The sequence below is a fragment of the Lissotriton helveticus genome, chromosome 2_2, assembly GCF_964261635.1.
Source record: "Lissotriton helveticus chromosome 2_2, aLisHel1.1, whole genome shotgun sequence".
NCBI classification, from domain to species: Eukaryota; Metazoa; Chordata; class Amphibia; order Caudata; family Salamandridae; genus Lissotriton; species Lissotriton helveticus.
Window position 1 is genome coordinate 8,543,241 of NC_136060.1, and position 72,089 is coordinate 8,615,329.

Sequence of the window (72,089 nt, forward strand, 5' to 3'; positions counted from 1 at the left end):
GCTGCAACCCCAATGGGTGAGGTGCTATCGCCAGAACCGGTTTTGAGTGACCCGAGAGGAGGAGACTGACCCTTTCTCTGGCCACGCATCTGGGTGGGCTCACAGGTTCTGTACAAAGGAGAAAGAGTTTCCCCATTTTGAATTTTAGGAGTGAGCTGTACTGTGTGAGTGTTTGCAGTAGGCCATGCAAGAACTATTGAAAACTTGTTGGGAAAGAGTTAGGATTCACCCATTCTCCCACTACCTTGTGCCAACCACAAATGTGGCACCTCAAGACATCATCCTCAGAACACTTTCTAAATCTGTAGAACAACAGAAAAAGGACTGCACCTGCTTTTTTAGACCAGAGAGGACACCAGACTGGCTGGACCTACTCCCACGTGTACTCCGGACAAAGAAGTGGCTGACCTCCTTGTGGTTACAGGAACACAGCAAGCTGCAAGAGGCCTTTCTCCTGAAGTGCATGCCTGCTTGGTTGCAACTGGACCTGCACTTATACCTGCCTATAGTCTCTGCTGGAGTGAGAACTTACTCCTAAGTGCGGTAACTGAGATCTTCTGAACTTTGTTTGTATCTTATTGAACTCCTCCTACAATCTTTGAAAAGCTGTGGGACTTAAAAAAGTTTCTCCCCATTGGAGCTTCTCTTCAGCTGAAAATCTTTTTCAGTCGGCCCTCAGTGAGACGGTATCCAGTCTCATGGAAAGCATCATCAAATGCAGGCAACAGCCTTGCCCCGCTGGAAGATTCTGAAGTCGGAAAGGCTCCAATCTGCAGTCCGAATCGGTTCCAACCGGCATTCGGAAATCCAAGTTGTTTGAATCTGAATTGTACAGCTCTATAGACCGTGTTTCCTACTGATGTATTATGATGTTGGATTCGGACAGCCTTTCTGAATCAGTCTGTCTGACATGAAACAACTGTTGAAAACTGATTTTGGGGGCCCGTTGCAGGCCCCCCTTCACTATGAGTCCTCCGTTTTGGGCCTGTGGGGGTACCCAAGAGAAACACCCCTTTAAAACCATGCACAGTATGGCAGGCACCGTGGGGTGCCTGTGACAGAGTGCAAGGTTTTCTGCAACCACCCCTTTTTTCAATGGGAGCTTGTGTGGTCAGTCAGAACACAGGCTCCCATTAAAGTCAATGGGAGACCGACCGAACGGTGTTCGGAACCATCGTTATCGGTCAGTTAGATGTGCCGAAAGCAAGTAGTCAGAACCGATTCCGACCAGGAGTCAGTCGGATTGCTTTCCAACCCACATCATAATGAGTCCCTAAGTCCAAAAGTAGATTGATAAAAGTGTGAAAAGTATCTGGTGAATTTAAAGCCTTTCCATTTGTGCAAAATCTGAACATTTCCCACTCTGAGCTTTTCTTGCCAACACCAATGACTTCAGGGGATTTTGCCCAAGGACTATCTAGCTTCAAGAGGACTTCCTCTGATTCAGCCTGCAAACTTTACCCCCTGAAGGATTTCTACTTCAATTACACAGACTATCGGCCTGATTTGGAATTTGGCAGAGGGGCTACTGCATCACAAATGTAATGGATATCCCATCCGCCCTGTTAAAAATGCATTATATCTAGGGCTCCAGGTTTTATAGTATTTATTTTTTTAACATTTTCGTCTTTTTATCTGTATTCATCAACATTGTATTTTGTTGTAAGTAAAAAAAGGCGCGGCAACTTGTATTTTTTCACATTTATTTAAAGAAGCACTGCATGCTTGGTTGTAATAGGTTTAGACAGATTTGTGTAGCTGGGTAAATGGGTTACTGCTTAAACTTTAACAAAGAGATCCTTTTGTTACTTGCAGTTAATACATTGGAATCCTTCTAATATAGCACAGTGAGCTATGACGGACCTTGTAACCCTCACTGTCTTATGTAACACATCCTACACATTGATTTACACACATATGAAGTATTCTCAATGTGTAATGTGTGATGTAAAGCGCTCTGACACCCCGCATTGTGTTAAGTAGTGCTATAGCTCTATAAAAGAAAAAAATGAAAATGGTGGTATTTAAATTGTTTGTAGAAATACTGGGACACACCAACTCATCTAGCATTCCTACAGTGCTTGCATATATCTTCAATCCAGGGACTGAAAAAAGGAAAAAGCATGTCTCTCTTAAGTACTGTTATGTGATAAGCTGTGTGCATTTGTTTTCCCTCAATTGCTTTTAGGTGTGTATCTTCCATCCAACAATCCCCACCACCACTGAACTCATAACTCACGATCAGGATATTTAAACAAAAGGAGGCCTGATGGCCCCTAATGTTGACCTTTGTTATGGGCTCCGCAGAAATCCGATAATCCGATAATCCCCACCTGCACTTGGACAGGCTAGTCTTCTCCTCGCAGGCAGAAATAAAGTTAAACATATTTATTGCAATTTTTCTGTTTCTATTTATAAATACAGTCAAATAAACAAATATTTTTCTGTCTGAATTCATATTAAAAAATCAGTTTAAACGGAAAACCAGGAGCCTTAAATATATCTTATGGCAGTTGTAAGGCAAGGATGGGCTATCTGTTAGGTTTGTGACAGAATAACCAAACCCTCCACCAATCTAAATCAGGTCATATGTGCTAATATAGAATCTTTGATCGGGTCGAATCTGCTTGGCATATCCAGTCCATGCACCATTGCGGTTGGCCTGAAACTGTGCCTAGGCCCTGGTCACCTACAAACAGTGACTACTGATTGGCGATTACTTTCTCTAGGCATGTTTTTTCTTAAATTAAAAAAAAACTCATCTCTCCAGTCCTCTTATTGCATTTGTGTTGTTTTGGTGCCATTTTGTTTATTACATTTTACTCTATATATACAATTTGGAGTTGGATTTTTATTGTATTTTGTTTTTGATGTTTTAACTGTTTTGGTACTAAGCTAGACCTGCCTGCTCAGTGTCATGGCAGCCAGGAGTTGAGTTCAGGATTTGGTTACTGAAAGCTTAGCCTGTACCTAACATCCACCCCAATTAATAATTCACTTTCTTACAAAAGTCGCTGAGAATCATTGCTGTTAATAATAAGTGGTGAAAGAAGCTAGGTTTACCTAACGCATACCAATGTTTAATTGTGAGCCCTAATTAGACCTCACAGTTATTACCCTCGCTCCCTTTTATCATTATTTTCAGACCAACTTTCCATCCTTCTAAGGCCATTACCTTGAGTAGCACTAAAAATGGGGTCACCGTTACATTGGTTAATTGTACACTTAGAAAACGTAGACGATTAGCATTAAGTGACATAATTTTTAAAAAGGTACAAATTCTATACGACTACAAACTAATTTTATTGTGACAATAATGCTAAATTAAAAGCTATAGTTTCAGATTTGCTGTGACCCTTTCATGCTCTTCTACCCTCCTTAGGAAATGTTCTCCTTATTGAAGTCTCACAGAAATGACACAAGCCCTACATGTAGCATGTATAGAAAGAAGACTCAACCCTAGTTTGCTTCCATTCTACTGTGCATACTCTTTCATGCAAGGAAAACACGGTGCGTTGCATAATAATAATTAAAGAACAATCATTCTCCTCGTCCAAAACGAGTGCCATATGACACAGCTTCAGTATTTGAGGTTTCTTTAAAGTCACGTCTTGTATTTTATCGTTTCCTTTTTAAGATACCAACATTTACCATAATGGCAACCATCTGCTAAGGGTAAATGTCATCAGTAATGGTTTAGAGGATGAAGTGTAAGAATTATGTGTAATTAATACATGGACTTTAATGTATATTTTTGGTATGGAATGCACTGATTTGAGTGACAGGTTGAACACATGGGTGGCACATTTGAAGTGAATCATAACACTTGTTTACTCCCTCAACCCATCTGTTTGGACTCTGTACTCACTGTTCTTCTTGAAGTTCCTGCTGAAATTCACCCTTGGCTCGACCTTCATGCTGACAAGTTCACCTCACTGATACTTTTAAGCAGAAGTTTTTTAAGGGCCTGCTTTTAATATCGTATTTTACACACAATGTTTAATTGCCAATTAAAGATTAAAGTAAGGCGAACATAATCCAGGAGCAATACATGCTTGATCGTGGACAGAATTTGTTTGCCTCAAACCTGAAAACCAATTGCCTTTAGATAGTTGCTCTATATAAAGGAGTACTATAGAGAATCAATCTAAACTTTCTGTTCCCTATGCTAAAACTGCTAAAATGTGTCAGTTTGGTGATGTCACTGACAGACGTTTTTTTCTGCGATAAGATATTTGCTTTGTATATCGAAAAATCTTGTTCTCTACTATGACCAAACTCTTAGCTTTGATTCAAGACTTTATTTCTGATGGAATGTTTTTATTAAATAATGTCCTACCTACTGTTTACACATGGGGGGAGAGATAATTTTAAAAGTGTCACCACGTCCATCTTCCCTATTGTTTGCATGTATGTAACAAAATACTGAGCCAATTTGTGACTCAATTTTTTGGTAAATACACAGTGGCGGCCGACACAGATTAAGAGTGGTGAGGGCGGTGGAAGGGGAGTGGGGGGAGCATTTGGCTGGAGTTTAATAATAAAAGAAAATTAAAAGACTTACTTGGTGCTGCTGGCTTCCTTGCTCTCCTCTGATTTCAGTTACTGGTCCCAGCAGTACCTGGCGCAGCATTACGGACTCCCCATTCAATCACTGCACTGCTCTCAAGCATGAGAGCAGCATGGGGACTGGACTGAGTAGACTGGATTAATGCTCGCTGAGGCACAGGGAGTCTGTGCTGTTTGTCCAACCTGTGCAATACAGCTGGGTTGGAGAAACCTAAGTGCAAAATGCACCTACCACTCCTCTTTCCCCTCCCATGGCCCGGACCACCCCTCCCTGCACATGCTGCCTCAGACAGCGGCTGAAAAATAAAACAATATTACAATATTTTTTCTTTTATAGTTGCTGGCTCTGAGCCAGTGGGGCGACTCTTCTCCGCCGTTGTGGAGGAGCTGCCGAAGTAAATACACAAATTGTTCACACTGTCATACCTGTCAAAAAGATTTTTTTTAAAAAAAGTTGCTGTCATAAATTGTAATTTGTCATTGTAAAATATAGAAGTTAGGCAATTTGATACATAAATAACTGCTTGCCTGACCAGAATTTACATGAAACGTTCATTCAGCAATGACTGTACGAGCTTCTCCTTTTGTGACTTGCAATATCCAAACAAGCATTTACAATGCAACGGTTTCGCCTTTGCAAAAGTTAGAGCTATTGGCATTGTAAATGACAACATTTTTATTGATGTGTTGGTTTTGAAAACAGATAAATAAATGGCATTGTCATTTACAATGCCAATAGCTTAATCTCTCGCAAATGCCACACACACACACACAGAGAGCCCCCCACACAGAGCCCACCCCACACACACACACAGAGCCCCCCACACACACACACAAAGAGCCCCCCCACACACCCACCCACACAGAGCCCCCCCACACACACAGATCCCTCCCACACACAGAGCCTCCCCCACACACCCACACAGAGCCCCCCACACAGAGCCCCCGCACACACTGAGAGCCCCCCCAACACACTGCGAGACCCCCCACATCAATAGAACAGCAGGTGTGCTGGCATGGAGGCGCAGGGGTCTGCAGGGCCTACTGCACCTCAAACACTACTGCCTTTTTACTACCAAATCAGGGGAGTATGCACATTTTCCAGATTCTATTGGGTACAAGGGCATCCTTGCTGTGCCACTTCGGGCAGCCCAAACACATTCAAATGGCCAACATTTTCCCTTCTTGCATCAGCAACAGTTACTATCCGACTATTAATCAGGTGTGGCATGCTGGGGTTGTTTGCTGTCACGTTCACAATGAAATGGGGCATCAAGATTGGAAGTGTCACTGGTGGCTTTGTGCAATGATAACCAAGCCCAGAAAATGAAGCAAAAGCGTAAGTATTATTGTATGACCAAATGTAAGCCTGGGCAGTGTTCTCGGCGATTAGTGAATGCTGAATAACTGAGAAATGGAAGAATTAATTAACATCCTCATTGTGTAAGAAATATGTGGCAAATGTCAGAATGAAAAGGCCCACAGTCCATGTGCATACGAACCACGAGGTCATCGTGAAGCAATTGTGGCTTTATAACAACCACTGTTGTAATGCATTCAAATTCCATTTCCCGCATGCGCCCAAGATGTTTTATTTGCTATTTTACAGTGACGTCATTACCATGTTGTGGACTCGTAACGATCCTCTTGCGTGCATGCAATGCTTAATTTGAGCTGGTGGTTTCTGTGCTAGGCACTGGCACATAATTGTGAACACCAGCACGTATGACAGTCAGCCACATGGTGGCGCTGCCTGTGTAATTTCGAGATACACAGAGTAACAACTGTTTATTAATTCAATATATATTAAAAAGATTCATTTCTGCTGCCCAAGCCATTCCTATAGCTTTGGTGCCTGTAAATGTTTGAACTATCACATTTGTAGGAGTGTTAGGGTTAATAGTTGTGCAGGTATTGTTGGCAGTGCTGGCTGGGGCAATGGGTGGTTAAAGCTGCAGTGGCCACCGGACAAGGGCCATGGCGCACATTGTATTCCTAATTAAGCACTACGTGCTTGCCTGCTCTATCCCTCATGCAGAATAGCCAGGTACGCAGTGCTGGTGTTTCTACTGAAAGTGTAACAAATCAGCCCTACTGTGAAGTCAAAACCCATCTCTGTGATGCAAAATGCACCTTCTTGCGTTGTCTCATGCTAGCTCTCCCGAGATTCTTATGTAACTTCCACTGCTCGTGCACTGTGACAAATTACCTCGCACTAGCACTTCAGTTATACAAGAACATTAGAGTTATTGTGATGTCATAACTTGCCCTCCATGTCGCCTTAGTTCACAATTGTGACATCATAATAGCCAGTGTAGGTACCGTGATGCCATGCTGCACTGCTGTGATGCCCAGGCCACCCGTTCTACTGCACTGTGGCAAGCTACACCGCACTGGTGCGGCCACCCAGTAGGATGGTAGAGCTATTGTGATCTCAGATCGCGCATTTGTGACGTCACACGTGACCTTTTTGGAAGTCCAGATGCCAGGACCTGCGGGCCCTTATTCTAACTACCCCCCCTGCACTCGGGCAAGCTACACTGCATCAGCACTTACGCTGAACATGAATGGTAGAGTTACTGTGATGTCACGGCTCACCATCTGCGACGTCAAAACCCAGTTAAGGTGATAGAATAATGGATTATGTACTCATTGACACCTTCCCCCAAAGAGAAATGAAAGTTACTGAGATGTCACTATCCACTTCCTATGACGTCATGATGACCCACCCTGTATCGCCCCGTGCCCCTTGCACTCGACTTTGAGAACTGTCCAGCTTGCAAGTTTCCGAGCTCTCCGTTACTCGTTCGTGACATCATTGTGCCCGACTTTGTGATGGCCAATGGCCGCACTGTGATTTTAGAATGCTGGAACTGTGGCGTCATCCTGCTCCCACTTTGATGTCATCATAACACCCCCTTCACGCAACCTGTTCTTGCGACTAGTGGCTCTTCTGACAGTGATAGTATCAGACATATTGAGTGTGTAACCAGTGACAGTTCAGAATGCCGGAGTCATCCTCCTACCCTCGTCCCGTGGTCCCCTCCCCTCTCTTACCTTTGCCGCTCCCTCCATCCCTCCCTCCCGTTCCTTCCCATCTCTGCCACCTTGCGGCCCCGGCTCTCCACACAGGCGCTGCGACTAGAGAAAGACCCAGTTAATTCCAGCCTAAACAGCCGAGTGTGTGTATTTATAAAAGCCGATAAGCGCTCCCGGCCTGCTGCTGTCTGGGTGGGGGAGGCTCACTGGAAACCGATCAGTCTCACTCGGGCATTGGAGTGCTTATCCAGACCCGGGCCGGGAGGGCGGGGTGATGGAGAGTGGAGAGGGGCCTGCCGAAGATACCGAGGTCTGTGCGCACGTCGGGGGAAAGCAGCCTTCGAGGGGAGGCCGTCAGACACCTACATTTGGAGGCCCCTTCCCACGGACCTTTGCGTAAGAAAGCGGCCTGATCAGGTGTCTACATAATACCCCATGCATTTATGAGTAAAAAGGGACGTGACTACCGTGAGACTGGTGAGGTCCCCTGACTTCTGGCTGTGAGGGTCCCGGTGCACACGGCAGGGTCTAGAAGACTCCTCGCTGCCTGGAACCCCCTGCAGTGGCATCCGTGCACGCCGAGGCCGGCCCAGAGCAGGGGGTTAGCGGGGGTAGGTGGTCTGGAAGGCCCTCGCAGGCTCGAAAGCCGTGCCGTGGCATCACTTCACGCCGAGTCGGGCCTCTACCAGACTCCTCTAAACCCTTTCCAAATACAAATTTCCTTCCGCACTGTTATCAGCTGGGCACCTGAAAACACTCAACGGAGAGTGAAAGGGGAGGGGGGCGGGAACGGGCACACTGGGAGTGGGGCAGAACGGACACATGGGGAGGGGGGCGGAACAGACACGGACAGCGGGAGGGGGGGCGGGAAACAGAGCTCACGAGCCAACGAGCACACGACACGGCGGAACCGACAAATGAAACAAAAAAAGAAATTATATTAAAAAAAATGCTCCTTACCTGATCGCCTCGTGGGAACTCGAATCTTGCAGCCAACTCCAACAACAAACACTTGTAAAAAGACGAAAACGGGCCGACTAAAAAAAAAAAAATAACACACACCCACCGCCGCGATGACGATCCGAAGTGGGTGGAGAGCGAAAAAATCGCGGGAACGCCCCCGAATCTGGTCCGGCCTTGACGGACAGATCCGGCTCCCAATGGCTAGCCTCCATTTATGGAGCTAGCCAATGGGAGCAGGGGGCGAGTCCCTGTTCCCCACTGGAAGATATAAGGTTTTTCTAGCGCATGCGCACTTCGTGCACATTTGCTAGGCAAAACCTAAAAAACAGCCTTTATCTAAGTATCAGATTCACAGACTCACTGAAAAAAACAAATGTTAAATTGCTATTATAGTCAGTGTGCAAACTGAGTTAAAAACTAATTATAGAAACAAAATTATCACAGAAATTCACCAGTAATAGTTCATGAACTAAATACAACTTGGCTCCATCAATCACTGCTTATGACCTCATATACAACTTCAGTCATATTATATTAAATTACTTCAATAATGACATCACTGATGAAGACATTTCAAATTACGTCATTAATAGCATCATTTATGACCTCCACAAGCTAGTGTTCCTCTAATTTGTCTATAAACACCTAGATCATTTTACAAAACAAAGTATGAAGTAAAGGGCTCAGAAACATAAACAGAATTCATCAGTCAGGGTCAGTTTTCAGGAGTGGGGGTCAGGATTCGGGCTCAGGGCCCATGGGCTATGTTCGGGGTAGTTCATGGCCGGGGTAGGCGTTTAGGCCTCAGGGCGGAGGGTGGAGAAGGGGTAGTTTTAAGGACAGGATTGGTTTTAGGGCTCAGGGTGGGGGGTTGGACCCAGGGTAGTTTTTTGTAGGGGCAGGGTTTTAGGCCTCAGGGTGAGAGGCATGGATAGTTTTAAGGTCAGTGTGGGTCAGTTTTAGGGCTCAGGGCGGGGGGGCTGAGGTTTGGGCAGGATGTTAGTATAGGGAGGGGGGGTTGGGGTAGTGGTAATTTACCACCCATAGTCCTTTATTTTATTTTTTACATCAAGCTGCTTGGGAAGAGCTTCCCGAGCAGCCTGATTGTTTTTATTTACTGCAATGGCGATACGCGTGCAGGGCACGCTAACGTCATTGCAGTAAAAGTGAAAGTAACTCAATATGATGGTCTCCTTTTACTTTCACTGAATCTGTGCTCGAGGGCGTATCTCAGCACCCAAGCAATGATTCCCATGGGAGGAGTACCGTTCAAAAGGGGAGAATCTCCCCTTTCCAATGGTAGCTCTGCCCAGTGGATCCCTGCTTGGGGACATCCCCAGGAAAGTGATCCCCGAGCAGGGATCCACCCGTAAAGATACCAATGATAGGCGGATCGGCATCTTGGGCAAAGGCTGGTGCTCCCTCTTGTTAATGTATGTATGTTAATCCTTCTGCACCCAATGGGGGGCAGACGGGGATATTACCTTCAATATGCCCCCTTGGAGGATGGCAGAAAGCCCACTGGAGTAAACACTTGGAACCTTTTGCTTATACAAAAATATAAGGGTGGGATTGCTCTGCATGGTCATGGCAATGCCCCCACCCCAAAAAATTGGCAATCAGTCTTTCTGCCCCCGATGGACAGATGGGGGAACAACCCCCATCTGTGCTCAAGGGAGGGCAAAAAGCCCACTGGATGCCAGGGAAAGTTAAAATATTTATATATAGGGTTGTGGACTGCTCTCACCCTATCTAAATGGGGCTACAGTTTTTCTGTTCAACTAGGGGCACATGGGGTAATTAACCCCAATCTTTGCCCTCTGGAAGACAGAAAGCCCAGTAGATAACAGGAATATTTTAGGGTGGGGGCTGCCCGGCGTGGCCATGGCCTGATCAGGAGCATATACTTTTAATAAAATAATGGAGTTAGTCTTGCCCATCCTAACATCAGGCCCCACCCTCACCTCTAAAATCTCAACAGTCTTTCTGCTCCCCTATGGACTAAAGCATCCCATCCCAATGGCAAGCGAGAGGACATTTGATTGGTTTCAGTGTTGTTTTTACTTAATGGCCAGGAGAGTGTGACTAACTCCCAATATCATCCCTCTTACACGGGTAAGGGCTGCAATGCTTGAGTAGATTGTCACCTGGAAAAACCTACCAGAGCCAGTCAGTTCTGAAAACTAGACTTCTGGGGGAGTCCTGCATGCAACCTATAGCATTTTCTCATTCACAATGCCCTGCAAACCTCAAACTTTCCTTCACAGTTTTGTGAGGACAACTTCTGGGATCTACAGGGAGCCCCACATTTCCTACCACAACGCAGCCTCCCATGTCTCTTGATACAAAATGATACCTCACTTGTGTGGGTGGACCAAGAGACCTTGACAAAAAAGTCCTACTTAGCAATAGGGGTAGCCGTGGGATTTAGTTCAGTGCTTGCATACCATGCATGGAAACCAGGGGATTCCAAGGTAATATGCCTTGCATGAATTCCATGAGATCTTCTAACCTACAATGACCTGCAAACCTCACACTTTGCCTGAAATCACACTTTTTCCTTCTGTTTTTAGAAACTTCTGGAATCCGCAGGACTCCACAAACCCACCTACCACCCAGCATTGCCCCACTTATGTTGATAAAAACACTCCACCACTTGTGTGATTAGCCCTAGTGCCCGTAACAGAAATGGATCATACCAAGGTCAATAGGAGTCCCCATGCCAGGGCTCCCACTGACCTTGGTTTGATCCGATACCTTGCTGAATACCTTCCAGTACGAAAGAGTATACCAAACTATTGCATTAAGAGGATGATGTAAGCAGTGATGTGATCAGTTATGTCATAAAAGATATCATTAGTGGTCATTTATTTTTGTCATCAGTGACGTAACATGCGTGGTCATGAACAGAGCATTGCAGGGGAAAAAGTAATAGTTAGTCAACAGAACTATAACTGGTGAATGTCAGTGTTTTTCTTGCTTTATAAACATTAGTTTTTAACGTCTCTTTAACCATTTTAATTTTCAGTAAATTCCTTTTTTAATGAAAGAGAAGATCATGTTACCATAATCTGTGTGTCTCCCTTCCACCTCCTTCCTGCCCAATGTGTTCCTTTGGGCTGCCCCTGCTGGCCTGCCCTCTGTGGTCAGCTCTCTGCCTTTCTCTCCTGCCCTGCATTTTCTGTGTGTTTGCCCCGTCCTTCTGTCTTCTGTGGTCTGTTGTGCTTCCCCTGCCAGCTTGCAGTCCGTCTGTAGCTTGGAGCCCCTTCCTCCCCCTCCCTTCCCTCTGTTTTTCATCTATGTGAACCTGACCACTCCTGCCTGCTTTCTGTGGTCAGCTTGCTGACGCAGCTCCCTCCTCCTGCTCTCCATTCTCGAAGTAAGTGTCCCTGCTCCCTCTATGTTTCGTTTTGCTGCTGTGGCAGCATTTCCTGAATGGTTAGCTTACTTCCCCTGTCCCTGTTGCCTCCTCTCTGTCCTGTGTGGTGAGCTTGCCGCTCCTGTCCATTCTGGCCTAACCTCTATGGTCAGCTTTCTGCTTTCTGCTTCTGCCCCCTCTTTGCCCACTGTCTGTTCTCCATCAGTATGCCCCTGCACTCTCCGACCTGCCGTCTATGCTCTACTTTCTGCCCAATTCAATGCTAGCCTGCCCTGTGTGTTCAACTTGCTGCCCCTGCCCATTCTCTATGTGCATTCCTCTGACTCTTCCCTCCAGCCCTCCTTGGTCCATTGTGCCACCAACGCCCTTGAATGCCTGCCCTCTGTGGTCAGCATGCTTCCCGATCCTCCCTGTCTGTTCTGACCACTGTCTATGTGCCTGCCTGCCTTTCGAGGTCAGCTAGCCACCCCTGCTAGCTTGTCATCTCTGAGCAGTTTACTGCTCCTTCCCCCATCCCTACATGCTCTCCATGTTCCATCTGCATGCCCATGATACCTCCCACATGGCATCCATAGTAAGCTTTCTACAATTGTCTATGCCAGCCTGTACTCCCTGATCCCTCCCCCTCCCTTGCTTTTTGTTCTCGGTTTGTGTGCCCTGAAACTTCCACCTGCCCTCTATGGTCCAGTTGTCTGCCACTGCCCCATCTGCCTACCCTGCCTGATCGGCTTGCTGTCCCCTGCTTATCATTATCCTTGTCCTTGCCTGTGCCCCTCCCCTTTATCCTGCACTACATTGTGCAGCCATTGCGCATGCTGCCTGTCCTCTCTGCTCAGTTTTCTGCCCCTACCCCTCCCCATTTCCTCTGTTCTCCATGTGCAGGCCCGGTCCACTTACTCCTGTCCTCTGTTTTCCATTGTGCTGCCACTGCACGCGCTGCCTGCCCTGCCTTTTCAGTGTTTGATTGATTCAGAAACTCCGTCCATCACCACCCCCTTTTGTACTGCCCTGCCTTTTCAGAATGCTGCTGCTGTCCCCTCTTGCCTGCCCTGTTCACAGTGTATGTGCACCTGCCACTTCCTGCCTGCCCTTTATGGTCAGATTGCTGACCCTGCTGGCCTGCACTCCATGGTCAGCCTGCTGCTCCGGTGAATGCCCCCTCCCCGACCACTGTTATCCGTGTTTCTGCTGCCCTCGTCCATCTGCCCTCCGCGGTCGATTGTTGTGCCACTGCCCCTTCATACATGTACATTTACATTTACATTTACTTGAAAGGCTTGCTGCCACTGCCCATTCCCCCTGCCCTCCATTGCCCTTACAAGTACCCCTTAAGCCCTCTGCTGTTTATTGTGCTGCCACTGCCTATACTGTCTGTCCTTTGAGGTCGGATTTCTGGCCCTACGTATTCCCCTACCCTGCTTTCTCACTGTGCATTCCCCTGCCCTTTCCGTCCTGCTCTCTGTGGTCTATTGTGCTGCCCCTGCCACGTGCCCTGCCTTTTCAGCTTGCTACCCTGCCCTTTCCCTCTTTCCTGCTTTATTGCCTTTGTGCATCCCCTCCACCTTCCCGCTGCTGTTCATTTGTTTGCCACTGCCTCACTGGCCTGCCTGAGAGGCTTCCCTATCCCTGATAGGTCATCCTTCCCCCCTCCATTTTTGATTTTAGAGCACTAACCACAATTTCTATGACAAAATTAACCTGATGATAATATCACATGCACAATTGTAATTACTAAAACAAGCAACGTTTTTAAATGAAATCATATTTCTAGATTATTGCTCACTCGGTAGAACTTCAACATGTAATTATGGCATTTCTTTGTATAGAACGACCTACATTGTCATGTTGTCTCATTTTCAAGATTGTTAGTAGTTGGTAGACTGGTGTATAATCCCTGGTCAAGCAGTAACCACAACTCTAGTCTGGGTAAGGCACAAAAATAAATTCCCAAAAGACCTAAATACATTTTCTCACTAAACTATTTATCCTTACTCCAAGGTTTACTTTGTCCCCAGAACCCCTTCTCAAAAACATTACCTCATCTGATTCAGATAGGAATGAACAAGGTGATAATCATCTAAGGAAAGGGAAAAGGTGGAATCAGAGAGGGTTCAACAGCCAGAGGTCATCCCCAAATTCCCCATGAGAGCCAATGGGGATGGAGGTCCAACTATGGGATACATCCTGGGTATGGACGAGCGCCTTTTCTGACACCACAAATAATGCAGTGGTATTAACCCAATAAACCTCTGCCCACGTTTTTTGAGAAATGTTGGGTGAGAGGACGGGGGAAGAGAAATGGGATCTCTTGGGCAAAACAGGGAAACTGCCCAGGAAGGGAACATGTCTCGAGAAGAGTCATTAATCTGAGCGAGAGAACACTTAGCCAGACAGAGCAAATTGTCCTCAATAAGGGTCTTCGATACTTGGCCACTCCTAAGAAGGACATGTTTAGATTGAAACAGGAAGTAGTAGAGTTCCTGTGGAAGGTGGGGGTCAAGGATTTCTTTCAGGATCACCCACCTACCACCCGAGAGAAAAATACAGGTTTACAACGAAAATTCACCTTTTTTCCTCCTACCTCCATGATGCCACCAGAAGTCCTGGCATTTGAAAAAGCAGTTTATTTAGGACTGGATGAAATAGGAAAAGAACATTAAACAGGGTTTAACAACACCGGAAATGCAGATCTGGAGGCCCATGAAACACTGGCTGATGATGATTCAATCGTGATAAAACACACAGGGAAAGGGGGAGCAATTGTTTTTCTCTCAAAGCAAATGTATGGACAAGAATGTACATGTCTGTTGAGTGACAAACAGCTTTATGAATTACTGACAAGAAACCCCACATGCGATTTACAGGATGGGATATCCTTTCTTGTCAACAAGGGATTTGAAAACGGCTGGATCACAAAACATGAGCATGACTTCCAGATCCAAATACAAACCAGGGTTCCGTATTTCTATATCCAGCCCAAAATACACAAGAACACAATTCTTCCACCTGGCCGACCAATTGTATCAGGTATCGGGTCCTGCCTCTAACCCCTGTCACAATTTCTCAATATATTTTTATGGCCCATTGTGAATACGATGCCCACCTTTCATCAGGACACCAAATATGTACTGAACGTGATAAAAGACATTCCCTTTGACAAGAATAGCGAGCTCTAAATGAGACTCAATAACAACCCAGGCGTTTGTACTGGACCTGGCCCATCAAGCACTTACTCGTTACTTCTTTGAGTTTGAAGGGGAGTATTACCTCCAAGTGCACTGTACTTCGATGGGTAGTACCTATGCTCCAAGACTAGCTCTTCTGTATGTGCACACTTTCCAATCAGATGTGGTTTAAAAGGAGGATAACCCCTACCGTGATAAAATAGGACTCTGGAAACAATACATTGACAATGTCCTACTTATCTCGACAAAGAACTAGCAATGACACCCAACAGTTTGGCAAGTAGCTGAATGCACAGAATCCCTTCCTACGATTTACCCTCACGGTGGGAGGCAACGAGTTTCCTTTCCTGGATCTGCTAATGAAGGAAGAGGATGAAGAAATAACCAGTAAAGTGTTTTATAAACTTGCTGATCAAAACAATCTCCTGAGCTTCAAAAGCTACCACCCACGGTACTCCGAGAAAACTTACCAGTGGGTCAATTTCTCCAAATCAGATGCAACTGTTCTGACACCAATGATTATCGTTTGAATTCCAGGAAATTTACACAGAAACTACCTATGAAACATTACCCCCTGAACACATCAGAAGAGCACTAAACAATAACAGAGACAAACTCATGATGCTCAAAGAGAAGAAAACCAGCGACAGGTTGATTTGTGTCTCGACATATGGGACTCTAACACATTCCAAAAAATGATCTGGGGGCAAGATTGTGGCGAAGCCCATGCACTCTTTCAGGAGATCAAGGAACATTAATGAACTACTAGTGCACACCAGACACAAACAAAGGGCCATTATAGACAACCAATCCACAATGTGGAAAATCCCACCCCCAACTGGACATGCTCCATTTGCTGGCTGTAGATTATGCCCTTACACCAGAAGAGTAAAATAATTCGAGCTGGCTCTATCTACACCATGGCGGTTACAAGTATTTACAAACTGCAATACTACAAATGTGGTGTACCTAATCAAGTGCCTCTGTGGTTTGTTTTATCATTAGCATAACAACCAGAAAAGTGCATATTAGGACCATTAGATGCAAAAGATATGCTACAAAACTCACTACCCATTTCATTGAGAAAGGCCGCAATGCAGACAATCTAGAATGGTTTGTCTTGGATAAACTCAAACCATACCACTAAGACATGGCACTCTTTTAATCTTTGAACAAAGATGGGTTCATAGATTAAAGACAGACCATTGGGGATTGAATGACAATATGCCCTGGGTAAGTATATCAACATGATTAGGTAACTGGATTAAGGCTGCCAGGGACCACCCTTTTACTCTCTTTCTTCAGAACACTCACAAGAACACTGCATCCTGTGGATAAATATACATACGAATGCAGTACGGGTGGCCTTCTTCAATGGGATGGGAGCAATATCTCACTGGATGCAGAAAATGTTCCTCCAGTGCAATGTGGGAAAAACTGAAATCATGCTCTTTGGAGAGGCGCCCCATCTTTGGACACCCAACTGGTGGCCGACAGATCTAGGTCCCCATCCTGCCCCCAAGCTGTCAGTCAACAATTTGGGGATCCAGCTGCATCAGGCACTTACTCTGAAGGAGCATGCTTCTCAAACTGCCGGGTCTTGTTTGAATGTAATGGGCCTACTCTGCTGAGTTTTCCCTTTGCTTCCGACTCCTCCCAGAAAACCCTTGTCCAGGCGCTTCTGCTAAGTCGCCTGGACTATTGTAACGGCCTGTTGGTCTCCGCCAATGATGTTTCACTTGCTATATTACAGGTATTTTAGAACACAGCGGCATGTATCGTCCTTAATGTTCCCTTAAGGACCCCTTCCCGCCCTCTTCTAATGAAACTGCACTGGCTCCCTATCCGTCAAAGAGTCAAGTTTAAAATCTGCAGCACCATCCATAAGGCATTGCTTAACTCGGGCCCTTCATACCTTTCCGAGAGATTCATGTCTTATGCCCCCTGTAGATCGCTTCGCTCGAGTACCAAACATCTGTTGGTGGTGCCGTGAATAAGAAGAGCAAGACTAAGAGGAAGGGCTTTATCCCATCTTGGCCCCTCCTACTGGAATGAGCTGCCTCTACCTCTGAGGCAGCGTTTATACTATCTACAATTCCGGAAGCTGCTTAAGACCACTCTTTTCCACTCTTGCTAACTTGCTGGAGCCACATTTTACCCTCTGGTTCTGTTTAAGCGCAGAGATACCCCTTCGGGGGTTGATTCTAGCGCTATACAAACAAATAAATAAATAAAATGTTCCCTAACATGCCATTATTGCCATATGGCTTCCCATCGTAAATGCCCAGCAATGAACGATGACACCCGCATACTATGCTAGCCACTGAGACATTTGACTACAACACTCCCAATGTAAAATACTGCTCACAAATAAAGTAACACAGGCAGGGACTACATTTCCCATCATCCCATGCGGAACTCTTATGCTCCGAGTACCTGCTGTCACATGCAGCAACATCTTACTGGTTTGAAAAACTATAAACAAAACCTTGCGCTTCCTGCGCAATATATCTGCGGCATGAAGCGGGAGCGCCTAGGTTCACTGCAATGGTGAACCTTTTGATGCAGTAATGAGCACTGGGAGGTTCTCGTGGGTGATATCACTTTTCTTTGTTCTTCCGACGAAGATGTATTGGCGTACATGAGGAACCCCTTAGCGATGGGCTTTGTATGCTTGGGGAACTGCAGCATTTAGCTATGTGAATATTGTGTGTCACTCATTTACCTTAAATATTTGTTAACTTGTTGGAAAACCTAGGCCCTTAGTCAACATTGAGGACACACTGAGTGATTACAGAGTGAGGTAATAACAATACTCCAACGCTGAGCGTGAGAGAACACATCAATGCTCTTTTATTGTCTAGCAATCATGTACGAGTGAGATCTGTGCACATTGTCATAACTTCCAGATTAGTGACGGGTTCTGGATGTTTGGACAATGGCGGCATTCAGCTGTTCGAATTTTGTGTGTCGCCCATTTACCCTGAATACTTGGTAACTTGTTGAAAAACCAAAGCCTTTAATGAACAGAGAGAACACACTGAGTGGTCACAGAAGGAGGTAATGGTTTTCCCATGCTGTTTGTGAGAGAACACATCAATTAATTTATAGCAATCATGTACAACTGAGATTCATGTACATTGTCATAACTCTCATGATTGTAAAAACATAGTCACTCAGTCTAACCCTAAGGATACACAATAACAAAGAACAACTCCCCCCCCCCCGGGCACTAATTGCTGTGTAATACATATAATATGTATAATGTTGATGACCGTCACACATGCAGTTGCTTGACACTTTAAATGCTATGAGCCCGTATATAAGTGGATGAAACGACACATCTTTAGAGAATAGAAGAACATACCTATAATATGTCAAGACACAGAGACTTAATTCTGTATACTCTACAGAGATAGGCAATCTATAAAGAGACAGTTTTAACTACTTATCTCTTTTTGTGCTGATCTTTCGGTTGACTACAACGACACGCTGTACTAGCCCCTCTCTTTTTTTGTTTCTAATCACACTTCTTCCTTCCCCCTTTCTTTGTTATTATAACCTAGAGTGAGACTATAAAGGATACCACCCCCTCCCTGACCGGTCTAGTGGTACCCCTAAAGTCTAAGGTATGATGTAGATTTTACTTTTATAATTTGCGACAGACAATAACATTAAGTGTCTGACAGACAAGATAGATTAATTTGGCAAAAGCTAATAACGGCTGAATTAGTCTGAGATTTATAATTCGCATGTGGAGACAGGGTGTCCTATCACCCCTCGAACACAGAGTGACCTGAGGCAATATTGATAGTGTTCTACACATGTGTAGTGGAGTTTAGTTACCCTATGTGAGCTATGGGAAAGCTCTTAAGATATGTATAATCTTGTACTGCAATATCATTTGGGAAGAGAATTTATAATATGTCCCTTCTACTGACCATTGTCTAGCAATCTTTTAAATTGTCCTCTCTAAATAGGTTTTCTACAAGAATACTTTGAAACAATTACAGGTAGGACTCACCTGGTTGATCGTGGTATGTGGTGATGCTCCAGCACTACCAAAAATGATAGAATAAACCTAGCGGCTCTTATGATAGGGATTCTTTAATCCTGCCAAATGCCCTAGACCAGATAGGCTTATTGTTTTTTGTGGACAGAAACATATTGACGACTAGCAGATGGGTTTGAGCCATTGTGCTCTCCTTACCCGCTGTGCAAAGTGTTCTTAACCATACCAAAAGTTCTCACAAATAAAGGTAATAACAGAGGAACTTTGAGGTATTTTTAGTGTCTCGAGCCTCCGCCCTGTCCAGTAAGTTTTATGCAAGAACTCCCTCCTAAAGCCAAGTCTTCGCGGCGGTTGACTCCACCTTGGTAGCACCAACTTACCAGGGTGGGGAGAGGATGTCTATGACAAAGCACAACACCAGTATGTGTGTGGAACATCCTCTTCCATTAAGGATGGCCTTCCCTGTTGTAATTTGACCCTCCTCTAAATATAGTAAAGACGGCTAACCACCTGGAAGTGTTGTACGGAGTCATCCCTCTACATCTGTGTATTTTCTGCACAGGCACACTACTTGTGGTGATACAACAAACCCCATTCTGACTGACCAAGTTTCTGCACCTCAACTTCCAAGTAAAGAAATATAAAAATTGTCCGTGCAAACTCGTCCGTGGTATGCCGCACAAATACCCCTCTGGATACCAGATAAGCAAATTCAAGAGTGGGGGGACGGTGCACCAGAATGGAGTCAGAAGTTCTCAGGTATAATCCAAATATATTATTTATTAAGTCTTCAAATTAAGATATTTTTGAGGACAACAGCCAACGCATTTCATTCCCAGAGGAACTTTGTCAGGGCTGGAATAATACACAAATAAAAACACACTAAACATAATATAAATGAAAATGACACGTCAATGAATATAGACAATGTTACAAACATAAATATCCACTTCTACAACATATAAAATTCTGATTACATCTAAAACGAACAGCTACAACAAATTATTAATCCTAACAAAACAACGATGCCTAATACAAAAATATATCCAATGATTCAAAGGGCTATAAACAAAGTGAAGATTAATCCTACAGGTGAAAATAGTGAATCGCACAAAAAAGGCTATGTGCTTAAGAGAAAAAAGACTAAAGGAACGTGAAAAAGTGAGGGGAAAGGGAAAAAAAGAAGAAAGAAAGGGGGGAAGAAAAAGAGGACGAATCCTCCATTATATCTAAAAACAGAGTTATATGTACACATAGTATGAAGTGGACCATAAAAAACGGGTGATTCTCACCAGAAGCGTCTATGTCTGGTATCCCGTGAACAATTTTCAACAGACAGCGGTTTCCTCAGTAATTGTCATTCGACAATAATTTTATGTATATAATTGTTGAATTTCTAAAAAGAAGGAATACACAGTTGTCTAATGTATACAGCAATGGTATCTAAAAAGAAGTACAAACTAATCTATTATGTATCCTACTAACATTATATAAAATCTAATAATTTGTCCGGAGTAAATTACATGGGCTCACCCCGATCATTCATCACAAGATACATGACTGTCTAAAACATCTTCAAATATATGTTTAACTTCCCCATATACCATAAACATGTCAACGAGGATTCACTGGTTCCTCAAACCCACCATTATGGACAGAGAAACCACGCCTGATATCTTTAACCAAGACCATAATTTCCATATATTGAATATATTGAATAATGTTGATTTGACTTGAACTGCCAATTTGACTTGGCAATATAACCACCTTGCAAGTCTTAAGCTCCCTTTTTATTGCATATAAGTCCCCCCTTTGGTAGGTCCTAGGTAGCCAACAGGGCAGGGTGCATTGTAATTAAAATGTTGGACATGTCCGTTCTGCATGTCCTAGTAGTTAAAAACTCTTTTTGCATTTTGCTACAGTGAGGCCTACCTCTCCCATAAGATAACATTGGATTGCCTTATCACATTTATTAAGTGCCAACATTTTGATTGGGAGCCGGTAAACATTTCATGTTTGATGTCCGAGAAATTGTAAAATAAAATCCTCTTTAATGGTAAAGACCTGCGCGTGCAACGAGGAGCTGGTGCAGCCCAGGGTCAGGGAACCCGTATGTGTGCGTGTTTGGAGGGGAGTCCCAGCAGTGCCAGGCCTTGGCTGCCCCCCAAAATCACCTCTTCCTTCTGAGCTGACACTGCCTGCTCTGAGAGGTGCTGCTGGAACTGTGCAAGGCTGCACGGCTGACTGACTGCCCCCTGGGAGTTTGCTGACCCGAGCTCTCTGCAACGGACTTTCCTCCCCGGCTCCTCCTGGTGCGATGGACCTTCGCCCTGTCCGGCTGCAGGGCCCCGGCGCCGCTCTAGCCCGGCTGATGGAGTGGTCTCGGACCTGGTTCCCAGCCCATTCTCCATGTCTTTCCCCTCTCGCGCTGCTGATGGCTGAAGCCTGGCTGGAGGAAGAAGAGGAGGAGCTGAGGGAGCTCAGAGATAGCGCCAAGAACCGGAGGAACAGGAGAGCCAGCGCTAACCCTGCGACAGATCTTTATAGCTACCAGCGCTGGAGGTGAGGCTGGGACTAAGTGCAATGATCAGGGCGGCCACGGGCTGCATTGTGCTGAAGCTCGTCTGCCTGACCCTAAGATGGTGGCCCGCTAGAGACATCGGAGCTGCTACTCTATGGGCGGACTCAAAAGATTATGCCCCGCTCTTGCCAGACATCGCCTAGTCGGCCTACGACCTTGCGGCGCTTACCTGGCCCAGCGGCAGCTAACCCTGAATATTGCACTTTCCCTGCCACATGCTGGTCGGTCTGTATACTTTGAGCTGGTCACAAAATGGTGTCACTCGTTCCAAGTGAGGGGCCTTCATCTACTCTTGCCCTCCCATGATGAGACTGGCAGATACTGAGGTTGGTGTCTGCCTCTACCTACCAATGCACTTAAACTTTGCAAACCAGTCTATTAGATCCGGGCTGTCCTGCGTCGCACCCCTCCTGGGACAACTCACCCAGCGCACTCCTTGTCATCTTCTACCCACCATTTTTTGACTCTCAGTAGCCTGCACATATGCTGTGTTTCAGTGGCCTCGGCCCCACACACTGCCAATCGAACCTTGTGGCCGCCCCCAGCGCATCGAGGGAGGACCCCCTTGGCCGGTCCACATGCCGCCCAAGAAGGGGACGACCAGAAGGGTCTGCAAGGGACCCCGCTCGGCAGCATCGCACGGAGAACTCCATTATGGCGCCTGTGAAGAAACGGACCTGCTTTTTTAATGCCTCGCAGCAGATCCATGGGAACTTTTACCGAACTGCCTATTCCCTACCCCTCCCTGCTCTACTCCTCTCCTCTTTCCGGCTACTAACCTTTGCCCTCACCTGTCCTGGCCCTAGTCCCCACCTTGTTTACCTGTGAATTTCCCGCGTCATTTGAGAGCTAGCTATTTTGTCTGATGCCTGATAGAGCTACCTGGTTTAGCTATAGGGGAGACAGGTCGGGGATTCCCTCCTTGGACGTCACCTACCCAGTCGGTCTTTAGCCAGACTTCCTTTCGTCTCTCCTGTCGTCTCTTCCTGCTTCCTCCCTCTATCTATATCTCGACTTCTCTCCGCTCTCAATGTATTGAGACTGAACTATTTTGTCTGATCCCCGATGGAGCTACCTGGTTTAGCTACAGGGGAGATGGGCCGTGGATTCCCTCCTTGGTCATCACCTACTCAGTCGGCCTTTAGACAGATCTCATTTTGTTTCTCCTTGTTGTCTCTTCCCTATCCTCCCTTTCTCACCTTCCCTTTTCCCTCCCCCCTATGCTCCAGTTATTCTGCCCTCCATGTTATTTTAATGTTTCCCATTGAGACCTAGCTATTTGGCCAAAGCCCGGTGGAGCTACCTGATAGCTATAGAGGAGATGGGTTTAGGGACTTCCCCCTCGACCGTCAACTATCCAGCCGGTCTTCGGGCAGACTTTCCTTCGTGTTTCTGCTGTATCTCCCTCCCATCCTGTTTTTCTGCAAACCTCTTCCCTCGACACTTGAGACCAAACTACTTTGTCTGATGCCCGATGGAGATACCTGGTTTAGCTATAGGGGAGATGGACCGTGGATACCCTCCTTGGTCGTCACCTACCCAGTCGGTCTTGAGACAGACTTCCTCTCGTCACTACGGTTGCCTCTTCCCTTATCCTCACGTTCTCACCTCACCTACCCACCACTTCTTTTCTCTCTCCTTTCTCTCCTCTCCTAATGTATTGCTGATTGTTTGATGCAATGTGTAATTGTTGATCTTTTTCTATTTTACTGTTAAACCACATTGTTGCACTTCCTTTCGTCCCACCTGTCGTCTCCTCCCACATCCACCCTCTATTTATGGCTCTCCTCCTCCCCTCTCTCAATGTACTAAGACTGAACTTTTTTGTATGATGCCCGAAGGAGCTACCTGGTTTAGCTATAGGTGAGATGGGCCGTGGACTCCCTCCTTGGTCTTCACCTATCCAGCCGGTCTTTAGACAGACTTCTTTTTGTCTCTCTGTACTGTCTCTTCCCTTATCCTCCCTTTCTCACCTTCCCTGCCCCCTCCACTACTTTTCTCTCTCCTTTATCTCCTCTCCTAATTGTATTGCATACTTTTTTGGGGGGGGGATTTATTGTGTAATTGTTGAACTTTTTATGTTATGTTGTTAATTCTCATGCAAAGCGCTCTGATACCTCCGGGTCTAGCCAGCGCTGTATAAAACTCTTTAAATAAATAAAATAAATAAAAATACAAATAAATTCGAAAAGTCCACTTTTAGAAAGTTGGCATTTTCCTGCCTCATTTGGTGCCGGCAGACTGTTACTGGGTCACATGACTTGGTATAGTTCGCTGTTGGACTTTATTTATTCTTCTCATGCAGCCACGCAATAGAGGAATTAGTTGTGCCTGGATGGGCTATCAACTGACAGGATAGGGCGGAGCTAGGATCCACCCCACTTGCAACAGAATAAGCTGTGCTCTGCATTCACACAAAGGTCCTGACACCCCTATATTGTTCATGCAGACAACCAGGAACCAGGGTATGGAAAACAGAAAACTTCAAGCACTTCAAAGCGAACTCTAGAAGTATCTCCTACTTCAAAGAAGGCACCAAGTATAAAAATAGGATCCTCAGACCCACTTGTCAGTTCACTTTCTGAACCTGTGTAAGGACTCCCAGAGAACTGCCTGCTACTGTTGCCTCATGTGTACTGCATAAGACTGCTTTGCTGCACCTGGAAGGACTGCTTTGCTGCCTGGAGCCTGCCTTGAACCCTCAGAGGTCTGCCCTGCTGCTTAAGCTCTGTTCCACTGCTTGAAGCCGGGACTACCCGAGTAACTCCAAGGGCTAGTTGGCAGGCCTCCTGATCAGAGTATCAGGGACAGAAAATGCTCCATTCTTCTTGAACCCACATCTTGCCTCAACCTGAATGAGCCCTAACCTGCTAATGGGTGTCCTTTTGGTCCTGGACCCTTAGTTGTTTTTTAAAAGTGCCCAGAGATTCATAATCTCAAACTTGGGACTACTGGCCAAAAACTGCTCTGACAACTGAGAGGAGACTGCAACCAATCTGCTCATCAATCCGCCCAAGGTGCATCGCCAGTCGGTCTAAGTGTCCGGCAGCTACTGGTACATTTTTCTCCAGTGCAGCAAATCCTGTTTAGCAGTCCTTTGCTAAAGGGGTATCCAGGCTCATGGAACTCTCATCACTTAAAACCTCCATGCTCATCCCGCTGGAGATTTTGGACTTCCAAAAAAGAGACTAAGACCGAACATAGAAATCTTCAACCAACTTCGTCCAGCAGCTCCTTCACGACCATGTCTCCTCCTCGGACACCATGTGCAGCCTTGGCCTGCTGAACTTCTACCTTCTCAGAGACTTTTGGTTGAAGTTTCATCTAAGGCCAAATGTAAGCCCTGATTTGGACAATCAGCTTTTTGTATTCAACCTGTGTTCAGTTGCGGTCAGCCGTATTTTTCGACTTTGACCCGTTCTTGCACGACTAGATGTTCACCGTTGGCTCTTTGATGTTTATATTTGTTATTTTAACTTAGACTTTAAAAAATCATAACTTTGATAAAATTGATTGGATTTTTGTTGCCTTAGTGTCAAATAATGAATTAACATTTACTCAATTTTTCTAAATTGGAGTGGAATTTTTATTGTGTTGTGTTTTCACTTTATTACTGTTTGTGTGCTGCACAAATGCTTTACACATTCCCTGTAAGTTAAGCTTGACTGCTTTTGTGCCAAGTTGCCAGAGGGTTAAGCACAGGTTAATTTAGTGACTTTTGTTGGCTCTTTGATGTTTATACTTGTTATTTTAACTTAGACTTTAAAACATCATAACTTTGATAATATTGATTGGATTTTTGTTGCTTTAGTGTCAAATAATGAATTAACATTTACTCAATTTTTCTAAATTGGAGTGGAATTTTTATTGTGTTGTGTTTTCACTTTATTACTGTTTGTGTGCTGCACAAATGCTTTACACATTCCCTGTAAGTTAAGCTTGACTGCTTTTGTGCCAAGGTGCCAGAGGGTTAAGCACAGGTTAATTTAGTGACTTTTGTGGCTGTTGCTTGAACAGCGGTAACCCCCAATTCAACCAACTATCCCATTTCTCACAGTTGTTTCGACTTGAATAAGTTGCGCAATATTTACAAAGGTTAAAAACCTGGTGCCAGTCAGTGAATGAAGAGCATGGAATTCACTCCTGTGTGTTCATCTTACTCTCTCTTATGTTTACATTTAAGTGTCAGTTGTGGGCACCATGGGTGTGTCAGGGAGTGATTTGAAAAATAAATGACACACAGCCCATCAGAGCGCACACTAGTATTATGATTACTGGTACAGAGGATACAGTCTTTGTCAATGGCCTCTAGTTGCCACTCTAGTTGCCAATCATCACCTAGCCACCAATACCATTCTCTCATGCTGTGTAGCACTCACGTATGGATGGCCAAGATAGTTGCCCCATAACATCGGATGCCAACATCCAAGAGCGATGTGACATTAGATTCCAGGAAATAGAAAAAGTCACAAGATTTGATCAAGCATCACGCAGGGTTTCTTTCTCCTTTTCAACACAAGTTTTGACTCTAATCACTGCAGACATCCGATTGACAAAGGGAACAGACAAACCAATGTTCCCACTGAGGAGCATGATAAGTGTCTGGTGCTTAATGAGGAAGTGGTAGGTGATGTTTTATCCAACAGCCTGCCCCCCATCCAAAGATACTCATAACCAGTGTCATGCTGTTTTTCCAAGGTCCTACTCTCGTCTTATAAGCTTGAATGATCACAGGTTTATTGAAAGAACAAGGAACAAGAAAACCAACCTTCAGGCTGAGTGAGCCAGCAGCAATAAATGGCACTTTCATGAATCCCTGCACCCATACACCTCAAATGGCATCTGTTTTCCACTCATTGATCCTGTTAACAGACCATTAAGTAATAGAGAAGACAAACCACAACAGAAGGTTAGTACATATCATAAGCAGGTTTAACTAAAACACGGATGTAGGCAAAGCTTACAAGAGTTGTATGCTACACATGTTTTCCTATATTGGGGTCTATGATCTCAAAATAAGACAAAAGAAGAGCAAGAACTGAGAAAGCCAATAGGTAGGCTTTAATGTAGCAATGCAAGGCTCAGCGTATCTGCATTACCTTGTGCACATGATTTAGCACATTAAAGTCAGAAATATTTGCAATATTAATGCTTGTTATTGTGTTCTGGGTTAGGAGTAAAATGGGAAAACGATGAGTAAATACCTTTACAAATTAGAAAGGAAAAAGGAGGGGAGAACGTAGAGGCTGAAGGAATCGGGACAAAAAGACAGACTGAAGGAAACAAAAGGGAAGAGGAGAGAAGGGGAAAATATTGAAATGAGGGGTTTCATTTTAAATCATCATACCCCATAGCATCACACTTTATAAAAAGAAGTACGGTTCTACTCATGAATGTATGGTGCACAGTGTGGATTTTCAGGCGTTGTTTATATCTGATTCGAATTTTCTGATCGGTGGCATATTCAACTCATGTCCAAAGATCATGTAAGAATCACTTAATACCCTCTATAATTAGACTTTATAAAGTTGCCTGCAGTTATTTGTGAAGATGGTCTTATAAAAGAGACTGCAGTTTTTAATACTGTCCTTTACAAAGGCGGAGATCAGAAAGTGATTTGAATACATTCAGGTTTCCTTGCACTCGGATGTCAGATCAATAACAGTTCAAAACATGGTACAAAAAAAATCATAGTACTAACCGTGCAAAACAAAGCACAAACTCCCAATAGAATCAGCGACCTACCCATACAAAAAGTGGTGGGGCAGGTAGAAGGTTGCACTGGAGGGAGCCCGGGAGGGAGAGCGCGGGGGTGGTTAATAATACATTTTTTTTAAAGAGTTACCTGAAGTTGCCGGCTGCCTCTTGCCTTGGTGGTCTTCTTCCTACCTTGTACCTGAGTGGGCTGCTTTGACGCTTAGCTCAGGACAGGGAGTCTGTGCTGTTTCTCCAGCCCAGCTGTTCAAGACAGATGAGTTGGAGATACCTAAGTGTGCACGTGTGTTTGGCCTGACTGAGACGGCCGGCCAAACACACATGCGCACTTACAGTGCAGGAACCAGTTCTCCTCCCGCCTTCCATTGCCCTGCCCATCCATTCAGTGTTGGCTCAGAGCCAGCAGCTGAAAAGTAAAACAATATTATATAGAATGAGTCAGTGGGGCGACGCTCCTCTGCCATTGCAGAAACGTAGCCCCTGTCACGAGCCTGTGGACACCCTCTAGCAGTGCAAGGGGCTGGGTCCGTAACCAAGGTGTCTAACTAAAGTATTGATATTACAAATCAAAGTGCAGGATTTAAGAAAGATTGCAGGTTGCAGGCAATCATAGGTGAGTGACTCCCAGAGACAAATCATAGAGACAAGCAAACCCGCCAGGGGTCTTCAAACTGGAGGCGATCCATGATCAGAAGTCAGCAACTCTGTAGTGGGCCATTTTTAAAAGGTTTAACATAACTCTAATGTTTAAATAAGTCTAGACATAATTAAAACACTGCACATTGAATAGAATATTTGGGGAAAACATTTTAGCTGGGCCAATTATTTTTTTTTTAATACTGGTTGGGGCGCAACATTAAAACGTTTGAAGACTGTGGTAAATCCTTTGAGCACTACTACCTGCAATGAACTGCAAGTGTGAACTACATGTGTGTAATGTATGATCCACGCGGAATTAATTTATAAGTTAAGTTTATTGGAGGAAGCACAGGAGCAAGGTAGGACGCAGCCTACACAGGACTTCTTTCCCAGCAACTGCCTTCACAGAAGCCAGGGAAAGAATCTTACAGCCATAAAGAATGTTACAGGAAAACAATTCTACAATACTATTTAAAGGTACAACATGACACATCTTCTTCCTTATAATTTTTTTTTTTTTTTTAAAACAAAAGAAATTAACAAACAAAATCTTTTAACCACTTAGGCTTAGAACAAACACGTTTAGAATGATTTAAATCAAAACAATTTTGACTTTGTGAAGCACTTTTGTCATCTATACAAACATGACTTTGTGAAGCACTTTTGTCAGAAGTGGTGGTAGAAGAATCAACAACAACATCACTAGAGTTCTTAAAAGATTCATTACACTCGTCCGAATTGGGAATGATGACATTTTCTGGAATAGTAATACTTTCATCCTCTGGAATGGTAATAATTTCTGATACAACTAAACCACCATGATCCTCATTCTGACCAAGATGGGAATCAGAAGTGACATTAGAAGACAAAGAGGGATAATTGGAATCAACCTTTAACTCATTTCTTCCTTTATAAATAGCAATCCTTTTTAAATTCCACACCTTTCCATCACTCAAAAGAACAGCATTTCTTAAAACTTTCTTAATCAATAAAGGTTCTGAAAATTGAGATTCACCTTTGCAAACCTTCCAAGGTTTTTTAACCTTGACCCACATACCAGTTTTAACATCCACTGTACCTGCACCAATTTTATTGTCAAAACTCCTTTTATATTCCAGGTGTTTGTCAAGAATATCATTTCTAAATTTATTCATACAAATGTCAAAGCAGGAGTTTTTTATGTAACCAATTAGGATTACATTTGGTTCTAGCAATACGACCTCTCATAATTTCAAAAGGTGACATTTTCAAAGCGTCATGAATATTGGTTCTATATGACCAAACAGCTTTGTAAATGTGAGTTTCCCAGTCTTCTTTTTTTAAATTAGCAATTTGAATGGCATTTTTTAAAACTTTATCAAATCTTTCACATAATCCATTGCCACTGGGATTATATAATGAAGTGGTCCTCTGAGTAATACCAGTTCTCTCAAAATAAGATTTAGCTAATTTTGACATGAACTGTACCCCATTATCACTAATGATTTGAGTAGGGAGACCTTCTTCAATAAACACTTTGTCAATAAAATCTAACACTGTAGCTGAATCAACTTTATTTACAATGGTGATGCAAGGCCATCTAGAAAAAATTTCAATAATGGAAATAACAAATTTGTGCTCATCACCAATGGGCCCCATAATGTCCATGGCAACAGTGTGCCAAGGACCTTCAGGAATAATAGGTTCACACATGTCAGGTTTTAGAGTATTAAGTACCTTATCCGAGTTTGAGCAAATGACACACTCACGGACAGTTCGTTCAGCATAAATATCAATTCCCGGCCACCAATACCATAGTTTAACATTTTGTTTTGTTTTGACTATGCCACAATGGTCTTTGTGACACAACTGTAGAATGGAATCCCTTAAAGACGAGGGGGGAACAGCCTTATTACCTCTAAAAATGGTATCATCTAAAATAGAAAGTTCATTTCTTACCTCCCAAAATGGTTTCAGTCCAGATGATAATTTATTTTTTTCTATCCAACCTCTGCGAATGAATGAAATAGCAGACACTAAAGTACTATCTTTTAAATATTCTTCATTCCATATCTTCTTATCAACACAGCCTAGCGAAACCATTGATGTACATGTTTCTGAACTTAAGAAAATGGCAGAAGACTGTAAGTTTGACCACCTTCAAGAACAGTTTATAAGAGATCAAGTGGTTATGCATGCCTTGGATCCTTCAATCCAGGACAGACTTTGGATCAATGGTGATTCAGATCTTAAAGATGTTTTAGCCATTGTCAGAAAGGCTGAACTTTCAGGTCGCAGTGCCAAAGCTATTAAAATTGAAGAAAAAATTGTTTCTGAGCAAAACACTGCTTCGAACAAACCATCTCCAAAGTTCAAAACAAATCTAATTATAAACAAAAGTATCAATTCAAGTCTAAACCTAGTGAAACTAGAAATAGTGATAATCTTAAGTGTTTTCTGTGTGGAAGTAGTTCACATTTAGCTAATTACAAATTGTGTCCAGCCATTAAGGAAAAATGTTCTAATTGTGGGTTAATTGGACATTATTCCAGAGCATGCAACAGAGTTAAAAGCAAAAAAGTGAAAATTATTTGTGATTCATCTTCTAGTGATGACAAGAGCATTGTTAATAAAGTCATGCATTGTTCTGTTGAGGATGATTGTGTTAAAAAAGTAACGCATTGTTCTGTAGAAGACGAATGTGTTCAAAAACCTCTTGAGAAAGTTTACATATTTAATATTAATGATTCTTATCGGAAAGACATTCTCAAAAAACCTATCTGCAACATGCTTATCGGTGGAGTTCCTATTAATATATACGCTGATTCTGGTTCTCCGTACACTATACTTAATGAGAATGTATGGAATTCTGATTTTGTACGTTACTTTGGAAACAATCTCTATGCATCAGATATTTCTCCTGAAGGATTTTCAGGAGGAAAGATTGATATGATAGGTTTCAAACCCTTGAAGTTTAGATTCAAAGGAAGGGAATCCTTTGGAAAGCTTTATGTTGCTAAACACGGACCCTCCGTTCTTGGATGGAGGGATCAAAGGGATTTGGATATTATATTGAATCCCAATAGCCCTGAACCTGTGCTGGTTATCAATGATGGTGTAGAAATTGGTGATTCCATGCTTAAAAAATTTCCTAAAGTCTTTAGTGGTAAAATCGGTAGTTTTCAAGGATTTTCTCATCACATTGTTTTGAAGGTTAATGCCAACCCAAAAACTTTTAAAGCTAGAAATATTCCCATTTTGATACGTGGCGATGTTGAAAAAGAGTTGGAAAAATTAGTTAAAGAGGACATAATTGAACCCATAGAGTCCTCGGAATGGATTTCACCAGTTGTCATTGCTGGACGTTCCAATGGCAAGATTCGTCTATGTGTAGATCTGCGCCATTTGAATGAAAATATAGTAATAGACAAGTTTCCATTACCAAAAATTTCTGAGATGTTGTCTTCAGTTAATGGTGCCTCTATTTTTTCTACACTGGATCTTTCTGCTGCGTACCATCAGATCTCACTTGATAGTGATAGTAAGCACCTTACGGCATTCATTACACCTATGGGTTGTTTTCAGTTTAAAAGGATGCCATTTGGATTAGCTTCCGCAGCTGCCATTTTCCAACGCATTATGCATCAGCTCTTTGGCAAACACCCTAAAGTTACATTCTTCCAAGATGACATTCTAGTATATGGGAAAGACAAAAAGGAACATAATTCTATTCTTGAGGAAGTTTTAGGCACACTCAAAGAAAAAGGGTTAACCATTGAATTTTCTAAGTGTCATTTTGGGGTTAATTCTGTGAATTATCTTGGACATGTGCTATGTTCTGATGGGGTTTCTACCAAACCCAAATTAGTTGACGCCATAAAAGAAGCTCCCCCTCCTTCTAATAAGGATGATGGTCGATCATTTCTGGGTATGGTGGAGTTTTATTCTAAATTCATTAAGGTATTTTCTAGCAAGGTCTTTACTATCAGACAACTTACGAAGAGTAAAATCAAATTTGAGTGGTCGGCCTTATGTGAGGATGAATTTAATGGTATCAAAATGGACATCATTAATGATCCAGTGTTATCTTCTTTTGATTTGGATCTTAATTCTGTGATTACTGTAGATGCAAGTAACAAAGGTTTAGGTGCTACACTTTCTCAAATTGATGGATTGGGTAAGGAACGCATTCTAGCGTTTGCTTCCAGGGCTCTTTCTATTCCAGAGAGTAAATTCTATGTGATTGAGAAAGAAACACTGGGTGTAGTTTGGGCTTTAGAACATTTTCGTAGTTTTGTGTGGGGTAAGAAATGCGTTGTTAGATCCGACCATAAACCCCTTACTAAGCTACTCTCAACTGAGGGTCTCTACAATGCAACAGCTAGAAGAGCTAGAATGTCTATCCTCGTCGCCAAAATTGTAATGGATGATCCACGCAGGATTAATTTATAAGTTACGTTTATTGGATGAAGCACAGGAGCAAGGTAGGACGCAGCCTACACAGGACTTCTTTCCCAGCAACTGCCTTCACAGAAGCCAGGGAAAGAATCTTACAGCCATAAAGAATGTTACAGGGAAAACAATTCTACAATACTATTTAAAGGTACAACATGACAATGTGCCAGGCAATATTGTACTCTGCTGGATGACATAAATAATAAATACCAATGTACTACGAAGTAAACAGATTAGCTACCAACATTTCAAAACATCACTGCCACAGGGTACACAAACATTTTTGAAAATAGACTTTATCATACCCTAAGGTCATTACACTCAGACTTTTGCTTGGCTTTTTAAGTAGGTTACTCTGTCGACACAATGATGTGAAAAACAGTGTCATATCTGTGCACAGCTGATCTCTGTGCACTAGGTTGTGCAGTACTGTTGCAGTTTGTCCTCTGTGAATAAATATATTGCTAATTGAAAAGACAGACGATTGCAGCACTGATACTGTGATATTCCAGTACGGGACGGGGGAGTGGGGGTGAAATACTGCGTTTGAGCTAATGCTAATCAAGAAAAAGTTGGGAGACTAGAATGGAAGGCATAGAAGGAGTGCGGGAGAAAGATGGTTGCAAGTAAGACTAAAGACAAGAACAAAAAAATACTGACTTGAATGAGCTCAAAGATTCAGTGTCGTTTAGCACTCCAAAATTCAAAATGGGTAGAATGAAATGGCTTGCCCCAAATAATATCCATTAAAAAAAAACAACACTAGAAGCCATGTGTTGCGTTGTCAAGCAGGGTGGTCTCCGACAACAGGCAGGATTTCTACCAGAGTTGTACTGACACACTATCATCTGGGCTTTAAGCAGTCACTCACTACACAATAGTCAAGCATCTTCAGTCTGGGGCGAGATGAGTGCTGGGAAGTGCCAAGGTGATCCTAAAGTGGTACGAGGTGCTCTGCTTACACAAGTGTCCCCTCTGGAATGAAGGGGAGCCAGATAATCTGAATTTGATAAACTGGCCCAATGAACAGAGTGTAGCGGTAGCAGGTGGTAAATGATTACCTGGCTGGGGAGGGAGATAACTTTCGAGGGCAATTGAATTAGTGCCCCAGCAATTAACCTGTCACTAAACGATGCCTCTTTTGGTGCTGGTTGATACATTTTGCTGAACTTTGGCACCTAATCCGTCCAAATGCCTTTTCTCAAATGGCCAGACGTTCCAAACAGCGAATGGCGGTCCTGTGGGGCGATCCAAAGTGAGTGATAGTGTCAGGAATGTCAGAGTTCGAAGCAGGCTGATCCAAATGCTGCTCCAAAGATGCTGCCTTTGGGTGGAACCGAAGTGTTTATGACGCTCCAATAGAGTGAGGATAGCTTGAGGACGCTAACCCAAATTGTTGTAATGTATTATTATTATTTTTATGTGTAGTGTCTACAAGTGACTGGCCAATAGCTTATAGCTGTCTCTACACCAGACCAAAAAACATTGTACTGTCGCTGTGCACAGTTATTCCTCCCAAAATGAACAGAGACAATGCTGACTTGATGAAGACACAGAGTCCATGAACCCAATTCACAAAAGTAAACAGAGGTGAAAGTCTAACTTTACGATTTTTGGCATTCACAGAGGGCACTTACTACTAGTAAATAACCTTTTTGAATACCAAAAGTAGAACTTTACGACTTTCGGTATTCACAAGGGGTATTTACAAGTACCAAATGCCAATTACGAATACCGAAAGTCGTAAAGGTATACTTTCATCTTATTTTACCTTTGTGAATCGGGCTCCATAGCTTTAGCGTGGTGCGCCACCTGTCCCTAAGACACAAATGAAGAGTCTTGGGTCTGGTTGGATAGCAAATTGAATCTTAAAATCCAGGCAGGCAAGGTAGCCGCTAATTGTTATGGCCTGCTCAGGATGATGCAGAAGATTCTTCCCCTTCTGCCATTTGACGCCAGGCGCATGGTGGTTCAATCCCTGGTTCTATCACGGTTGGACTACGCAAATGTAGTCTACCTGGGTACGCCACTGGGAACTATCGGGAAACTGCCGATAGCACAGAATTGTGCGGCTCGTCTCCTGACTGGTATCCCTAGGTGTAAGTCAGCTAAACTAGCCCTCAGATGACTGCATTGGCTTCCCATTGCAGACAGGGTCAGGTTCAAGGCATTTTGTATTGTCCATAAGTGCATCTCGGGTAAAGGGCCAGCCTTGTTGCAGCCCCTGGTGCAGTTATTTGACACCAAGAGGATTCTGAGATCTAGCAATAAACAACTGCTGTCAGTCCCAAAGGTTAAACGGTCCCGGACCGGAGGACGGCTGTTCTCCTATAACGCAGCCAGGCTTTGGAATCAGCTTCCTGATCCCATTCACCTTGAAGTTGACCATCTTAGGTTCAGGAAACAGCTGAAGACTTTTCTTTTTGCTTGATCATTGTTGAATGAGTGTGGTGACAGTATGCGCTGGGATGCCCTATGGGTAGCCATGCACTATATAAGTGCGTATTCATTCATTCATAATCTACACCCATAGGTTTAGTCTCATTTATAGATATAGATGTATACATTTACATACATTAGAGAATTTTTCAAGAGTAGACTTTGAACCTTGTAAGAATTGGAGATTTCTGGATGCGCTTGGGAACATGCACATTAAATACTTGGTGATATTTCTGCATGATCAGTTGTAGATAAAGAACAATTGTAGATGGGAGAATGGCACCACATTTGTGCAGTAGCACTGTTTATTTTTATTTTTCTAATGCAAACCTTTAACCCAACTTAACCGCTGATAAGTGGATGTTCCCTTCCTATTCCTATAATGGAAACTAATTTACTCCTTTTCTTGAAAGAGAAGATATCCAACCTTTTTCAAGCTGGGACTGGGTTTAAAAAACATTTGTCTATATCCATAAACATTCCTGAACGTTCCAGGATATCCCCACCTTTCAGCCTGAACTCCCACTCCTTGCTTGGGATTTACACCTATGTACTCTTACTCCACCATGACATACTATATTACACGTTAGCAAAAATGTTTCAGACTTTAAATTCACTGTGAGAAATAGGGTTCTTGGTTGGAGGGAGTGAGGGAGCCCTTCTCAAGCAACAGCCACAATATTTGTCAGGGTGAACCACCAAAATTAACCTATGCTTAATTTTCTGGTAGCTTGGCACAAAATCAGTCAGTCTTAATTTAGAGAAAATGTGTAAAGTATTTATGCAGTACACAAACAGTAATAAAATGAATTTATGAAGGAGACAGAGTGGGTGTCACCAGGGTTCACGTACAGGTAGACAGGACCCAATTTTAGTTGTTGGCACACCCTGCTCGGTGGTTATCACCCACAGGCCACCAGAAGAACAAGGGTATTCGCAAAGTGACAGGGTTTTTTTCCTTCAAAAATCACTTAAGTCTGAATAATCACACAAACAGTTTTTTGTTAAAATGTAGTGCGGAGAACAGGGACCAAAAGTTGTTTAGGAAAATTCCTATTTATTTATGTTTTTGTTCAAAGTGCAGATAAGAAGTAAGTACAGCAACAACCGACACGTGTTTCACCCTACAGGCTGCTGGCCAAGGATTTTTCAAGGCTGGTGTAAACAAATCATAGTGAATCTGAGGACAGGGGAGGCAATACAGGATGGGTGGGGGGGAAGAAAGGGTAAGGGGGAGGCCCGTGAGGGTAAGCGGGTTATAGTGATAAGGACCATGTGCCCAAGTATGTAGGGTGTACATAGAAGAGGTTGAGATCAGATACATATCAGCACCAAGTGTAGGGATAGTGGTAATGCCCATAAGTCAAGGGAAAGATAAATGCAAAACTGGGGATAGAAAAAAAACATAGGCTCAACATCAAACATAAACGATGGTACAAATGTAAAAGGAAAACTCAATACTGAGAGCAGACAGTTGCCATCCACCAACAACAATCAAAAACATTCCCAAGGGAGAATTCTGAAGACTGAAACTGGACTGTAGTGAACCGTCCATTTACAAAGAGAAAGCACCTGACCAGATAAGTAGACTAGGCCAAAGAGGATACAGTACTAGAGAATTAGGCCAAACTGCCTCGGAGTACACAGAAGTTTAACGCCATGCCTTGTTACAACCCCTGTCCCTTTCTTTTTTTCCCCCACCCATCCTTTGGTGCCTCCCCTGTCCTCAGACTAACTATGATTTTTTGACACCAACCTTAAAAAAAGCTTTGGCCAGCAGGCCGTAGGGCGAAATATGTGTCGGCTGTTGGTGTTCTCACTTCTTATCTACAGTTATAAAGTGAAAAAATCCCACACCAATTTAGAAAATTAGAGTATAATGAAATGAAGGATTTGCCACCAAAACAACAAAAATCCAATCAGTAGAACTGTAGATGTCTAATTTTAAGGATTTCGATAAAAGTAGCGGCAAAAGGCGCCAACTGTGGGTATCTGATCTTGTTGGACCAGGAGACAGCCTCAAGTTAAGGCCGATAGTGATGGAGTGCATGCCGAGCACAAGGACAAGATTGACCCATTGAGGTTTGTACCTTATGTTCTTAGTTTGCGGTCTGCGCATCATTGCTGATCATTATCTGGGTGTAGGTTCCGATGAAGATATGCGGCAACCCTGTGCAGGGCTTGTGTAGCTCTGAGTCAGTTTCGATTACTTGTGCGGTGGGGCTTTGTGTCGCTCTGCGTCATTTCTGATGAAGCTGGCAGCTGAACATTGAGGCTTTGCGTCACGCAGCATTGATTCCGATGAGACTGGCAGCTGTGCAACAAGGTTTATGTAGCTCGATGCTGGTTCAGATGAAGCTTGCAACTGTGTGGCGAGGCTTTGCAAGGTTTTCCGTTGAGCCAAAAGGGGCTTTCTCTGATACCTGCCCCTGGCCCAGGACCTGGAAAGGCACCACTTGGGGTTCACAAACTCACTACAGCAGGACTCAGGCAGGTCTAGTTGCAGGTCAAGGCAAGCCCAGTGCAGCAGGTCATCTGAGCAGTTGCAAAGCATCCTTTGGAGCTTGTTTTGCCCCTGTAGCTCAGCTGACCATCGAAGTAACTCAGCCTGTTATCAAGGGAGCATTTCCAATCTATCTTCTCAGCAGGCTGGGAAGGACTTAAGCAGCAGGGAAGTAGGGTGTTCTTCTGTAGTATCCACAGGTCCAAGAGTATGTTGAAGAGTGGGTCTGAGGGTCCCCTTTTTATATCTGGTACCCACTTTGAAGTGGGAGAAGCTTCTGGAGTTTTACCCCCTACAGAAGTGTCTGGAATTTCTTCCCTTCCTGCCTTGGTCCCAATCTGTCTGGAGGCACAATAGGTTAGTGTGAAGTTCTTTGTGTGTGTGATCTGAACCAGTGCCTTTGAAGTACAAGTGTGGTGAGTGACAGCTCGACACCCAACTCAGCCAGAGATTGCCCATCCTGCCAACAGAAAGACCCGCTATTGTGACACTGTCAGGGAAAAATACACAAAGGCCAACCGATAACCGCACCTGGTCATGTGACTCAACACAAAGCTTTTCTTATCCTAACCAAATGGTTGGGATAAGAAAATGCTAACTTTCTAAGAGTAGCATTTTCTGAATTGTAACTTAAGACCATTGACGAGGGGTTTAAATTACAGTTCCTCAGACACCAAACATGACTTTTCTACCTCCTCCCAATCAAAGGTTATCACTACATATAATAAAGTAACCAAATGTTATCCTCTTCTTGCTCTTGCAATAGTGACAATTCTGAGAGTTGTTTACTATCAGGACATGTAAAACTTAAAAATACATGTCCAAACTTTTAAATACATTGGACACTGTCATATGGGCTGTTGAGTTCATACTGCATGGGTGATTAACATGTACTAAAAACAAAGTTGTAGGTCTGGCAAAAGGTTTATTTGACCAGGTCGAAATGGCAATGAAAACTGCACACATAGCCTGAATGGCAGACCTGAGACATGTTTCTAAAGGGCTACTTAAATGGGTGTCACAATAAGTGCTATAGCTGCTACTAGTAGCAGTTAATTTATAGGCTATGGGAACATGTAGTACCACTTTACTTGGGACTTATGAGTGAAGAGAGAGCGCAATCACTTTAGCATTGGTTAGCAATGATAACGTAAGCAGAGTCCCAGGCCAATAAACAAGAATTTAGCAAAACAGGAGCAGTTCAGGAAAAAGATTTGGGGGAAGACCACCCTGGAGCTAACAGGTCTAATAGTCAACAGCTGTAAGTAAAATTTTAAAAAGCAAATTGCGTTGTGAATCGTTCCCATTGTTCTCTTACAGCATTCCTTTGGGCACACATTGTTAGGAGGGCACTGTGTAGTCTCCTGCATGGCAAAGGTGGTTTACTAAGATTTCCCCCCAGGAAAGAAATATTGTGGTGATGTAATTTTCCACCATTATTTGTACAAAAGGAAATGTACAACAGTGCCATGTGCACAGTGCCCACCATGTGCACAGTGCCCACCAGAAATAATGCCTGTAGGAGGACAGTGACAGACGCAAAACCCAAGTCCATATTATCCTTGCCACCAATCAAGATTTGAAGTTTTAATTTAGCAAGATTGTTATTGTCTTTTAAACAGGGACTAATTTATTCTGTCTGTCACCCCAGCTGCTTTGCTGTTTCTCAGTCTGAAATGCTAGTTTACTGACATATTTTACAAGCACTGACCCTTTTTCCCACAGATGACCAGTACAGTGACAGTTCTTCCTCTAATGCTGCCTTGGGGACCCCATGTCTGAGTTATAGTATTTCGCTTTATCTGTCCTCAAGTGGTGCAGCACAAAAATGTAGCCTTTTGTTTGTTTTGACAGGTCACTCAGCTTGAGTCCTCTTTCTGTCCTAGCTCTCATATCAGAAGCATAGAAGTATAATATGCGTTTTTCCTTTGTGTCTGGAAGGCACTAGGAAAAGAATAAAGCCAATGACAAAACAAATCGTAATAAATAATCATATTAATATTCCAGTTAGCTAACCAGAAATATTTGCTAATCATTTTAATCTGTATTGATCGTTACAAGCATCTTGTTTAGTTTATTTTATGAATACATACAAAATGTACTTCATTCCACTTAATGTAACCTCCTAGCAGCATAGTAATTTAGCATTTTAAACATGGGAATTATTTTTTCAAAACTATTTTTTTAAAGTACACTGGTTGTCAACCAACCTATGTATTGTGATTAATTGGTTGGTAAGGGAGTCACAGGGTATGCACCTTGCCACGTGGCACATCTTAAGAGTTTGTCCTGCTGGTATTATTGATAGTGTTAAAGCGTTCAGGACATGTCCAAAGGTTATGGCCTGGGTTTGCATTTCGATGAATATGTTTGAAGATCATACTGACTACTTGAATAAGATAGCTTGTTGTGTAGGCGGGTCTGGATACGGAAGGTCACCAAAACAAAGACCTGGTGCCTGTAACTCACTTGGCAGAGACATCCGCCCTGTTCAGGTTGTTGCACGGACAGTGATATTGGGTGCAGGACTACGTGATGACTACACCATGCACTGGGGGCATGCAAGCAATGGCCGATGGTTGTGCAAAATGGTAACTGATGGAAAGGGTAATGGCCATAGCATTAGGCAGAATGTCATGATGAACTGAACCAAGTGCCTTTTTCTCGAAGTTTGGCGGACGGAATACACTGTCAAAATGTGATGGCTATCCTGCCCAACGCATAAATAGTGCCATATTCTAAAATGCACTTGTAATATTGTGGATGGAACATCCACCACATTTTTGATGGAGTGTCCTGTCTGCCGAACTCTAATTAGATCTCCATGTTCCCACAAGGAATTGCCAAGTAATGACCTGACGGGCACTTAAAGCAGGGTGCAAATAATTTCCAGCCACTTGATCAAGTGTATTATAACAGGCACCCACCTCTGAAAAACTGGAGTTAAGGGGACATTACTATTAAGATCCAAAAAGTTTTATTGAGCTACCTAATCTTAACGTTTCCTTTTGCACTACTCATGGCAACAGACCATCAGCTTGGTAGTTCGAAATATATATATATACCTAGGTTACTGGGAGTACCGGGACCCCACCACTGGACCTGGCAAGCAAATGGGCAGTGTTGGAGTAATTTACGCCACATTGGGTGAGCTGGACTTCCGGATCTACCCCTGCTTAACGCTATGCTGGGATTCGGTGGGGGTGCGGTTTGGGGAGCAGAGGAGACGCCGGCTTTGTAAATACCAGATGCCAGTATCCCGCTGAAAGGTCCATTACTTACCCTCGCAGATTTCCCAGAGCAGTCCACAGTATTCTGGGATATGGAGTACAGATGCATGGGGCGTCCTCCATGTTGATCAGCCAAGAACACGAACTGTTGCTGCTTGAGGGGGTGGAGACTACTGACATCAGGCAGGAGGGGCCACCGGTATTAAAACCTTGACTAACGCCCTGCTCCTGCTCAAACCATTTGGCGCTGAAGAAGGCGACAGAGATCGCCGAAATGCATTCGCCTCGGATAAACAATTTTGGTTACTTGCAATAAAAGACGCCTCCACTGCCTCCCCTGCTGTGGTCTCTTCTTTTTGCCTGTGGAGAAGGTTCTTGCATACATTTCAGCACGAGTGCCAAGTCGTGCCTTTAAAGAGATCCCTGCACCAAAAGAGGGCCCCGGACAAACTTGGATTCCGCTTCGGTGGCGTTGTCTGTACCTAGGTTACTGGGAGTACCGGGACCCCACCACTGGACCTAGCAAGCAAATGGGCAGTGTTGGAGTAATTTACGCCACATTGGGTGAGCTGGACTTACGGATCTACCCCTGCTTAACGCTATGCTGGGATTCGGTGGGGGTGCGGTTTGGGGAGCAGAGGAGACGCCGGCTTTGTAAATACCAGATGCCAGTATCCCGCTGAAAGGTCCATTACTTACCCTCGCAGATTTCCCAGAGCAGTCCACAGCATTCTGGGATATGGAGTACAGATGCATGGGGCGTCCTCCATGTTGATCAGCCAAGAACACGAACTGTTGCTGCTTGAGGGGTGGAGACTACTGACATCAGGCAGGAGGGGCCACCGGTATTAAAACCTTGACTAACGCCCTGCTCCTGCTCAAACCATTTGGCGCTGAAGAAGGCGACAGAGATCGCCGAAATGCATTCGCCTCGGATAAACAATTTTGGTTACTTGCAATAAAAGACGCCTCCACTGCCTCCCCTGCTGTGGTCTCTTCTTCTTGCCTGTGGAGAAGGTTCTTGCATACATTTCAGCACGAGTGCCAAGTCGTGCCTTTAAAGAGATCCCTGCACCAAAAGAGGGCCCCGGACAAACTTGGATTCCGCTTCGGTGGCGTTGTCTGTACCTAGGTTACTGGGAGTACCGGGACCCCACCACTGGACCTGGCAAGCAAATGGGCAGTGTTGGAGTAATTTACGCCACATTGGGTGAGCTGGACTTCCGGATCTACCCCTGCTTAACGCTATGCTGGGATTCGGTGGGGGTGCGGTTTGGGGAGCAGAGGAGACGCCGGCTTTGTAAATACCAGATGCCAGTATCCCGCTGAAAGGTCCATTACTTACCCTCGCAGATTTCCCAGAGCAGTCCACAGCATTCTGGGATATGGAGTACAGATGCATGGGGCGTCCTCCATGTTGATCAGCCAAGAACACGAACTGTTGCTGCTTGAGGGGGCGGAGACTACTGACATCAGGCAGGAGGGGCCACCGGTATTAAAACCTTGACTAACGCCCTGCTCCTGCTCAAACCATTTGGCGCTGAAGAAGGCGACAGAGATCGCCGAAATGCATTCGCCTCGGATAAACAATTTTGGTTACTTGCAATAAAAGACGCCTCCACTGCCTCCCCTGCTGTGGTCTCTTCTTCTTGCCTGTGGAGAAGGTTCTTGCATATATATATATATATTCACTGAAAAAACCATAGGTTATAGACCATATATAGTTAGAAATTAGCATTTACAAAACCTTGAAAATTCACTGAAAAAACCATAGGTTATAGACCATATATAGTTAGGAATTAGCATTTAAAAAACCTTATTTTACTCACACAAAACCATTGAAATTCCATATATAGTTAGTTGCACTAACTATATATCGCGCACCCGCAATCCACTGCTGATGATGTCACATATTACATCATTCATGACATGGTCAGTGACATCACTGATGACATCACTGATGACATCTCAAATGACATCACTGATGACATCTCACTTGACATCAATGATCACATCACTGATGATATCATTCATGTGATAATACAATGCATCTCCTCACACTCTAATATAACCTCCGTTACACCCAGTGTTAAATAGAGAGTATCATTTTTGAAACCATTGACACACCAATACTAGTTACTACATACGCACTCACTGATTCCTATGTCTACACACACATTCACTCATACAATCATTCATACATACAATCACTCATCTTTACAACACTATCATATGCACTCATACACCTATACAGACACTCACACTCTGCCACTCATCCATGGAGTTACTCACACACCTAGTCAGTCCTGAAAAGAATCAATCACACTTCCATTTTCTCATCTATACAGTTAAACACAGAACACCTTACATTTTTGAAACATATACTAACACATAGTTACTCTCTTATAGAATCACTGATACAAGTACACATTGATCTGCACAGAGTCACACACCTCCCAGCCAGCCATACACACACTCAGTCTCCCATACAAATACTTGTGCAACCAATCAATAACCCATATAGCTACTTATATAGCTACTGATCAACACATGCAGCAGCTTGCACAACAACAGACATACTGATGCACACTTTTAGACAGTTTAGTCACTAACCCGTGCATTCAGTAAGACGCATTTAATCACTCACTCATACAGTCAATCACGCACCTACTAAAACCTTCATTCAGACACTTATACATCCACTCATTCTTCAATATGTAAAACATATTTAAACTTTACAGAAACACATAATCACTGGATGTTGTCATCAGTGATGTCATCAGTGAAGTCACTGACCATGTCATGAATGATGTAATATGTGACATCATCAGCAGTGGATTGCGGGTGCGCGACATATAGTTAGTGCAACTAACTATATATGGAATTTCAATGGTTTTGTGTGAGTAAAATAAGGTTTTTTAAATGCTAATTCCTAACTATATATGGTCTATAACCTATGGTTTTTTCAGTGAATTTTCAAGGTTTTGTGAGTGCTAATTCCTAACTATATATGGTCTATAACCTATGGTTTTTTCAGTGAATTTCATTGGTTTTTTAACAGCTAATATCTGTAGCTGTAAAATGTATTCTTCTTTAAATCCAAAAATATATTTTATATGTTTATTAATAACTTTTTTTTAAAATATTTTTTTTTCTTCGTTCCCGCTTCGCGAATCGGGAAGCTTCCCGTTAGCTGACCTTGATGCCGCGAAATAGACCGCGAGCCGGTAAACGTTTCTTTACCGCAACTGCCGCGTTAGAAAACAACATCGTGACGCCTCCCGTCCGCATGACGTTTCGCGTTGTCGCGTGATACGTCATATGACGTGCTACGTTAGCGAACTCGTACGCTTACCGAGTCGCAAAGCACAGGTTTCTGGAAGCAAACCGGGAGGCCCTGCAAAGCGCGTAACGTAAACACAGCAGGTCATGTGACTTGGTAATAACACTTTTCATTGGTTCATTTCACTTTCGGTTTCCTAATGATGTAAGACTAGGTCATATGATCTAAAATGAACACTTTTCATTGGTTGAGAACTATTTTTTTTCCCAAATGGTGAAAATCCCTCCTTCTTTCCTCACTCTGACTTTCATCATTGTGAGAGAAAGACCCTTTGTTACCAGTGAGCAATGGCTTCTTTACTAGCTTCAGCTGGTGCTTCCCCACCACCTCCACCACATCCAAGGAAGAGTGGACCACCTGCTAAAGTTATAATTCAGCAAGAAGAGGAAGAAGAGGAACAGGACGACCTAGATAATCTCCCTATTATGGCCAGAAGATCTGTTGTACCGGAAGTAACGGGACCAGAGGGCAGGGAGATGGTGCCAAATATACAAACGAGATTTCGTGAAGTAAAACAAGTCTGCGTACATTGCAGTGGATTCATTTGCTACGGAGAAAGTAGCATCACTCTGATCAACAGAGCTATTGACAATCATGCTCATGTTTGTCCGAAACTCCCCAAACAATAAATTCTTTTTTTTTGTTTTCTTGCTCCTGTTGAGCCCTTTACAATGAATCGTTTTCATTGCCCCCTCCAAGAAAAACCCAAAAAAATATAAAACTGTTCAGAAAAATACAAAAAAAGTAAAAAAATGTTCCGAAAAATAATAAAAAAAAATATAAAACAACAAAAACAATAAAAAAAAAAGTTCTTTTCAGAACTACCTCCCCGTTATTAAAAAATTGGTTCAATATTTGCAACTGTGCCAACCTCTATTTCTCTTAGTTCGCTTCCCAGTTCGCTCCCCGGTACGCGAACCGGAAGCGAACCAAAAATTTTTTTTTTTAAAAAAGAACAGTAAGTATAAGGGAAGGAAACAGACAGTTATGTTAAAAGAAAGACAGCTATAGGGGAGTAAACTAGAGATACTATTACCCGTAATCCACTGCTGATGATGTCACATATTACATCATTCATGACATGCTCAGTGACATCATCAGCAGAGGATTGCGGGTAACAGTATCCCTAGTTTATTCCCTATAGCTGTGTTTCTTTTAACATAACTGTCTGTTTCCTTCCCTTATACTTACTGTTCTTTTTAAAAAAAATTTTTTAGATCAGTCAGAAACAGTGAAAGTAATGAAATATAAAAGACTACGTAGAATATGAGCACTGTAGGCAACAACTTTGACACTTACAGAAGCCTCACCTTCTCCATGCCTCCTACACAGTTCTACATATACATCATAAATGCAAACAGAACAGAATTAATTATACATGTTAAATGGTTTATTTTTGCTGTTCTCAGAATGTATCAAATTTCACTAAAACAGTGACTTGAAGGTATTCATCATATAACAGCGGGGAAAAAAAAACACAATCAAAATGATTGTGTTTAAAAAACCCATACAACATTACAAATCAGAATTCAGAACTCCTTAAAGTTAACTTACTTTCCATGACGGCCAAGGATGTCCTATGAACAGCTTACACTCTGTTGTGCTGTTATTACTTTCAACCCGCCACTTTCTGAAAGAAAACCTCCATCGTTTTCAAAAACATGTTACATACAATAAATGACTTCTTGCTCTCTACCACAAGATTCCACAAGGCCAAATCTTGTCAGAGCCATGTATAACTCTTGGATTTCGTGTTAGCCAATCCCGTCTTTTCGCATTTCCGCAACTTTCAGAATTAAAATGTTGAAGATCATTTACACAATCCTGGACTAGTAATATCTTCCCCTTCTTGCTCAATCATGTTCTACATTTCCTATCACACTGATACTGCTTACTATGAAGCAGACTTACACTACCTTTATGACTAGTACAATTATTTAATTCTCTACATCACTTTTAATCACAAAGCAATGTAAAACAGTAGACAGCATTGCAGACTTACATTCCCTCTACTCCATATTTTGATTCGCTGCTTCAATTAGCTTATAAAAAGAAATAGTTTTTCTGAACTCATTCAAAGTGCACGTATTTCTCAATAACGTCCAGTGTTATGGTAAAAAGTTATGTCTCTGTACTACACTTATCTTCAAGGCCAAATAGTGTAGGAGCCATGAGAACTTCTTGAAATTCCTCAGAGCACATCCCGAGATTCTTTCCCTAAAATTTTGGTTTTAAAAACACCAGGTAAGAGTTTTTAAGGTCATATGGCAATTTTTTTTTGAAAATTAAAACAGAATCATTGCAGAATGACCAGCCATTTCTACACTTTAAATAAGCTGTATAATGTCCTGATGTTATTGAAGAACCATCATGATATATAATTGCTACAGTTACAAAAGTCCTTCCTGATATTGACAACTGTGAAGCCACAAAATTTTTAATTAAAGTTGTCAATTTTGTTCCATCAGGCCTACATCGTTGGAACATTAAAATGACATACTGGCCATATGTTCGTATAAATAATGTGGACATCATTTCAGATTTACATTGCCTACACTCCATATTGTGATCAGCTGCTTTTACTAGCTTATTAAAAGAGACTGATTTACTGTCTGGCAAAGTTAAATATATAAATCTTTCTGAGTCTACACTAGTACTACTTGATACCCTACAGTTCTCGCAGTCATGCTGCCATTGATAAGAAAGCCCAAACAGATGATCTACATCTACACCTTCAGCATACAATACATCAAGCATATACATTAAAAACTCCTGACAATCTTGCTGACTATTTTGAGAGAATTGTGTTTGGCCTGAACATCTGTCTAACAGATTTCGAATTTCAGACACACTTTCTATGTTTGTTCTATCAGTGCTACATTTCTCTAACACAGAATTTAACAAACTGCAAAATCTTTGATCAGAATTGACCACAATCTCTTCTTTTACATTTTGTAGAGAAAACAAAACATTAACCACTACATTAGCATAGCAGTTGACACCAGAACTGTTTTCAAATTGAAAACCAACAACATCTTCAACAGAATCCTTTTTGTTTCTGCTTATAATTTCAGGTTCATCGACTTTTCGTCTTTTTGCTACAACCTCCCCAGTATTGGTCACATTTCTTCGTTTCCGGCCTACCACACGTTTCTCAAACAAAGGATACTGAGGCAAATGTGGCGCATACTCTCTTCTCAACCTATTGTATTCCTTAACACAATCTAGATCCGCACAAATGTTTGTGACATCACACTCAATCAAGTACAATCCCGATAAAGTCCTAACTCGTGACAATGCCACATATGCCATACCCTCCTTGAACACAGAACTGCCAATATTCACCAATGCACAGTCTACACTTAAACCTTGCGATTTATGGATTGTCACCGCATATGCCAAGCAAACAGGAAACTGCTTACGACGAACATATAAGTCTTTTACAAGCAAAAATCTAGCAGAACAACGAGCAATTAGCTGTACTTCCTCAATGCCATCAAATTTAATTTTTAAAAATTCAATTCCATCTCTATTTCTGTATTTCACAAAATCAACAACATTACCCATTGATCCATTTACCAGACCTCTTTCAACATGTAAATTCCTTCTTAAAATTATACGGCAGTTCAAGCACACATTCAGAGTCTTTTCAAAAACCGCAGTTTTAGATATACTCTTCTCTAATGAATCCAATTTTGTTTTCAGATTCTCAGACAAAATAATTGTTGATCCCATATGCTCTACTCTGTCAATAGCTTCCAATTTCACAATCTCTTGCTTTTCTAAATGCAACATTTTGTTGTTGAATTTGGCACATTCTGCAAGAGTTGGCATCAAACATATTCCAGATTTTTTCTCAGTAACTTTCTGAAAAATATTCTCAGGCACAACATCTTCGTCTGGATATAAATTTGTCAGTAATCGTGCATGTAAAGCTTCTTTCCCATGCTCGGTCACTTTTCCAATTCTAACATCTTGTAGAATAGTCTTGTAAACTTCATCCTTTGCCTGACGCATATTTTCATGCAGTTCAGCATAATTGAAGTTTAACCATATATTGACGTTGCCAATACTCCCTAAGCACTTCCTGGTATCTTCATGCGTGAGCATTTTGAACACAGGTTGCCCTTTCACTGGTGTCAGCTGCAGAAGATCTCCGAAAACAATGATGTGTTTGCCACCAAATAACACATCATACTCTGTTTTGAGAACTTCTTGCATTCTCAAATGCACAAAGGCAAGCATGACATTGGAAACCATGCTTACTTCGTCAATGATAAGAAGTTTCATTTTCCTCAAGACTCTTGAAACTTCAAAACAAGCATCTCCAGATAGCTTGTGATATTCTAATTTGTTGTCATGCTCCACTGGCAGCATCAGTAAACGATGTAAAGTAATCCCTTTAATGTTATGTGCTGCCAGTCCAGTTGGAGCGGTGACAACACAAGACAGCGATGACTCTGTCCTTTCCTGCAAATAACATGAAATTGCTTTAATAAGGAAACTTTTTCCAGTTCCCGCTTCTCCACTCACGTACAGTTGGACAGGCTTCAACGACGTACATGAGCACTCTTTCTTGTCATGACTTAATCCATGATCAATTTGCATGGTAAGTTCGTCATATATTTTCCTCTGCTCAACGTTGAGTTGTCTTTCCAACTCTTCTAAGTTAACCACATCCTCCTGAGCATGTGCCATGGCTCTTTCCACTTCATTCATAGCAGTGGCAGCTTCATTTTCGATAAGAGGTCCTCCTAGTGGATCCTGACTCAATGAAGCAGAACTCTGACTGTCCTGAGAACTGTCTCTGGCAATCTCGGCTGCAATCGTTGCGTCCTGCTCAATTTCCACATTCAACATTTCTACATATTTGGGAAAAGCAGGACATTCTATGGTCTCCTTGGCAGCATTGAATGAGTCTTCGTAACAAAGGAAATCTCCAAGCAGTTCCTCTTCTGCACGCCAAGGCTTAAAAAGTTGCAAAAGTGCTAAATAGAAAAACTCCTTTTTTTCAGGAGATTCGCCACTCAATTTTCGATGGTTTATCAAGTGGCATTTTCTTTGCTTGACCAGACATCCCTCACTTCCTATTACAGCATACACTCCTTTCTCAGTATCTTCTTTGATGTTCCTCTTGAATATGTAATTTTGCAGAACCTCATACAGACAAACATTCTCGAGGTGACTGCTTCGATTTGGATAATATGTATCCAACATGTTGCTCTTCAAAATGTCGGTACTGTTTGGCTCCTTTTCCGCCAAATACTCAATTTCCCGCACAGGTTTCAGAACTCGATTACGCGTTGCAGCAAGACCAACACTCGCCCAAACGATACTCCTGGACTTGGCATAGAGACTTGCTGAAGACAACCGGTCAGAACATTCGTAAGCTCCGATTTCTCGATGCGACAACATCTTCAGACTGAAACTGTACAACTTCTTGCTGAGGCTCTTTTCATGGGAAATGTCCTCCCACATATCCTTCAATTCTGTCTTCTCTTTTTTGGTGATGTAAGATGTCACATACCGAGCCACAGCCATACAGTTATCAGCCACAAACTGTATATCCATGTTAGCATTCCACATGGACAAAATCACCGGGTTGTAGTCGTTGATGTACTTAGACTCTTCGTTCCTCTTCAAATTGTATGTGTTTTTAGGTGATTTCTTCATCACATTATGTCGCAGCGAAGACATCAAACTGTTCACTCTTCCTTTAGAAATCACCGATCGTGGAAAGCCGAAACGACATTTGGTGTAGAACTTGTCTTTGTTCCGGAATTTACGACGACAGTACTTTCCACATCGATGGCTTTGGAAACGTAGAACTTTTTCTCTTAGGCTTTTTTTCTCCTTTGCGTTTGGAACAGCACACGTAGAATACTGTTCTATGAAACTCATCACTGAGTCGTCTGCATCCGTTCCTAATTTAGGTGCATCCTTGATCCACAGTAACATATATATATGAGGAGCACCTCTTGCTTGGTACTCCTTCCTCCAGAAGAAATCCAACACCTCTCCAAGAGGTGGATTCTTCTTATTCATGATGAAAGACATCATACCTTCAAATCTATGATTGAAGTACCTACATACATTGACTGGATCCAAAGAGCACAGTTCTCCGGGTGTCTTGAATTCGATGTTTTCTACGTTAGCATTTGCCTCTCGTAGAAATTCAAGTAAGTCTTCCCAGCCATACTCAGCACAGCTCAAAGTGAGGAACCATGTGGGAGTTCCTAAGTTCCTCAGCATACATTTTAAATCACCATGACGACGGTACCAGTACTCATTAGTACCACGCTGACACGCCATGAGATTAATCAGGTGAGAATCCAAAATACTGTCTTGGACATTGACTTTATCCATAAAGTCACTTGCCGAGATGTTTTGCATGTGTATACCACTTTTCAAGATGTGGTTCACTGCATATGACAGTCCAGACAGATCGCTTTCAAACAGGAGATGAAACAAATAAGGAATGCATTGTCGAAACCTAGGATCTCCTGCATACAATCGCAAAGTCCGGTATTCAGAAGCAGGAATTTGATGAGGTCGCTCATCATATCTTCCTCCCTGACCTGTTGGAAAAAGCTGTGGGAAACACCGAGCTTCCAAACTTTCCTCCCAAACACTAATGGGACTCCCTTTCGCTTGTTTCATTTGAAACAACTCAATAGCATTCCCCATGACTTCCTTGGAATGCAAAGGATGAACACTATAATGTTCATATATTTCTTCACTAGTACAGGGTTCTACTTTCTCAATTTGACCAGCACACAAATCGCTATCCTCTTCCTCACTTACTTCCTCTTCTGCAACATATACATTTTTATAGTATTTATTATATTTTTTCAAATACAATGTTGCCCTTTTGACTTTCCTAACATCTACTAAATCTTGCCATATTTTCTTATTCTTTGTCGGAACCCCATTAACTAAGATAACAAGAGGTTCCTCTTCCACTTTTTCTACTCCAATTGTGTTAATGTTTTTCTTCAAATCTAGAGGCAAATAAACAACTCTTCCCTTTAATCCTCTCTGTAAATCTGATGGAGGCAATTTCCCTGTCTTTGGCTCCATTCTTACAATAGCCTGAAAGGGATGGATACTTTGAATCAAAATAGATTCATAAGTATTTAAATCCTTCAATTCAGAAGGAATCTCAACCAATTCCAGATTATTATGAACTGCTCTAGCAGGCATCTGGTTTTGATTTAATTTGTTACAACAATAAGTACACACACGTTGATCCAATCCCAAATCAAAACAATTTTCTACCATCAAGTATGTTGTAAAATCCTTCCATTCACTATTATTTTCCCTTTCACTTTTTCCATATAAATCCACTAACTTAGTCTGATTCTTATAATAAGTGCGTCGACAACACACACAAGTGAAATTTGGCCTCTCACTTGATTTCACCTCAAACGTCGCAATTTCCCTCTGGAAATTATCTGTACTGGAAACCTGTACACTATCTTCCACATTACTCTCTTCTTCTTGGTCAATTTCAACATTCTCCTCTTTACTTCCAAAGTAACAAAACTCAATTTCTTCACATATATTCTTCACATCTATTTCAGAACCATGCAAAAGAGCAGCGCATAATTGTTTAAGCATAATTGCTGGACTCTTAGCATAATACAACATTCTAACTAATTTCCTCACTTTATTATGATGCACTGCTAGCATCCTGAAATGATGAAAAACACTCTGGCATACTCTCCTGGAAAGACAAGCCAGTGAATGACCATGCAAACCTATCACTTCTCTCACTCTGCAAGGATCTAATTCTTGCAACAACTTCATTTTCTGCTTCAACCTTTTCTTACTAAATGACCGTATAAAATCACAAAGCAAATTGATGGAATCCTGTCGTACACTGCAAATACTACTACACTTCCAGGTGTACACAGGACCCTTAGGACGTCTCCCTAAAACCTCATTACCTAACACCTCTTCTATCTCTGTTCTCACAAGTTTTTCTTTTTCAACTGGACAACCATCTTTCACTTCATAAGCTCGACCACTGGTGTCAACTGCATGCACCAAATCATTATCCTGGAAATAACTCTCCTCATTAAAAAATGCCTCAGAGCTTGAACTATGCATCCATTCTCCAGAAAAAACTTCACAAAAATTACTACGATTAACTATTCTCTTCCATCTACTATTTCTTTTGAAATCATAAATTACCTTGTTTAGCTTCCTAATTCTATTGATTGTCAAAATAAATAACTTACGTTTAATTTCAAATGCCTGATCAATAACTTTCTCAACTATTTTTTTTCTCTTATAAAAAACCACTTTCTGCTGACCTTTCTTAATATTTTTTAACAAATTCCCAATTATCCTGTTGCGGAACATTCGTTTACGAATATCCCTAAACTGTTGTTTCCTTCTACTTTCATGCATAGAGTTATCTCTTACTCTAGCAGTAACATTTCTCATTGGCCTTTCCTTACCATTTGAATTCTTTCTCCTTTTCTGGACTGAAACATTTTCTGTAGTAATATTTTTTTTACTACACATATTTCTTATGACTGTTTTTCGACTCTTACCCGGTGCTTTCTTGGTGACTTGACAAATCTTTTTGTTAGAGGACTGCTGCATTATTCCATGGTCCTGCTGTCTTTGACGTTTTGCAGCCTTTCTTACTCTTTCTTTGCTAGGCATCCTAAAATCTTGAAATAATCTGCAGTTGAATCTGTGGTAAAATATAGTAAAAAATGTTATTAACCACTATTACCCAACAGTAAATTAATAACAGTCATCAAAAACTTAACACACTACTTAAGTATATAATATACTGAAGCCTATCTCCAATTTTTCACTGAACAGGACTCATCTCTTCTTAACCTTGGATAAACCTCACCTACTCTGTGTACCCTGCACATAATTAAATGTAAAGGGGCAGATTTATATTAACTAGCACATCCCCAGGGATGCACCAGTTAACGTGCACCGCTGCTCTGTCACCCACGGTGTGCCGCATTTACAATCAGATAGGACAAAGCTACATCAAAACCCTGCGCCTGCTTGAAGCAGGCATAGATCTTGACGCAGGTAGGCTGAAAGCTAAAGCAACAACTAAGTGTCGTGTGCAGAAGTTACAAAAAAGGAAAAATGGCGTTTAAACCAGTAATGAGACCATGCTAACGTAATACAGAGTAAAAATATCCAGGATCTACATCAGTTTGGGGTTCACGAACCTGGCAGGTACAAGGCACTGAGGCTTTCCACCGTGCATGTCTCATCCCAAAACATATGTGGTTTGTGAATGAAACAATTTCCCAGACCAAATGCTTTGGATTGGCTACTTCTAAAAAATTAAACACCCCTACTATCCCGGAGTTAGAGGAATATGATGGTTGGAGTAATTTTACTCGTTGTCTATTAAAGATTTACAGGCCCTACTCCGTAATTCTTCCTTTAACATTTCCAGTATAAATCCAAAAGGTTGACTGCTATGGCAACGTGCCTTATCCACGGTTTAATAACGCTGCCTTTTGCTTTATATAAGTTTTCAAATTGTATGAAATATATACCAATAGGTCGTTATTAACCTTTAGGTAGTGGTTTTCTTCATGAAGTCTGGTCGCTTCCATACACATACAGATTTTCAAAGATGATCAAGAACTTTATCTGAATGGAGAGGAATGCACTGAGACGCCAGATCATTCACTAATGTGTAGGCACATACAGTTACACGGTTCATGCAACAAACACCGACCAAATATGGCTTGCGTGTTGCAAGGCACACCAGTTCCTGCTATCATCCCCACGTTCAAGTTCTTGGAAAATGGTAGTTATTTGATGCTCAATAATGAAGATTGTTCTGGGTTAATTAAAAGTATTCATTTTATCGTAACAGTAAATGAACGGGTTATTTGCTGCAGAAATGTTCTATTTCCTCCCACACATGAACATAGGGAGTTTTCAATCTGGCCACAAATACCAACCTTGGCAGCACATTTCAACGGCATGGCAAGAATAAGAGCTATTTTGTCTCAGAGAGAGGTGGCCTTGAGTTCGGCCCGTGAAACTTTCGTGCTTCACACAGCGAACACCCGTACAGAGGTGCAGACCCTTTTAAATACAGATTCGCCTTTCCATTTCAGCAAGATGGTTCGGACTATCTCTAACGCGTCCTCCACAAAGGGCCTGGCGCACTTTTTTAAAATTGTTACCAGTGGTCTCGTGACTTCATTTGAGAAAATCTTTGGAGTCATCCCTGCTTTCTTACATTCTATTTTTTCCACTCTGCTTCGTGGATTCCCATTTTTACTTCCATTACCAGCGGACGCTCTTGTGCTTTTTTACATTTTTAAATATGGATGTCCCTCCTGTGCAAGCTCCCGCCCTGCAGCTGCTGACACTGTTCCGCAATCGCATGCTAGAATATTATGGCACAATGCCGTTGGCGATATTAAGCACGGCATATGGATTATCTTTTCTATGCTGATGTGATTCCTTCAAATCTAAGACACTAAAGTATCGGCACACCCTAAACCAACACAAAGAGACCTTCTTAGCAAATAATATATTATGTGTATTAGGGAGGGTGAGATATAAGCAGCCGCGGGCCGTGGAGGGAGTTACGGTGGGGCAGGGATGCGGGGAGGAGGAGGGGCAGGGTGGAGCCCTCTCCACCCTGCCCCTCCCTCTCCCCGCCTCACTGCCCACCGTAACTCCCTCCACGGCCCGCGGCTGCTTATAAGTGTTGCTAACTCTTATTCATTTACAGCATGTTAACATACTGTCACCATTCGCTTTTTATGTACTATTGACTATGCTGGTAATTTTGCTACTGATAATATGTGTACTTGTATAATCTAAGATACTACGCCTGAGAAGACGGCATTAGTAAATAAACATTTCAAATACACATGTGTTCTTCTTAACTCCATGTTCTCGTTTCTAAGAAATATATAACGACCGACTGTTCATGAGTTCCACGTATCCTGAGGTACTATAAGTTCATATTCTGGATTGTCTAAACATTGAGAGTTTGTTATATCCAATGTGACACTGTACCTAGCTTGCTAAGGGGTTTTGATTACTAAGGTGAGTTTTGGGACACCCTAATTCGCCGAGGTTCCAATCCTCTGTCCAAAGTTCTGTGTCAGAACAGAAACCCTGCGACAGGGGCACCCCTCAACCTTACTGGAGCTTCATCACACTTGCGATACAACTCCAGCAATGCGCCAACTTTACGGCACAAATACGTCACGCATCTGTGCTGTTTTTGCCCCATGATGCGCCGCATTGTAAATGCAGCACACCATAGGTGACGGAACAGCGGCACAGAATGACTAACACATCCCTGGTGATGCGCCAGTCATCATAAATCTATCCCTATGCTTCTTATCTTGTTAGAGATAAACCGCCATATGTATCATCAAAGTTTTTTGCATTTCCTAAATAGCGAACTTTAAGGAATAAATAGCGATTCTTTACCATTCCTAGTTTGCGATGACCTATTTGCTAATTACAAATTACCCATTCATTTCCATGCAGCAGGAGGCCCATAGGAATGAAGGTGCAATTTGCGATTAGCAATTACCTCATCGCAAATTACGAATTTTTCCGACGGTGCAGGGGTGTCTCAAGAACACCCTGCTGCACCCCTGAAAAAGAAATTTGGGGTCATATGGCGCACATAAATTTTGAAAACATTCCTTTACCTCAAAAACGATTTTCAACTCATAATTTGAAAACACTGCACATGGGGAAATGACTTAAAATGTCCTTAAGACACGTAAAAGCATTTTTTGATTGCCTTTGCAGCATGTTTCAGTCACCTTTAACATGCCTATGTAACGGAAACATTCAAAATCTAAATTTGCCATGCACAGGTGGGAGCATATTTACAAGCAATTTGCTCCACAGACAAACTTCTTACATTGAAATGGGAAAAATAACATCAGAGACTCAATTACCTTATAAAGAAGCAGACACCATTATGTCCTTCTCATCAATATTAAAACCATTGCTTTTTCTCAAAAACGATTTACAAGTCATAATTTGAAAACACTCCACAGCTCCTATGCACATAAAAGCCCTGTCAGTACTAATACTTCACATTTTCTCCAATTACAATTTCTCAAAGAAACAAAATCTATTTGTGAAACACTTGAGACAAAGCAACATTTGAAAAACACAACTTTCTTCATAATTTTCTCCTTAAAGCACACTATTTTCTATCTAAATTAAAGAAATCTTTTCTCACCTTAGCAAATACTTTGAGTTTCAAAACAGTCTCAGAAACACACCAATTTGTCTTCAGCAGAGCAAAAGGTATGCACTCCAGAGTCTGCAGCTATCAAAAGCACAGAAATGCTGTAATTCCTCACACATATCTCTCATGTCACCCAATCAAAACCCTTCCCTCACTTTTTTTCAAAGCAAAACCCTTCCCCCCTCTGCCCCCTCTCTGCTTTTTCTGCATAGCAACCACCTCTTGCAAGACCTCTCACACAACAATGTTGCAATTGAACTCTGAACTCTCAGTGCACCTGCATATCCAGAGCATTCTTTCATTTAATGATTTTTTCTTCGCCACTCAAAATACATCTTTCAACGAACTCATCCATGCACACTAACTTTCTGTTTTCAGCAATCAAAATCCACCAATCACTCTTACTGCTTCATTAACACAGAAACTCCTCAGTTTTTTTCATTTTACACTCTCATTTTTTCAACTGCCATTTCATTGCCACACTTCATCTGACTGCAGCAGAACCTTCTCTCACCATGTTTTCTGTCTGGATTGTTGGACATAGTTACATATATTGGGCTCAAAGGTACGCTGAAAACAGGAATTTACCTAACCTCAATTTACAAGATGTGGAAATTAAGTGGTTTGGCCACAGAGGATTAAAATGTCACCAATTGATACCATTGGTGAAAACCTTTATGCATTTGCCAAAACCTGACCTGTTAATTGTGCACTGTGGAGGTAATGATTTGGGCACTTTGACTGGGGTAGGTCTGGAAATGCTTTTAAAGGACACCTTTGAGCAATTGATGGCACTTTTTCCTCAGACTGCCTTGGTATATTCAAATATATGCCAAAGACAGAAATGGAGGTGGTCGAACCAATTTTGTCCACAAATTGAGAAGTTGAGGAAGCATGTAAACAAATCTGTTTCAGCTTACATGAGAGACCATGGAATGGGCTCCCTGTACAACAATAACTTGCGTTACTACATGCAAGATATCTACAGAGGAGATGGAGTTCACTTCTCAGATGAGGGCAACAGAGTTTTCACTCTGAATTTAAGAATGTGCATTGGTACCTACTTATAAGTACCTAAATGTACCATAAACCCAAAAGCTCTTCTCAGAGCTACCCTACATCTGATCACTCACAATTATTATTTTACTCTAACTTTTTTCACTAATTTTCAAGAAAGTACGCTCCCCAGAACGCTTCCCGGTTCGCGAACCGGGCGCACTCCACGCAAAAAAACTAAAAAAACGGTATATTTTTTTTTGCCCTGCGAGACCCCTTCAAAGCCTCCACATCAAACCTAGGGGGTCAGGGATGATCTACTATGCCCCCTTATGGTCATTTGCCCCTTCGCTTTGGCCTCCTCTTGTCTCTCGATCCTACCGAGAGACAAGATGGCGGCCGCTACGGACTGTTTAGAATGTTTACAGACGCCGAAAAACCAATCAGCTTCGCAAACCTCCGTAACGTGAAAAGTACGCGAAGCGGAGCGCTGTTACAGATATATATCTTTTTTTGAACGTTAATTTCCCAAAATCCACTGGAGCACATATATTGAGACCTAGCAAAGGCACATCGGGCTACCAGTCCCTACAATTTTGCCAAGTTTCGTGCAAATCCATTCAGCCGTTCGATTATTATTATTTTATTTTTTTTTTGCCCCGCGGGGCCCTTTTAAAACCTCCAAATCAAACCTAGGGGGTCAGCGAGGATCTACTATTCCCCCTTATGGTCATTTGCCCCTTCGCTTTGGCCTCCTCTTGTCTCTCGATCCTACCAAGAGACAAGATGGCGGCCGCTACGGACTGTTTGGAATGTTGACAGACGCCGGAGAACCAATCAGCTTCGCTTCACAAAGCTCCGTTGCGAGAAAAGTACGCGTCCTAGGACGCTGCCCGGTCCGCTGTTACAGATATATATCTTTTTTTAAACGTTAATTTCTCAAAATCCACTGGAGCACATATATTGAGACCTACAAAAGGCACATCGGGCTACCAGTCCCTACAATTTTGCCAAGTTTCGTGCAAATCCATTCAGCCGTTCGGGCTAAAAGTGAGGCCAACCGCCCTATGGAAATTAACATGGGAAAAACGCGTTTTGGGACCCCCCTTTTTTCTCGGCCCCCCTTGACGAACCCCCCCAAAATTTTCAGGGGCTGCTCAGAAACAAAATGTGCCATTTTCCTGAAAATTTCAGCCAATTCCGTCCACAAACGCCAAAGTTATTAGACATAGAATTTTCAAAAATCCCATAGAGAAAAAATCCTAACTATATATACCTACTGGCGACCGCCAGTAGGTAATATATATATATATATTGCTTCTGACAGTTGTTTAGTCGAATCCTCCCAGAATCTCAGGGTTGTGTAAATTGATATATGTGTATTTGTTCAGGTTGAGATGTAAGTAGCACAGAGTTTATTGAATGTCCATCTGAGCTTATCTGCAGTGATTCAGGAAACTGAAATTGTAGATATTTCAATGTATAACTAATTTTTTAATTTAATGTATTACATCATCGGAAGTAAGTACTGTTAAACCGTCATTTTTGAGACATGGTTAAACCTAGGCACTATTTTAGTCTGTGTGTATTGGTGATTATTTTTTCCTTCAGAATTTCTATTTCACAAATAAAATCATGGCCCCACTTCTGCCAGAGTACTGGCTTCCAGAAATCACTTTAGTCTGTCTTATTACTAATCTATTTATTGATACAGGTGATCCAGCGGGTTACCAGCAACAGTTAATCTAACACCACATACTCACCTGGGCCAGTAAATACATTCTCAACACACTGGCAATAACCGCTGGGGGTCATGTTTTGAAATTCTCTAGATTAGTTATCTCTATTCCCTAACTAATCTTTCACTGATCAAAATGTTCTTTCCTCTGGTCAATGGACCATTAGTTGAACTAGTTGATGGTGAAATGACATAGGATTTCAATATACTTACACATTGGAAATGATCACAGAGTCGGGAGGAATTTTAAAGTTTTATCTCAAATTAATTCATGTGAACGACTTACACAGTTCAGAAACAGACTCCATTTCTCACAGGAAGGAAGATTCAAATAATCAATCAAAATGCATTCATTTATACTTTGCAATGACACTGCATGAAAGGGGGAGGATAGAGAGAAAACACATAAGCACATACACACATATATTGATATTTACCCAGAATGATGTGAAAATCAACTCCCAGGCCTGGGAATTGGTAAGGGCCCCCCAGGTAAGATCTGGCAAACAAAGGCTTCAGGACAGGAATTAGGACAGGAATCAGGACAGGACAGACGACCTATCTATCACCGACGCTTGCATAGCACCACTCTCTGACGCTCTCTTCCTCCTCGTGATTCTTCCGCGATCTTCTTCTAAATTTATTTGCTTAAGATAATTGGTGCAGCAATTTGATTCTTCTTCAGCATCTCCTGTCACTCCTACAGCATCCATGTCTCATGCATCAGCATCTCCATCTGTAACTTCTAGCTAACTAACTAAACTACCTCAATTATACCTTTCTGTATGCTAGTACCACCCCTTAATGTTTCAAACTTATGAAAATAATAACTCCGATTGGACAGGCAAGGGGAGGTGATCATCACACCAGGCTTACATATTACTCTTTTCAGTTAGCCCTTTGTTAATAAGCCCATCCCCTTAATTCTTTATTCAAACTTTATTTCCCACCCGCATTCACAATGTAATTGTCACAAATTCTAAAAAATCTGCACTTTCCCATGCATTTCAGTGGACTGTCATTCCGATTCACATGAAAGTATCCATCAGCAAACTTGGACAATGTTCAAGTTGACAACTCGTCCTCCAGCTTGGTTGCACTATGCATGTGTGGCAGAACGAGAGGGAATAGACTGTGGCTCATGGTTCTAGGCCCATAATAAGCACTATTGAAAGAGTGAAAAAGACAAATGTTAAAATAAAAAATAAATGGTTTCAATGTATACCACCTATCTTTACTTTAATCCCATTTACTTATTATTACTCTCCCCGCATTAGCATTAGTAGAATAGCTGGGTTTAGTTTTTCAGCAAGCAGGTGGCAAGCATGTGAGTTTCAAGCGGCCATTTTTTTAGCTACTGCGTAAGTGCAGAAAGTTCCCTCCAAGCAAAAGATACGCATACTACGTAGATGCAGTACACGCATGCGAACAAAAGATTTTCGGTTTGCGGCCATTTTAGAATCACACTCGAGTTACTGGTTAATAACACACATAGGCAAGCTTAGTTTTTACTCATAAATGTTGTGTAGTGCATGTTATATCCACAATACAAGCTTAGTACGGGGCTAGTGGTTACATGAGAAGATTGCTTGCAAGCAAGTCTCTTTTTCACGAGTCCTTGCTCCATCACAGGTTTAAGGACTTTTACACGGTTTAAACCACTGAAATGAAAATGATCACACAAGAGTAGCAAAAGTAAATTACTTTCAGTCCCTAAATAGGGAGAAGGCGAAAATTAGAATATTCTACTGTGCATGGTCACCATCATAATTTAGCACTGTACTTATACTTTGACATGCAGCATTGCCATGATGATCTAGTGGAAATATAATATTCTAATTGTACATTTATACAATGGTACAGTAAGTTACATTGATTTAACAGATACTACTTATTGTACGGTATGAAATGTATAGAATATGTTTTGTGAATCTATCCTAGTTGGCTTGCAAAAAGTCTTGATGTGGTATGTCTTCTTACAGCCAACCGTGGCGGAAGGTGAAAGATTGAAAGCTTTTTCTATTTTTAATCTATTTTTAATGTTGCCCTGGAGCTATTAAATAAGTTTGACAAGAGGTAGAACCAAAACAAGACATACTTTTTTTAATATATAAGTTTACTGTTTATGTTAAGAGATCTGTATTATTGGGATAATCAGCACAGAGACCTAGAAACCATATATAACGCAGGGAGAGTTGGGATTTGCAAGGCAATGTTACTTTGCACAGCCGTACAGGGAAGGGACCATGTTTCCAATAGTAAAGAATTATCAGACAGATTCATGAAGCCAAATTTCGATCGCAATAGCTGCGAATTAGCAATTGCGATCGCAATTTGAAGAAAAGCAATTCTTGAAAGTGAAAATTGTGAATTCGCTAAAGAAAAATTGCGATTTCGCAAAAAAATTCGCAGAATCCGGGGAGAAGGCCATTAGCGAATCGGAAATTGCGAGAAACCATGGATTCTGCGAATTAATTTGCGAAATCGCTAAATAATCGCTATTCAAGTAAAATCGCAAACCTGAAATTTGCTATTAGCGACACGCAATTTAAGGAGAACCCAAACCAGGTGGTAACCATTAAGGAAAAAAAAAAAACTTTAACAAACTACCAACAGGTGCAGGCCTGACCAAACACACTTAAGGATACGCAGCTGGAGCATGAGGACTCTCACAATGCCAGGACTCTACATGGTGGTCAGGCGGCGAAGGCTACAACGAGCAGCAGGGAACAGACGTGGGATCCAGGAGCGAATATTACGCCAGCGGGTCACCCTTCTGGGCCACACTGATGAGCAAATTTACTCTAAGTACCGCCTGAATGGGGCAATGATCATCAAGCTGATCCGGGACCTAGACCCCCTAATGCAACACCCATCAAGGAGGACCAATGCCGTGCCCACCCATGTCCACGTCTTGTGCAGCCTGCACCTACTGGCCTCCGGAAGCTTCCAGGGGATAGTCGCTGTTGCAGGGGGGATATCCCAGCCCACCATGTCCCGCTGCCTAAGGAGTTTCCTGGAGGCAATGCTGACCCAGCTACACCACTACATCTCATTCCCGACCACCCAACAGGACTTGAATGACACCAAGCTTCAGTTCTACAACATCGCGCAATTCCCACATGTAATAGGATGCATTGACTGTACCCACATCCACATCTGTCCACCAGCACAAACGGACTACATGTACAGCAACTGCAAGTCCTACCACTCCCTCAATATCCAGATGGTGTGCAACGCCAAGACAATCCTCATGGACATAGTGGCACAATATCCGGGGAGCACACATGACTCCTTCATATTCCGGCACAGCGGCATGCACACACGACTGGCCAGGGGAGACTTTGGGGAAGGACACCTACTAGGTAAGTACACATGCCCCCAAATAGTACACTGTGATCATGTATCTGCGCAGAACAGGCACTCACCCTGTGCTTCTTTCCTTCAGGTGACAGCGCCTACGGTCTCTGTGAGTACCTCCTCACTCCATACCTCAACCCTGCCACACCACAGCAACGGCGTTACAATGCTGCACACATACGCACAAGAAATTGCATTGAGAGGACATTTGGGCATTTGAAGAGCCGTTTCCGCATACTTCACAAGACTGGTGGGGCCATCAAATACACGCCTGAGGTCTGCTGCTGCATCGTGGCCGTGTGTGCAATACTCCACAACATTGCTACCAAGCGCAGGATACCAGTGGAGATATATGGCAGTGAGTCGGAAGGGGACAACAGCCCACCTCCACATGTGCGTCATGCACGCGGGGAAAATCCTGCAGAAGGACACAGGCGCCGCAACCACATCACTATTAACTGTTTCTAGTGCACCCATTCCCCTCCCACAACACTGCACTCATGCATGACAAATGTAATAATGACATGAGTTGGAGTTAGGTGAGACCATACATTTTTATTGTTAATTCACAATAAAGTGGCCTTTGATTTCCTTGGTGTCACATGAGGACAGTATTGCTTCATACCTCCCCATGCAGGGGTAGAGGGCTTGCTTAGGTGTCCAGCATGGCCCTACAGACAGTGTTCAAGGTGTCACTGGCGCCTACGTCCAGAAGCACCGAGTCGTCTTTCAGGGTCCTGAGGGACGGTGTTGGCCCGTGAACCTGCTGTGGGCCTGCTGCTGCGGCGGCGTTCAGGCACCGGCGGCAAGGACATGCTGCTGTTGGTCGAGGCGACCTCGCTGACATCGTCACCCCCCCCTGGTTCACCATGGGCAGTGGGCTGCATGCTGAGCACTGCTGCTGCCAGCTGTTCAAGTTACCTGGCCACATCCAGGCAACACTGTACCATTTGCCCCTGCATGGCAAGTGATCTGTGTGAGAGTTGCGATGTAGCATTGCCTACTGTGTGGTTTGACCTGGTGTAGGCCGACAGGCGGGCCAGTAGTTGGCGGTGGCGGTGGCAGGTCATGTCCTGCTGGGCTACCAGCAGCTGACTATTTTCACGGACAGCTGCGGTCATCTGTCCAACATTGTTGGAAGTCTTCTGCAGTTGAAGATGTATCGCTGCCAGGTGACGCTCCTGTGTTTGGTGTACCGCCAGCATGCGGCGTTCAATGGCCAGGCCAGGATCAGGTAGATGGAGTGCTCTGCCCGTGCCTGTTGAGGCTTGACGCTGCTGGCGCCTCAGTCCGCTGGACTGGGATCTTGCTCCGGCTGTGCGCCTCGTCTGCCTCCTAGCTGCTGGTGGTGTGACCTGTACCACTGCCGTGGGTGTCTGTTGGGGCCGTGGCTGGACACCTGTGGCTGCAGGGGTGGCCCGGTCCACACGGGGTGGTGGTGGTGGAATCACTGAAGGTGGCTGGGATGGACCTGGTTGTTGGTCAGATTGGCCCTCGATATGTAGGGCCTCGCTGTCAGTGCTGGGTTGGTCGGCAGCACCTGTGATGTAAAAGGGTGCCTGATTAATGATATGTATCTTGCACATGAGATGTTGCTACATGCATGAAGGCTTGCTTTCCCTGACTGGCTTTTGGTATTACTTTGATTTGACAGGTCTGGCTGTGTTGGGCTATCTGGGGAATTATGATTATACTACAACTACCACAATGCATTGGGGCATTTCAGGTGTGCATGGCCTGCATTACTGGGGATGTCATATTGCTAGCTCAGGAGTCATGGGCATTGTTAGGGGACGGGGTCGCAGTCGCATGGCACTTACCTTGTGATTGTTGGCTGGGTCGGGACGAGTCCAGCTGAGTAACACCCACGCAGGCTTCTGGTGTGAGGGTGTCCTCGACAAGGTCCTCCAATGGAGTGTTGGGTGTGGCAATTGGATCCCCTCCACCGGTGGCAACTCGCTCCCCAAGCCTCTCCGCAATGCGCTCCTTTGCACGACCTCTCAGGTCATACCAGCGCTTCTTCAAGTCGTCGATTGACCGCTGGGTCACCCCGACAACATTTACTTTTGCACGGATGCGCAGCCAGATCCGGCGCTTGTCTGCCTCCGGCACCCTCCGGGAGTCCTTGCCGAAGAGGCGTCCATGGTCCTTACAGACCCCCTCCATGAGGTACTCAAGTTCTTGTTCAGAGAACTTTATTTTTCTCTTCCTACCTTGGCCACTGCTCCCTGCTGCTTCCTGGGACATGTTGGTGGTATGTGTCCTGCTGGGGTGCTGCAAAATCACTGTGGTTGAACTCTTCACAATGCTGCTTTTACTGTCTGGCTCAGTGATCTCTTTGTGGGAGGGAAAAGCCTACTTCCTGGTTGTGATGTCATCAATGGGCTCGAAATGCGACTTCCCGTTTTTGGCGATCTCGCAGTTAGCGAGATCGCAAATTGCGATTTCGCTAATTGCGAAATCGCAATTTCAACATAGAAACGGGCAATTCTGCAAAATTTAAGTGATTTTGACACAATCGCAATCGGAAATTGCGGCCGATTGCGATTCGCAGTTTTCAATCGCATTTCTTCATGAATGCCATTCTGCGATTTTCAAATTGCGATTCGCTATTTTTCGCTATTTGAAATTCGCAGAATGGCACTTTGATGAATCTATATGTAACACCGTGGTGTTTAGAGCTACTGAAGAACTAATTTAATTATTCAATATCTTGAATGACCAGATATCTGTAAAGGTTTCTGCACAATAAAAGCTTCAAAACTGGATATAACAACAAAACTACACACAAATGCGAATGTGCACCTTGCACACTCTAAAAGAAATGAAAATTATATATATATATATATATATATATATTCACTGAAAAAACCATAGGTTATAGACCATATATAGTTAGGAATTAGCATTTAAAAAACCTTATTTTACTCACACAAAACCATTGAAATTCCATATATAGTTAGTTGCACTAACTATATATCGCGCACCCGCAATCCACTGCTGATCATGTCACATATTACATCATTCATGACATGGTCAGTGACATCACTGATGACATCACTGATGACATCTCAAATGACATCACTGATGACATCACTGATGACAACATCCAGTGACTGTATGTTTCTGTAAAGTTAAAATATGTCTTACATATTGAAGAATGAGTGGATGTATAAGTGTCTGGATGAAGGATTTAGTAGGTGCATGACTGACTGTATGAGTGAGTGATTAAATGTGTCTCACTGAGTGCATGGGTTAGTGACTAAACTGTCTTAATTTGTGCATCATTATGTCTGTTGTTCTGTAAACTGCTGCATGTGTTGATCATTAGCTATACGAGAGGCTATATGTGTTATTGATTGGTTGCCCAAATATTTGTATGGGAGATTGAGTTTGTGTAGGGGTGGCTGGGAGGTGTGTGACTCTGTGCATAGATGTGTGAGCAGTTGATTCACTAGGTGTATGAGTTCAAGAGTGCATGTGGAAACAGCTACATGGGCAGTTGACTGTGTGCATGAGTGTATTGATGAGTGAATGGATATCTCAATGCTACATGTCATAGTAAGTACATATGTAAAACACAGTACATGTGAGAGTTGGCATATATAAATAACTGTGCATGAGAGCCACTGAATGTGTGAGTGGTTGTATGGATCATTGTGAACTTGTATCAGGGATTGTATAAGAGAGTAAATATGTGTTAGTATATGTTTGAATAAGTAAGGTGTGTATAACTGTATAGTTGAAGAAATGGAGGTGAGATTGTTTATTTGCATGACTGACTAGGTGTGTGAGTAACTCCATGGATGAGTGACAGTGTGTGAGTGTCTGTATACACTGAGTGTATCTAAGGTTATATTAGAGTCTGAAGAGGTTTATCGTATTAGCACAAGAATGATGTCAAATGAGATGTCATCATTGATGTCATCAGTGATGTCATTTGAGATGTCATCAGTGATGTCATCAGTGATGTCACTGACCATGTCATGAATGATGTAATATGTGACATGATCAGCAGTGGATTGCGGGTGCGCGATATATAGTTAGTGCAACTAACTATATATGGAATTTCAATGGTTTTGTGTGAGTAAAATAAGGTTTTTTAAATGCTAATTCCTAACTATATATGGTCTATAACCTATGGTTTTTTCAGTGAATTTTCAAGGTTTTGTAAATGCTAATTCCTAACTATATATGGTCTATAACCCATGGTTTTTTCAGTGAATTTTCAAGGTTTTGTAAATGCTAATTCCTAACTATATATGGTCTATAACCTATGGTTTTTTCAGTGAATTTTCAAGGTTTTGTAAATGCTAATTCCTAACTATATATGGTCTATAACCTATGGTTTTTTCAGTGAATTTCAATGGTTTTTTAATAGCAAATATCATACACTGTCGAATGTCAAGTACGTGGTAAGTCAAAACATTTTCGTGTTTATGCACACTGATCTGCTTTGAATGCTGCCCCCCACCCCTCATTTCTATTAGGAGTACTCTCTCTTTGCAGATAGTGAAGGGTAGTTAACGCAGGCCTTTGCCCCCGTTGTAATCCGTCGTGCCTGCTTCTCTCTCCATTTGATTGATTGTTCTCTTTGGTTCATTCTCTATTTACAAACAAGCACAGAGTCGCAATACTCTGTTTAGTCTTTGCAGATAGCGAAAAATCGTGTAAAAAAACAAAAGGAATCGAGCAAAATCAGTAGGCCACTAATGGGATCTCTTTTTGACCTCGCTAAAATAGAAACATTAGGAACAACCTGTTGAAAATAGCAATGTGTATATACATAAGCGGCGTTCATTTCTGTTCACAGTACCCCTTGTTGATTGTTTGAATCGAGCATTGAATTGTTCGAAGTTGGTTCTCTTAAGGATCTTCTCTGCCTGCAAACGAGGAAGAATAGGAATATTCTCTCTCCCTTTGCAGATAGTGAAGGGTAGGTAACGCAAGCCTTTAACACGTCGTACCTATTTCATTCCTCATTGATTGATTGATTGTCCGAACATTGACTGTTTGGGAATTAGTTCTTTTTGGAGGTATTCCCTGTTTGCAAATAAACGTAGGAAAATCTTTGCAAGTAGTGAAAGGGTACGTAATGCGGACCTTTCTCCCCCGTTGTAATCTGTCATGCCTATCTACTCCCCACTGATTGATGCACCTGTTTCACCCAGACCATTTACTAGAGATAGGTCATCTGGCCCGACCAGAGAGCACCCCTAGTGAAAAGGACATATGCAATAATAACGAAGTGATCACTGTATCCTGTTAACAGAAACTTTAGCATGAAACAACCTGGAAAGAAAAGAATAGGAAAACGAAAATCAGTAGGCCACTGATGAACTTTTTATTAAATAACAAACAAAGAAACGATAACAATACGTAATGATAAAACCTATTATTGTCCTAGAAACAAGAAACGTTAGAAGTAAGCCCGTAATAAGAAACCTGAAAACATCGCCCCTCACTGCCCCAAAACGTGTCTGTCCCACCGCCTGCCACGGCCAAATAACGGCAAACTGGGAAAGATAGAAGTCAGCAGACATCCGCCCCATTCTAGAAACTTCCAAAGGGCAACAGGTTTTTGGCTACGCCCAGCCGGAAGCAACACATATAAGGCGGGTCCTGCTGCCACGCCTCGGCCAGGAGATCATCACGTAGGGTGTAGCCGGAGGAGAGGCCGAGGCCAGCGGGACCCGGCCAGGGGGATTGACAACACTGGAGAGTTTCAGGGGGGGAATGTCCCTCTCCTCGACCCTCCCCTCCCTCTCCCAGTCCGGCCGCGGTGGCCCTTGAGAGTTGCAGGTTGTCCCTCCACACTCTCTCCCGGTCCGGCCACCAACGGCTGCAGCCGATGAGCCAAGGAACCCGTTCATGGGACCAGAGCAAAGGGCGTCCGGCCGCCATCCACCGGAGGTGCGGCCCAAAGACGGACGGGACATTTCTTCTTTCTTCAATAATGGCTTTGACAACACTGGGGGGGATGTCTTGCACATGCCTCCGACTCCCCCCCCCCTCGTCCTCATCGCCTGGTCCGGCCATAACAAATGTCAAGCGAGACGCCGTGGGGTGAACTGGGAGGGAGAGACGATGCGAACAGGCCTCTCCCGCCTCCCCAGGTGAAGGCTGCCCAGCTGCACCCTCAGCGCTCCAGGCGCCCGGAAAAGGGTTCTTCCACTGTGGCGATGCTGCAACGTCTCGCCCGGCAGGGTGGAGCCTGTCCGCTCATTTGACCCCGCGATCGCCAGTAGCTACCGAACTCTCAAAATGGCGGTCGACCTGGCAAGAGCGGGCCCAGCATAAAGAAATGGCCCGGTCACTGGTTGACTCCACCACCGTAGTCCTCCACGACCTTGAAGATTCTAGAGGAGCCGCGGGAGTCTCCGACCCCCGCAGACACCCCCGATGGGGAATGACTGCCATGATCGCCCGTGGAGTGACGAAACTGTAGCCGCGGGACGTCGGCGCTCCCATGCTGGCGCCAGCCTCAGTTTGAATGACTAGAATCCTGCAGACCTCAGTTCCGGTGAAAGCACAGTGTGACCCGGTAGGAAAAATTGTTGCACCCCCTCCCCTTTTTGACTGATAGTTCAAACCACCGATCCTTTCCTTTGCCCTTTTACCGGAACTATGGTCTGCCTCCCCCTCTTTTACATTTTCTAGAGAAAACAAAACATTAACCACTACATTAGCATAGCAGTTGACACCAGAACTGTTTTCAAATTGAAAACCAACAACATCTTCAACAGAATCCTTTTTGTTTCTGCTGTGACCCTGCTACAGCACAGGCATTGTCCCCAGCAGTAATTCTGCAATGCCGAAAAGTATAGCTGTGGTGCCTACTGGACTCACTCACCCCCGCGGCGCCCCACGCCGTTATTTGCTGGGCGGCAACTTACTAGACATCACCTTCGTGACATCCAGATTTCAGCGCTTTCTGCTGCCTTGGAACTATTCGCACAACAGACCGCTACTGACAATCCACCCCCCGGGACGCCCCACGCCGGATACCCAAATCAGTGCGGCACCCAGGCAACATCTTCTGAATTTTCATATTTTGAAAGAACTAGTAACCTGTCCTCATCAGGAATTTCCTCATGAAAAGTCTGCAATGATGATTCTTGTAACTCTATGGTCTCCAAACAGTCGATAAATTCGCCATCAAGAGATTGATCAAAAAAATCATTCAAGTCATCTCCTCCTTGTGAGAATATTTCATTATTGGTGCTGTCAATTTCAATAAATGTATTGGATAATTCAAAAGAAAATGCCACGGTCTCTTCGTTGTTTAAATGTTTTTACTGTTTTTGTTTTGTTGTATATATTTATAAGTTATTAAAGTTTTATAATCCTACTACTTTGTTGGAGTGCTATATATTTTTAATATGACACATAATTTTAAAAACTTTGATGTACAAAGAGTCATCCCTGGAATCTTCCGCTTCAGGCTCGGTCCCCTCCCCAATCACAATACAGGATGGTTTTCAGATAGTAGGAACACGTGTGGTGTGACGGATCTCATCGGGTGTGGGCCTTGATCTACTATAACTCCTTTGAAGAGGGGTGATTCTTTACAGCTGGGGCCATAAACTACATCTGCAGGGCTAGCTGATAGCCTGGACAATCGGAAACAGAGGAAGAGGAGTGTCAGAGGGTGCGGTAGTGAATAGGGCGAAAGGGAGGTGTCGGGCGGGCACAGAGTGTGATTCTCAAGGAAGAGCAGCGCAGATGGGGGGAGGTTTATTGCCCATGCATAACACAGAGAGCGGGGGTGACCAGTGCCTGGGGAAGATGCTTGCGAAGGTGGGGAGCCATGCTAAGGATCGACAGCGTGCAGAGAGTGGGTCTGGTCAAGGCATCTAAAATGGCTGCCGTGCACGACAAAAGTGTGGCATTTCAAAAACGGCAAGATGGCGCAGACAATGTTTTTCAACACTTCCTCATTTCCTTCGAATCGAACGTTAACAGACGTTGGTGCATATTACCAAAGTTAAGCGATATTTATCGCCAACGATGCTTAGCAACGAATTTTTTACCGCTAAGCATCGTCAGAAATTATCGAAGATAAACCTTGCTTTTATCAAGGTTTATCGCAAATGCGATGAAAAACGGCCGCAATGCATGAATATCGCTAAAAAGTCAGCGATATTCATGCATTACCGAGCTAATGCTCTTAGCCATGTTATCCACCTCCCATTGGATAACATGGCTAAGAACTGCTCAGGGCAGGTGTTAGTTTTTGGAGATATTCGCGCTTAGCGCGAATATCTCCAAAAGTTGGTAATAGGAGATAGATATCTTGCATGTTGTAATGCAAGTTATTGTGGTATATGGAACTCATACCATAATCTCTCAGGAAAGCAGAAACTGATCCTTTTGGGACCGCCTGAGAAGGCCTAGGAGGTGAGGGGTACTCTACTTTGCCCCCTTTTCACGTTCCGAACTATTTTTTTTTACTCTCTTCTGTAATTACACAAAATGGCAGCGATAAGATGCATCAGAGACAGACAGTGAGAGAAAGGAGGCCGGAGATGAAGAAGAGATGTCAAATACACATTGGAGATAATATAGTGGGAGAAGGAAAGTAAATATGAGTAAACTTACCATGTAACATAAAAATGTTGCACTCTATACTATAAGTCTCATTTTATACTACAATCACTTCGCTACAACCTCATAAATTAAAAATAAAAATGAATAATGTCTCAAACAATTTTTGATTTCTAAATATAAATTTATTCTTCTGAATTTTCAAAATTTGAAAGAACTAGTAACATGTCCTCATCAGGAATTTCCTCTTCAATGATCTCATCTGGAATCTCCTCATGAAAAGTCTGCAATGATGATTCTTCTAACTCTATGGTCTCCAAACATTCGATAAATTCGCCATCAACAGATTGATCCAAAAAATCATTCAAGTCATCTCCTCCTTGTGACAATATCTCATTATTGGTGCTCTCAATTTCAATACATGTAGTGGATAATTCAAAAGAAATTGCCACGGTCTCTTCATTGTGAGCCATTTTATTTTGAAATTGCTTACTGTAAATTGCAGAAAAAAATAATCACTTTCATTTATCGTTTTTAGTAATACATAATATAAAACTAACTTTATCAAGTATTTAGTATAACAGAAGGACTGTAAATAAATAACAGAAAGCATTTTTCAAATTATCTTCAAGTGTACAACATAGTTCCCCTTACAAATTAACAACTCACCTTTTTAAAAGTAGGAGAAGTGTTAGTACTGTGAAAATCAAACACCAGCAATTGACCACCAAAAATTCCTCACAATTGTACCTCAGACAGTAGTATCACAAAATGGCTGTGGTTTCCTCTCATTTTAGATATATACATAACCAATTAACTTTCATCACACACAAATACAAAACCAAAGTAACATTTTAATTGGTACTAAATTTCAACACTTTCAAATGTGTTTTCCCCATGCAATTTTCCATAGGACATTTAGATACGTCTACAGCCTGAATGGCTGAACGGAATTACACCAAACTTGGCAAAATGGTACATCAAACCTAAGAGGTCAGGGAGGATCTACTATGCCCCCTTATGGTCATTTTCCCCTTCGCTTTGGCCTCCTCTTGTCTCTTTGAACGTTAATTTCTCAAAATCCACTGGAGCACATATATTGAGACCTAGCAAAGGCACATCGGGCTACCAGTCCCTACAATTTTGCCAAGTTTCGTGCAAATCCATTCAGCTGTT